This window comes from Rattus norvegicus, chromosome 2 (assembly GCF_021556685.1).
Source record: "Rattus norvegicus strain SHRSP/BbbUtx chromosome 2, alternate assembly SHRSP_T2T, whole genome shotgun sequence".
Lineage (NCBI taxonomy): Eukaryota > Metazoa > Chordata > Mammalia > Rodentia > Muridae > Rattus > Rattus norvegicus.
In genome coordinates, this window is record NC_141535.1 from 138050626 (window position 1) to 138122714 (window position 72089).

A 72089-nucleotide genomic window follows, 5' to 3' on the forward strand; every position below is an offset into this window, starting at 1 on the left:
CACCCAGACTCTGGACAAAAGATCATTCACCTAAATGCCACAAGGATATGTTGTTAAAGACAGCAGTACCTTTATAGAACAAAGTATAATTGACAAAGAAATCCCTCTTCTCAGCATATTTGATCTAGATAAAACTCTATGTGGTAGGTTATTATTCTTTCTAAAAAAAAATCCCTACCCTTTCGTTGTACTGATTTGATTATATTTCTTTGTTGCCTTCCATGTTTCTCATAGATGATGTTAATTTTAATCTCCCACTCCTAAAACCTTCAGTGGTTTTGTAGAATTAAATGTACCCTCTGGCTGAATGGTCCTCATGTTTAGTTTCCGTTTGACCTTCCGACAGCTTCTCTCACTGGACTCACTGGAGCTCTTTTGTTCACGTTGGTTCTCTGCTTTTCCATAGCCCACCCTTTCCTTCCCCTTCTTTCGGCTTCTCTCGTGCTCTACATCTCCATCCCAAACCTCAGTCAGTTCCTAAAGATCCCCTCTGTTCCAATCTAACTAATAGAATCCTTTCTTCAAATTTTTCCAAGGTTCTCATGTATCTGATGCCTTTGTTTTTCCAAACTCTACCCTACAATCTTCTGGAAAGTCTCATTACATTGAAAGCTGTGGCTTTCAAAAACATGGATCAAGCATCATTTCCAGTGTGAATTATTTTCCATAGGCAAATAATAATTCTCATAAATTTTTTCTCTTTACCTTTTGCGCGCATGCACGTGTGTGTGTGTGTGTGTGTGTGTGTGTGTGTGTGTGTGTAGGTTATAAGACACCTTTGTAAAGTCCTTTCTTTTTCCACCCTTATGTAGATTCTAGAGGCCAAATGCAGGTGACCAGGTCCCAGCAGCAAGCACCTTTATCTGCCAAGCCATCTTGCCAGCTCTGTCTTTAACTTGCACTGTGTTGGAGTGACAGTTGTGGTGTTTGTGGTCAGCAGCTTGAATTTCAGCTGTTCACTCACAGTGTGACTGTAGGTGAGGTAACCTTGCTCTGTGTTGCTTCTTTCTCACGACTAAAATGGAAATAATAGAGAGGTCTGTCTTAAAGAGTCCCTGTGGGATTGCATGAGTTAAGACGCATAAGATACTTATCATACGCTGGCATGATTTCCCCATCATTTCATCCTTTTTATCTTCATCGGTAAAATGATACACAGAAAAAGCAGAGCCGGGACAGCCACTTGTCAAATAAGTAAACCAGGAAAGGGATGCTTGATGCTTCTTTATGATAGAGTCTAAATTTAAATGGAGGTTATCCTTCTCCACAGCTTTCCCATGTAAATCAACGTGAGGTTTCTGATAGGTAATAAACATTTTCAGAGGTTTGCAAATATTAATCCAGGGACTGACAGACTGAGAACAATAGAAACAAATTTGGAATGAATTATTTTCATATCAAATCAAAAACCACACATGAGTTTGGGAGACACAGTTCCTTCATTTTAGTGCTGCCTATCGGGGAGATTACTTAATGAGCACAGTTGTTTTTAGCCGTCTCTTATGCTCCAATACCACCAAGCAAACCTACACCATAGCTCTGTGTGTGAGTGGTGGAGAGAGCTAGGCTGTGCAGAATAATAATGCAGATGTCACGAAGCCCAGGGAGGACTTTGAACCCCAAACCTAGCTGTCAACCAGAAAATTGCAGAGAAGTGCGCTAGCTTCTCTGTAGTCTGGGACTCTGAACCCCAGAGGAGTGCTCCCCCTAAACAGAATTTACTGAATCAATTGAGGCAGGCATGGGCCTATTTTACAGTCCAGCAGATACGCACTGTCATGTCAGGGACCACCCTGCAGAGAAAGCAATGACCTGTTTGTCACTCAACTTCCCTCATCGTACCGGAGAGGTTTCTCCACCCCCACCCCGGTGCTTTTTAAAGTAACATCGGTGAAACAGCTAATGAGGCAGAGGAAAGCAAGCTGGTCCCTTCAGGGCTGCTAATGACTCCATGCCTGGGAGCCTAATCAAAGATTTGTACATTTAATTGCTGTCAAGTCAGCTCCAACCACCTGCCATTTCTGCAGCACCTGAGCTCCCAGTTCGGTAGCCCCCGATCTAAATGAATCCATCACTGTTTCCGAAAGGCTGGAACACCAGGCTGCTGGGCAACCTTGAACCAGGTTTATCCAGGAGGGCAGAGACCGAGGGACCTGCCTGGGGTAAGAGGGGGTGGGTAGAGTGGGGTGTGTCACTTACTTCCTGAGGTTGGCCTTGGGGAAGACACCTGCTCTCTTCAGGATCTGATATCTGCTTTTCTAGGGGAAAGTGAAAGGAGTATGAGGGTGACTGAGGCCAGGGTGACAGGCAGGGAGAGGTGGCATTGGACCGAATTCTTCATAGTCAATGGGTGCCTTTATTCGGAAGGATGAATTATTCTGATGTGGACCAGTGAGTGACGAGGTTCCTTCTGGAGAACATGGTATTTACTTTATTGTCTTTCCCCAGTTCAGGCTGGAATGAGTGACCTTCTAGGCTCTTTGGAGATTTGGGAGAATGACCTTAACTGGGGCGTGGACTGGATTGTTTCAGTTGTCAAACAATACTTTAAACTCACTGAATTCTAACCTTGCCCTCGTTATCAGTTACAGGTACATCAGAGTTGCAGTTCCACCTGACTTTTCTGGCCTAGTTCTAGGATGGCTGTTCCAAATATGAGCGCACAGTCCAGTTAAACACACTCGTAGGCTCCGGCCCCCAGCAGGGTCCTGGTGCAGTTGACTTAAGGTTCAGTCAAATGACATGCGACTCAAACAAACTCTGCAGATCCCACTGTGGAGCAGGGTGGGGGATGGTCTTAAAGCCTCTGCTTTGTGAGCCTGGCTCAGCCCTAGTGGGAGGATGAGGGGACATATAGTGAGAACTTGACCGGCTGTGTCGGCCTGAGTTGGCCAAGGAAAAGCCTCTGGCCCTGGGAACTGAAGCAGGAGAAAAGATCTTTCCCTTCTTCCCCTCCCTACATTGGCTAAAAATCATGTGTAACTGAAGGGGGTGACTTGAACGGAGCCAGTGGCTGGGCAGGAAGAGTGCTCTGCCACAGAACCTCTTTGGGACTCGTTTGGGAATTTGTTCTCCAGGGCAACCATGCAAGCGTATTCCAGGACCTTGGTCCTTTAAACATAGTAGGACCCTAGTCCAGTAGGCGTGCTGTCCACCTGCCTTTCCTTCCGCATTGTAAGAAGGAGATTGTTAATTCAAATTTACAAATAAAAATACAGGTGAATATTCTCATATGCTTTCCATTCCCTTGACAAAGAAAAGAAAAAGAAAACCAAAATCAAAACAAACTGACAGCAAAGCAGAGGAGGGAAGCTGTCTGCAACCACCCTCCCCAGGAGCCTCCCATGGCAAGTGTTTGGTTGGGACAACTGTAGAACTGGACCTCTTTGTCTTTTTCTTCCTCTTCCTCGTCCATGAACAATATTTCTTAGACATAGCCTGATTTGCAAAGTAGGTGAGAGATGATAAATACTTCTACCCTTTTCCTTTTCCTTAACCTACTGGTTCTGGGTAGCCTTTGACCCTGATCTGCAGCGGCATGATAGTTTAGGACCAACTGTGATGGAGTTACAGTGACTGGCTTTGTCCTAAGACTTTCTGTTACTTGCTGTTTTTTTTCTGTATTTATTTGTCTTCCTCTACTCTCTGTAGCTATCACCATGTCCCAACAAATGCACATTCGCTTTGGTTCCCCTGTTGTTGCCTTGACTATCTAATCAGAGGCCCTGGAAAGCGTGTATGATAACCTTACTGGAAAGCTAAACTAATTTCTAAAAAAGCAAACACTGTTTGATCTGCCAGAGAGATGGAAAGATACTACTGCTTGTTATTCACTTAGCTCCCTGAATCTTTCCCCAGAGGGCTTAAAATCACAGAAATAAGGTACATTCATTTGTTAATCACCTTTGGAATTTAGGTCTATATTTTTCTCTGACCTGGGGAAACAGAACAAAAGAATAACTGTTGGTCTGATAAGCTACCAAGTATTGAGCATGTATGTGGGTGTTGTACGTTTTCATAGGAATTGTCATTGGCAGTCTTCCACACACTCTTCAATCCCCCAGAAGTCAAATGCCCCAAAGAGACCCTGGCCACAGATCCCGTTCTAATGAGAGCAGTTTTGGAGAGCTCATCCACAGTCCTGGGCCATCTTTTCTGCAGAATCTATTGTGCTTTCGATCAGATTTGGATCAAGTCAAGAGATTCTTACTGCTTTGCCCTTAGAACATACAGTCAAGGTGCAGACACACCCACAGGTTAACTCCTTAAATTGCTGCTTCTTGGGATGAGAAGCAGGTCATGAGGGCAATTGGGCTGCTGTGTTTCTTACAGAGTCCATGTGCTTTCCTCCTGTTGCTCCCATAGAACCCAGGGCCATGAAAGATTAAAACACCAGGAAGCACATCTCTCTACTGCTCTTACTTGTTTCTATGTTCATATGAGTTGGACAATTGCCTCTGATGTGGAAGGAATTCTGGCCCAGAGAAGCCTTTGTTTTCACCCTGGAAGTCTTTCCAGGAAAGGTCATGCTGGCAGGTTCCCCCTGGAACTTAGGAAGAAGTCTCTGCTCAACCAGGCCAAGACCTGAGAATCACCATTTCTGCACTCATCTCACTGAAATGCAAAGGACAATAGTGGCGCCAATGGAAAATGTCCTCAGAAAAGCTCGAGTTCCTCACAAGTGTAGCCTGAAAGAATGACAGAAAAAGTCAAATACTTTAAGAAATTTAGTCACAGCCATTTGTGTGTTATTTGTCTGCAATCCTTGCACTCAGGATGCTGAGAAAGGAAGGTTGTTAGCCCAAGGAGAAAGAGGAGGAGGAGGAGGAGGAGGAGGAGGAAGAGGAGGAGGAGGAAGAGGAGGAGGGGAAAGGGAGGAGGAAGGGGAGGAAGAGGAGGAAAGGAGGAAGGGGATGAAGAGGAGGAAGAGGAGGAGGAGGAGGAGGAAGAGGAGGAAGAAGAAACACAATAAAACATTCAATCCAGCTCCCTGAAACCCAACCCAACTAAACAGAACTAACAAGTAAAAAAAATGTAGTCTAATTTAAAATGTTCTTGAAAAAGCCAGCCACTTATTAGAGGTATCTGAGACCTTTCAAAATAGTCCAATGGCCAGTGACAGCAGTCTGTCCTTGGAGGTGCGTCTGCTCAGTGGAGCTGTATAAAAACTGGTGGAGAATAGCTCAGAGAGCACTGAGACACACAATTGAGAGTGTGGCTGGCGTCCTTTAAGGCTCTTGGACTCCAGAAATTCCACTGCCTCTCTCTCTTGCACTTACCGGTGGGCAATAGGCAAAGTTGAGGTTTTTGGAGAAAGCAAGCATGGAGGTTAATAATAGGGACAATGTGGGCAGATGTAGGTCACTTTTGTCCTTTATTATGTCCCTCTGACACATACTGGTCTACCTAAGAAGTGGGGACTGAGTGTGGGCTGCAATGTGAATACATACAGCACATGGCCATCCCCATTCCCGTTTCCTCCACCTTCACTAGGCCCCCATTCCGTGTTCCTGGGCCTCAGTTTTCCCCATAGGCACAAAAAGAACATTGGAAAGTGTTCAAACAGAGGTGTGTTGAGAAGATGCCATGCGTTTTGTGCAAGTATCACAGAACCACACTAGACTCTTAGGCAGTGTGCCAGAGAGAGAGAGAGAGAGATGAGAGAGGGTCTGACTGACTTATCAGTAGTCACTGCAAGCATTTCCTCTACTGTGAATGCCCTGACATTCTGACCCTGCTGCTCTGAAAATTTCCATGACTGTTCCTATGCCAACCCAAAACATGACATGACCTGTGCTTCTTGTGCAATAGAGAAGTGGGGTCTGTCACACCAAGAGGATGTGTGTGACATTTGATTGATTGTTCATTCTTTCCTATGGGAAAAACCTAGCAGTGTTCATAGCCACCAACAGAACTCTGTGAGACCCTGAAATGCTTTGTGGATGTCCAACTTCCAATGTCTTCACGGTCTCACGTGTGTGTAGTGTTAGATAACAGGGACAATGTGGGCAGATGTAAGCCACGTCTGCCCTTTATTCTGTCTCGCTGACACTTAGTGGTCTACCTATGAAGAGGAACTGGGTGTGGGCTGCAATGTGAGTATACCCAGCACGTGGCCATCACCATTTCCGTGTTTCCTCCACTTTCACTAACCCTGCATTCCAGGTTTTGAATGCATCAGCACATTTGGGGAATATTGGGCAACTCACCCAAAAATTCCAAATATCTAAGTAGTTTCACTGTTTGGTCCAAACATACCAATGCCTCCCTGGAGCGTCTCATTGTGAATCAGATATTTGGTTTTATGCCACCTGGCCTGACAACAAACAAAAACTCTATATTTTCTGTTTCTTTTTTTTTTTTTCCAAAAATTTACCATTTTCCCCAGTGTTCACTTTTATAGTGAGATACACACACACACACACATACACACACACACACACACACACACACACACACACACACACACACACACACACAGTACTAGTTATTTTGTTCTAGTGATGGACTCAACAGAAGGGAGATGAATGTGGTTCATCTCAACACCAGATGAACATGGGTATCTCAGAAGCCTTACATCCCAGTTCAGTCCTTGGTGCTCTCTGGCCAAGTCACATTCCTAACTACAAGGATATAATCCTATTTAGAAAGTTCTTTAAAAGGCCAACCACATGGAATGCTGAGAAACTAGATATTGCAGTATCCATTCACTCACAGAACATTCAGATATCTGCCCTTTGCCCTAGAGGATCTCCACCCATGACATTGATTAGCTTCCACCCTACCTCTTTACCATCTCAATGTACACTATTCATGACGTCTAGAGATCCAGTTTGAACTGCTGTCTGTGTCCCTAGAACATCTATCAGCTTGCCTAGCTGGGTCAGATAACCCACCCCTGACTTCTTATTCAGTTAACAATATAATCATTCCCACTTGAAAACAACTACCTGAATATGTATAGGGGTGTCTTAGTCAGGGTTTCCTTTGCTGTGAAGAGACACCAGGACCATGGCAACTCATATTTTTGGTTGTGAGACTAGCCTATAACAGCTGAGCCATCTCTCTAGCCCCAAGACAAATCTTGTAAAGGACAACATTTAACCGGGGCTGGCTTACAGGTTCTGAGTTTCAGTCTATTATCACCATGGTGGGAAGCATGGCGGTGTCCAGGCAGGCATGGTGCTGGGAAGCTGAGAGTTCTACATCTTCATCCAAAGGAAGCCAGGAGCAGATTGTCCTCCAGCCAGCTAGGAGGAGAGTCTCAAAGTCCACTTGCACAGTGACATACTTCCTCTAACAAGGCCACACCTCCTAATAGTGCCACTTCCTGGGTCAAGCATATTCAAACCACCACAAGGGATTAAGAGCAACTATATGATCTCAGTCATTCATACTTTTCCCTTCATTTACAATAAAAAGGTTTAAAAATTCTCCAGTCATACTTTTGAAGGAATGATATATACTAAAATGTATTCTTCTTGGTATACAGATACTTAAAATTTAGGGGATATATTATTGTGTGAGCATCTGCCATGATCAAATAACAGAACAGTCCCATTTCATCCCCAAATCCCCTATGCCTTTTTAAGTCACGATCTGTGGCAACTTTATTCTAAGCACTGGTAACTCCTTGCTGGATTTCTGCCTTTTCTGCATCCCACTCCTGTGTAGTCATGCAGTGTGGAGGCTCTTGTGTCTGCCTCTTTTCATTTAGCTTAGCACACATGAAGTGAATCTACGTACCGACCATTGGTTCCTCTCGTGTCGCTCAGTATGTCCACTGCACCAGGGTGTAACAGTCGACAGGCTTCCGTCCACCAACTGAAGGAGATGAACGTCCTTCCCATTTAGGTGAACACAAACAAAGCTAGGAATGTTAGTGTAAAGAATTTTGTGTGCGAGTTGGTTTTAAGGCATTTGGTCTAAGAAGCATGTGGATGTTTTAGCTCCTGGTGAGTGCTCGGAGTCTGACAAACTTAGGGAACCCTTGGGAAGAAGAGAGAGAATCTTTCCTCAGTCAGTCGCCACTCAGGCCCAGACCTGTCAGTTAAACATGTGCTAGTTGCAGCAAGAGGCTGTTATTTCCACTGAGGACATTCGAGGAGTAGAAACTAAAATTAACTCTCTTTCTCTGAGGCCCTGGGGAAGAACATAAGTGGATAATGGCAACTGTCAACTTAGTGGGCCTAAGGTAATCCAGGTGGTACAGTAATACTTTTATGGATTGAGCCAATTCCCAATGCAGGCCACTTCTGTGTGCTGGCAGAATTCCTCTTCAAATCACGGACAAATGTTCTGTTCTATTGCTGTGATGTAACACCATTTTTTGGCTTAAAGCTCCGCTTTGTAGTTTATCACTTAAGGAAGTCAGGACAGGAACTCAAGCAGGACAAGAACCTGAAGGCAGGAGCTGATACAGAGTCCATGGAAGGATGCTGTTTACTGGCTTGCTCCTCATGGCTTGTTTGCCTGTTTTCTTATAGATCCTAGGACCACCAGATCAGGGGTGGCCCCACCCACAACAGGCTGGGCCCTTCCCCACCAGTCATTAATTAAGAAAATGCCCTACAACAGGCTGATCTTCCGGGGGTATTTTCTCAAATGAGATTCCTTTCAGATGACTTTAGCTTGTGTCAAGTTGACATAAAACTAGACAGCACATGTACTTTAAAGCTAGAGATTAGTAGAGAGCCTCTGAGTAGTGTTTAATAATCTCTTCATCTTCATTAAGTTCCAATAAACTTTTCTCACTAACTTTGGCGATAGGGAGGTATCCATGTTTCTTGGTTAACATAGTTATATCAAGATTCTCTTTCCTCCTCCTCTTCCTTCTCTTCCTCCTCTTCCTTCTTTCTTCCTTTTCTTCCTCTTTCTCCTCCTTTGACATGCTGAGGCTTGAACTCAGGGTCTTATGTGGATCAGGCAAATACTTTGTCACTAACCTATAGCCCCAGTCTTTTTTACTTTTTATTTTGAGACAGGACTTTGGTAAACGACATAGGCTAGCCTAAAACTGCAGGATCTTGGTAAATGACATGGAATAGCCTTAAACTGTAGCCTGGGCTGGCCTTAAACTTTTCATTGCTTTGCTTCAGGCTTTTGGATCACAGGTTCTTAATACCAGGATAATTCTTAATCCTTATTACAAATTTCAGGATTACCACCAACTCATCCTGCCTTCTCTCTGCACTCATAAAAAAAGGAGAGTTCTCTTAGTGACATTCAGCTTAGCCCCATATTACTGTTTGACTATGAAGTATCCCTTCAGGGTTCATATATTAACTGGGATCCCCTCTGGTGACTGTGAGAGGTGATTGGATCAGGAGGCTGCTAACTACATCAATGTATTGCATGGGTCTGGTTGAGGAAAACAGGTTACAGAATGGAGGGCCCTTTGAAGAGTTTAACTTATCTTTGTATCTTCCTCTTTCTCTCTTTCTTGATTGTCTGAGGTACAAGGCTTTCGTCTACTGCCTGTTCTCTTGCAGTGTGCTCTGCCTTCTCACAGTAATGGTGTCAAGTGACATCCGATAAAACTTCTGCAGCTGTAGGCCCCAACTCTCCTTTTCTCCGGAGTGTCAGTTTTCTTTGACAGTTTGTCTTAGGAGTGGAAAATGAACAAACGTATGCTCAGTGGTTCAGAACCTGTGGCTTGCGACCCCCTTTCACAAGGGTCACGTGCCAGATACCCTGCACGTCAGCCATTTACGTTACAATTCATCACGATAGCAAAATTATAGTTGTGAGGTAGCAATGAAATCATTTTATGGTTGAGGGGATCACCGTAGCCTGAGGGACTGTATAAAGGGTCTCGGCAATAGGAAGGTTGAGAATCACTGGTCTGGAGTCTCGTCCAGCCTCTCCGCCTTATCACCACCCAGCATTCCGCCTTATCACCCCAAGATGTAGGGTTCAGTAACATCTCACCACTAAATATTCTCACTCCTCCATGGTGTGTTTATTATGGGTGTGCTCGTGTTGAGCCATAAAAAAGAATCCATTAGCTCTATTTTAATTAAAAATGTATGTAAAAAGGATTATAGAACCTCAATAACACATGCCTTCAGTGTGGATGTGCTCGAATGATGAGTGACTGTAATTACCTTTGAACAGAGTTCAAGAGAGAGGAATGTGTAGGCAAAAGCTGTTGCTGTAAGTTTATAATGGGCTAAGAGTTTACTATTTCAACTCTCTGTGTATTTTTTGTGATATGCTCATTTTTGAAGCATCATTGCAATGTCAAAATGTGTTTTTACAGAACTAATAACTTAAAAGAGCAGCATCGAATAAAGCCCATGAATAGTGTGAGAACTTGTGACTATCGATCACTAACTTAACAAGTGGATGACTTTGGTTTATTAGTAGCCATGTTGGGAGGTACTAGATCGTGAAATAGTCAAGTTCTCTTGAGCCACAGATGGATATTGTGATCTTAATGAGATGAACACTGTAACAGTAGTAACCGCAGTACTGACAGCTAATGTTTCATGAGCACAGCGGTTAAGATATGCCAGAGTTGGTCTTCTTTGTTTAGGAGGCAATCCCTAACTGGATATCTCTGCTCTAACATCTCCTTGCTGTGCACCAGTTTCCAGCCATAATGCATAAGTGGTGGGTCTTTGTCTGAAAATATAAATTTCTAATAGTTATAAATAAATAACAATTATAAACACATTATTGATAAGTTCTATTGCTTGTCGAAATTATAAACAAAACCACAGACTGATAACAACTATAAATAAATAATTGTTATTAGCCATCAGAAATGTATAGGATACTGAGGCCTACCTGAGAAGCTGTGGGCATTTAACTTATAACAAGACAACATGTAACAAAATAGGAGCCAAACACACAACAAAGTGTTTGCTGCAGTCATGGTTGTGTGTGTGCATGTGTTTGTGTGTAGTCAGATTTAACAGATGTTTAAAAAGTGAAGAATTCTTATTTATAACGGCATACTAAGACTGAGAGTGCTCATCTGTAATCACATATTGGGCTATGAATGAAGCACTTAAGATGACACCTATCCCATCCCTATGTGAATGTCAATTTCTTCACACGACAAAGAAACGACTGAGCCAGCAAGATGAATAAAAAGGTATGTTGAGAGAATGGGAATGCATCTCGAGTGCCTTGGGATAAAAAAGACCCAGAAGACCAAAAGTAAGAGCATCCTTAAGTACTCCTTATAATTCCAGTCTAGACAATTAGACACCCGGCACATTCTCGAAAAATGGGAGTTCACGATGGACTAACAGAGTCCAGATCACACGCAGCTTTATTTGTCTTTGTCACACAGACAATACTGTGAAGATTTTGAAATGCGTCACTTGCAAGTGTGAAGAGAGACATTATGAACTAGCAATCTGAAAATTTGAGGCACCAAAACGATGGACAAACAAAACAGAGCAGAACAAAACAAACAAACAAACAAACAAAAAAAGCCAGCAACAAGTAAAATGAATGTAGATAAAGCAAAATAACAATTAAAATCAATAGAAATAAAAAATGTTCTTGTCTTCTGGAAATATAAACTTCAGTAGGCAGGCTAGAGAGATGGCCTAGTAGTAAAGTGCTTGCTACACACACGTGAGGACCTGAGCTTGAACCCCTGGAACCTACTTACACTCTGGGTGCAGCCGTGTGTCTGTGTTCCCACTGCTGTAGAGTGGAGAAGAGAGGATCCCATGTCTTACTGGGCATCAGGTCTGGCCGAATCGGTGAGCTCCAGGATCAGGGAGAGACCCTATCTCAAAAAACAAACAAACAAACAAAAATCAAGGTGGAGAAGAACTGAGGAAGACACATGATGCTGACTTCTGACATCCACATGCGCGTCCATGTATGTTCAAGTATGTCACATGCACAGAGGGAAGGTCTGTGGCTGGTGATTGTCTAACTGTAACAAACAGAAAAGGCAGAAAAGTCAGAGTGAGGCAGCCTCCCTCCTCCTCCCCCCCCTCCTCCTCTTCCTCCTCTTCCTCCTCTTCTTCCTCTTCCTCCTCCTCTCTCTCTCTCTCTCTCTCTCTCTCTCTCTCTCTTTCTCTCTCTCTTTCTCTCTCTCTCTCCCCTTCCCCCCAATCTGTCTCTCTTCTCTCTGGTTGTCCATCCACAATCCTGTAAACTGACCCTCTCTACTTGTTCCTCTGCATGAAAATTGATGACCTGTTGGCCCCAGCTTCATTGTCTTATCATTTATAACTTCACCACCATCGGACTCTACTCTCCATGGGAATTATGGGTCAAGAAAGAAGATGCTCTGGTAACCTTGGCTAGAGTTAGAGTTGAGATGACTCAATCAACCATTGGAATCACTTGACATTCCAAAGAAGGCCCGTGTGAACAGCAGGGAGAGACAGTGAAGTTCTACTGGAGAAGATACATGTATAGAATGGGAAACCAAGACATTTAAGCAACTCATAAAAACAAACAAAACAACAAGCAAACCTGGGTGGGTGCAGGTTTGGCGATGTATCCCTAAGAAAGTGAAGTCGTAGCTACAGGAACACTGTGGTTGGCATGTCAGAGATATTTCATCCAGGGAGATCTACCAGGAGATCACATTATCTGCCCCAAATATCTCATGGTAACTGAAGAGTGATTAGCTGGGAATAGCAGGTGTTTACGAATTGTAATGGTTACCTAGTGGGAGGATGTTACTATTTCCTTCGTTTGTCCCTCTCGCCCCTTCCCCTTCTTTCATGATCTCCTCTCTCTGCCACACCTCTCTCTGTCCTTCTTTCTTGCAATAAGCAGGCCAAGGCCAGCCCAGCAGTGCCGCAGCCACTGAGCTTGGCCTGCTGCTAAGTGGAAAATATAAAGGATCTAGTTTGACAGGGAAGACGAGTTTCATTTCTATCAGATATGGAAATTACGGGGAACATATTCTGGCTTGGTATAAGAAAGATTTAATCAACACTTAGCTGTGTGGAGAAGTGAGTTTCCCATCATGCAGGGTATTCAAGCATACACACAACTATCTGTTAGTTCATAAAAGAGAGACTCTTGTATTTGCCTAGAAGCTAGAGTAGATGACCTTTAAAATCTCAACCAACTTTATGGTTCTGTAGTACTGTAATAGAAAAAAAAGGGGGGCTACTTATTCAACCATTGTTGACATCTCTCTGTAGATTTTAAATACCACTGTGACATATACCAATAAATTAAAAACAAGCAGAGAAAGGGAGTAACTGCACAATTTTCTGTGTATATTGATAGCTATATATTTACCGTGTATACATTTCGACGTGAGGCTGTTTATATCTAGAACTTTAGTTGTTATTTCGGAAATCAACACATAGCCTTTGACGTAGTTGAAAATGTTGGGGACTCTGACCCAGTCAGACCTTGTGCTTGTGTATAAATAAGGGATGCTGTGTGTGTAAATATAAAGGAAGGGCCCTGGTTTGTAGTCGAATGATTACTATTTTCCATTTAGCGTGACATCTATTCTATTACTGCAAAGTAGTCATTTCTAAGTCTTTTGCGAGGCAGCGTCTCCGAAGGAAGTCAACTATCAATCTAAGTATACCATAGTATGTAAACAGATTGATGAGTTGCTGGATCGCTAGCACAGGGACCATATGGAACTGCAAATAACGCTCGGAGGAGCTGGGGATAATTTTAGCGTTTATGAAAGCTGAGGACTCGGAGAAGCAGCACCGTCTTTTGATTAAACCTCCCAACACTTCTGATTTGGCTCTCAAGGCTTTATGGGGCAATTAGTATTCTGTACCTTAAAAATAGAACTTGATGGATGGCTTCTCTCCTAACTCAGGATTAATGAACAATCTGGGTGTCCTTTTGGGGAGAATAGAAGACATGGGAAACGTTTGTGACCCAAGGAACTTCCTTAGCTATTGTATAGATATGAGTAAGCCTATTAAAGCTCCCTCTCTCTCTCTCTCTCTCTCTCTCTCTCTCTCTCTCTCTCTCTCTCTCTCTCTCTCTGTGTGTGTGTGTGTGTGTGTGTGTGTGTGTGTGTGTGTGTATTGGGATTAGGTGACCAGGTCCTGGGGACTCTGACAAATGTCAAGACTTTTAGAGTAAATCTCTGCATCCGAGAAAAGCCAGTGAAGCACCATCCAGCTGATACTGGCTGCTTCAGGTATACCGTGAGAACCACTGAGGCTCTCATTAAATATGGATCCCTGAAGTCTGACCTGAATTTTCAAAGAAGAAATAATTTCCTGCAAGTTCTTAGAGGGATCTCCCGGAAGTCTCTGTGCAGAATTCTTAGGAAACACTCTCGGGGCATCAGTCATCCACCAAGTAGACCTGACTGTGGCCGAGTCCACATAGCATCATCACCTAGGAATGAAGCTCCTAGACTCTCAGCTTGTCCTCCAAAGGGTTAGAAGGCCACCCCTCATGGATAGCTCTGCAGTAAGCGTCTTGGGCCCTTCTGGGGATTTGATGATCACGTGTCTTCCACTGGGGTGAATGGGTGGCTAGCACTTCTCCAGAGACACTGGGAGCATCCCTTGAAGGAAGTCCAGGAAAAACAAGAGATGCACACATACCCCACTGAGGGCTCAGGCACACAAGGGCTGGCTGTCCCGCCTTTATAGCATCAGCTCCCAAATGACTCCTCTTCTCTTTAGAAAAGGTCAGGGAATGATGAGAACCCAAAACATTGAAATGTCCCACTTTATAATGTTCTGCTCACTATGTTTTTAAATAACATCTTTTAAAAGATTTATTTGTTTGACATGAGTACACTGTAGCTGCTTTCATACACACCAGAAGAGGGCATTAGATCCCATTACAGACGGTTGCTGGGAATTGAAGTCAGGACCTCTGGAAGAGCAGTCAGTATTCTTAACCACTGAGCCATCTCTCCAGCCCCAGTGGAATCCTTTTATAGCATTAAAAATAAAAGTATTTGGGGTAGGTGAGATGACTCAGCAGGGAAAGGTACTTGCTCCCAAGCCCGAAGACCTGGGCTAAAAATTTTCCTCTAATCTCTGTATATCCACGTGCACGCACGCGCGCGCGCGCGCGCGCGTACACACACACACACACACACACACACACACACACACACACACACACACACACACACAATGTAATGATTTAAAAACATGAAAGTAGGGCTGGAGAGATGGCTCTGGCTCAGTGCGTAAGAGCACTGACTGCTCTTCCAGAGGTCCTGACTTCAATTCCCAGCAACCGTCTGTAATGGGATCTAATGCCCTCTTCTGGTGTGTGTGAAAGCAGCTACAGTGTACTCACATACATAAAATAAACAAATAGTTCTTTAAAAAAAGAAGAAGAAAATATTTAGTTAATGGCTACTTTGGGTTTTCCTCCTGGAAAAGACAAGATATAGCCTCAGAAAAGAGTACAAGTCCTAGAGAGGGGCCTTCAAACTTTGTGAGCAAACTACTCTGTTAGCACTAAGGGTGTGTGTGTGTGTGTGTGTGTGTGTGTGTGTGTGTGTGTTGCACTTCACACCACAACAGATTGTTCTGATTACAAAGGACCACTGAATTTTTGCTTTGGGAACCTAACAGAATGCCTACTATCTTTAGATATAAACTTTTATTTCGACAGGTTATTTACTCCAAACGTATTACTTGGTCATTTATTTAACCCATTGATCTATACAGATCGCAAGAAGGTAGTGTTCGTGCTCGGCGTCTTGCTGTGGCAATACAAAGAAAAACAAATGTTTTCTAGAGTGAGTATGAAACAGGTAGAAAAATAGAGACAGATTACCTTTAGTATAAATGGGGGAGGGGTGCTTGATGGAGGCGGCATCTGATGAAGTTTGGGTGAAAGAAGTAATTCTAACTGCACAAGGCAGAAACAATGCTGAATTAAATGATCACTGTTTTATAAGTGAATGGTAATAAAAAAGGGAGAGGGAAGAGGAGGAATGGCCGAGGAGCATAGTGAAATGGCATGAGGCACCATTTTACACTGTTAAGGCTCCAAAATCCTTATTTCCAAAGTGAGGAATTCCACTGTCACTCGCCTGCCAGCCCCGTGGTACAATTCCTCCACAGTGCATGCCACAACCCCAAGGGACCCTGGTTGTGTCAGCAGCTCCGCTGGGTGTATAACCGTTGGCACAAATAAACTGTATTTACCTGTGCCTGAATTCCAATGACAAGTCCCTTTAGATAAAGCCCCTTTGGAGGCCGCCTGCCCCCAGTGACCAGCAAGGCTTTTGGAACCAGCTTTCCTGCTCTGTGCACCTCCTCCTGGGGGCTGCCTCAGTGGAAAGACTTGACCTCCAGCACAGGGCAAGGAGGATGATCTTTAAAGTCCGTTCACCTTTGCTTCTCTTTGAAACCGTTACCAGGAATCTCTCTGAGCATGGGCCTGCAAACACAGACACCAAGGAATCCTGGGCCCGGAGTTCAAACAAAAGTATAAGGACCAGTGAGCTGAATGGTAATGTGATCTGATGTGTGCTGCGTAGATCTCTCCTATTGAGGGTAGCCCTTCCTTGTCCTCACCCTTTGGAGAAGGGGAAACAGCCCAAAGTTTTGAAACATTTGAAGTGAACGAAGTTGTATTTGAGTCTCCACTCTGCTGTTTATAAACCGGGAGGACTTAGGTGTGCTACTCACGAAGCTGAATGCTTCTGCAGGCATGAGAAAAGAGAAGCACTTCCTACTTGGGGCCCATGAAGGTTAAATAAAGTAACAACTTCTTTATGTGCTTCACAAGTAGTCTGTTCTCCATTTTACACATGATGAAGCAGAAGAACAAGACTTTCAGTCACGTGGAAAGTAATAGAACTGGTAAGTGTCCATCTGAGACTTCAGGTCAGAGTAGGTCAGGAAATACCCACTAAATCAGATTAGTGGCACACTGCTGTGGGCTTGTCTCTCCCAGAAATCTGTGATGAAACAATCATGGTGCACTGTCAGACTCTCTGTCAGGTTCACGGTATGTCTGTAGTTTGTTCTTGGACATGGAAAAGAGTATAGGCCACTGGTTTCTGCCCTGGTATCTTTACAATTCAAAACTGATAGCACAGGGTATACCAGGGTGGTAGGGAGTGCATTCAGGAGAACAGTCTATAAACACCCAATCAATACAAAGCAAAGGGACAGGTGTTGTTTGCAAGACCCTGAAGACTGCACTCTTTAGGCATAGGGTCAGGAAGCCCTGGACCAATAGGCACTTCATGTTCCGGTAAGTGTCCACTGTCATAACAGCAGGGCTGGGGTTAGCTTACCAAGCCAAGGATCACACCCAAAGTGGTTATTTTGGCAATGGGAGCAGATTCTAGACACTTGCTACAGTATCAGCGGATGTCGATTTGTTCAAAACTGTCGTTGGATATATCTTTTGGGTTGAATTTTTCCCTTTACAGGGAATTAGATCAGATTCTGCTAAAATAAAGAAATGGTTGCCCTGCCTTTATTGGGCACATCCAAAAGCAGACCTACCTATCCATCCTAAGCTCTTTTCCCTTTGTGCTTGATCCCTGGAGCCACGAGGAACAGGAGTTCTGTGGTCTTTATGGAGTCGAGCTAGAGGTGAGAGCATCGGTTGTATCTAACAAGACAACTGGCACAACAGGCCTGCAGCAAACAGTGAACTACGGTTAGTAGTGAATAATTCAAGTGTTCACCAGGGGACAGTCAGTGAGCTTCGTGCATTTCTTCAGAAGGATCCAGCATGCCTGTGATGTATGTTCACACATACATGTGCCGCCCACATGCCATGGGAGCTCTGCCTGGCCACAGAAGGACTTTGGGTCCAGCTTTGTCCTCTGTTTTAGGAGCTGGGAGGTAGCTGTAATAACTGGGTTAAGGCATACAGTAATTGCAAAGGCTGCCTGGGTTAATACCTGGGTGGCCTTTGGAACAGTGCCAGCATTCATAAATGCCCCATAAACACTGGCTAGTGTGTGCATTTATCTCCAGATAACCTCTCAAGTCATTTGAGGAATCAAGATCGGAACTCACACTGCCTGACTTGAGATCCTGTGTTTCTGCGCATGATTTGAATGTGTAATCAAATATGTGAAGGAATAGCTGGGGGTCACATGACTGGATAGTGGCAGTTTCCAGGTCTGCATCACTCAAACTTACAATCTCACTGTCCAGGCTGAACTTCCCATGTGCCTTAGCTGCTCAGTACTCTAAAAAAATTCCCCAATTAATGAAATTACAGTGATGGAGTTTTTTTTTTTTTCATTTTGTTTCACAGTTGTGGAGATTTCAGACTGTGACCAATTGGCTCTGATGGTTTGGAGCTGGGGTAAGGAGGATGTGGTAGAATAAACTATTTTCCTCATGGCGGGACTTTAAGCATAAGAAGTACAATCGCTAGTGGTCAGAAGTGGTCCCCACCTGTGAAAGATTCTACTACCTCCCAACAGCACCACAGGTCGTCACTTTTCTAAGTCATAGACACCCTCTGTGTCCAGTTCTGCACCTCTATAGAAGGAGGCAGAAGTGCTCCCTGTACATGGTTCCCAACGCTTCCCTCCTCTTCAGACCATACCTTCTTCCCTGCTTCGAAGCTTCTGAAATGCCCTTTAACAGTTTGATCAGAGCCAGTCGTGTTGGGCAAACCTTCAATCCCAGCACTCAGGAGATAAAGAGTCAAGCTGAGGGTCTCCGACTCTGAGACCAGCCTGGTTTAAGTTTCAGGACAGTCAAAGGAGTCTACTCAGAGAGACCCTGCCTCAAAAAAACCTAAACTCAACACAATCCGAAGGAAAACCAGCCAATATCAACATCAAAACCAGATTGCTAGATCTCCCATGCTCATGGATTGGCAGGATTAATATAGTAAAAATGGCCATTTTACCAAAAGCGATCTACAGATTCAATGCAATCCCCATCAAAATACCAATCCAATTCTTCAAAGAGTTAGACAGAACAATTTGCAAATTCATCTGGAATAACAAAAAACCCAGGATAGCTAAAACTATCCTCAACAATAAAAGGACTTCAGGGGGAATCACTATCCCTGAACTCAAGCAGTATTACAGAGCAATAGTGATAAAAACTGCATGGTATTGGTACAGAGACAGACAGATAGACCATGGAACAGAATTGAGGACCCAGAAATGAACCCACACACCTATGGGCACTTGATTTTTGACAAAGGAGCCAAAACTATCAAATGGAGAAAAGATAGCATTTTCAGCAAATGGTGCTGGTTCAACTGGAGGTCAACATATAGAAGAATGCAGATCGATCCATGCTTATCACCCTGTACAAAGCTTAAGTCCAAGTGGATCAAGGACCTCTACATCAAACCAGATACAGTCAAACTAATAGAAGAAAAACTAGGGAAGCATCTGGAACACATGGGCACTGGAAAAAATTTCCTGAACAAAACACCAATGGCTTATGCTCTAAGATCAAGAATCGACAAATGGGATCTCATAAAACTGCAAAGCTTCTGTAAGGCAAAGGACACCGTGGTTAGGACAAAACGGCAACCAACAAATTGGGAAAAGATCTTTACCAATCCTACAACAGATAGAGGCCTTATATCCAAAATATACAAAGAACTCAAGAAGTTAGACCACAGGGAGACAAATAACCCTATTAAAAATGGGGTTCAGAGCTAAACAAAGAACTCACAGCTGAGGAATGCCAAATGGCTGAGAAACACCTAAAGAAATGTTCAGCATCTTTAGTCATAAGGGAAATGCAAATCAAAACAACCCTGAGATTTCACCTCACACCAGTGAGAATGGCTAAGATCAAAAACTCAGCAGATGCTGTCGAGGATGCGAAGAAAGAGGAACACTCCTCCATTGTTGGTGGGATTGCAGACTGGTACAACCATTCTGGAAATCAGTCTGGAGGTTCCTCAGAAAATTGGACATTGAACTGCCTGAGGATCCAGCTATACCTCTCTTGGGCATATACTCAAAAGATGCCCCAACATATAAAAAAGACACATGCTCCACTATGTTCATCGCAGTCTTATTTATAATAGCCAGAAGCTGGAAAGAACCCAGATGCCCTTCAACAGAGGAATGGATACAGAAAATGTGGTACATCTACACAATGGAATATTACTCAGCTATCAAAAACAATGACTTTATGAAATTCATAGGCAAATGGTTGGAACTGGAAAATATCATCCTGAGTGAGCTAACCCAATCACAGAAAAACACACATGGTATGCACTCATTGATAAGTGGCTATTAGCCCAAATGCTTGAATTACCCTAGATGCCTAGAACAAATGAAACTCAAGACAGATGATCAAAATGTGAATGCTTCACTCCTTCTTTAAAAGGGGAACAAGAATACCCTTGGCAGGGAATAGAGAGGCAAAGATTAAAACAGACAGAAGGAACACCCATTCAGAGCCTGCCCCACATGTGGCCCATACATATACAGCCACCCAATTAGACAAGATGGATGAAGCAAAGAGGTGCAGACCGACAGGAGCCAGATGTAGATCGCTCCTGAGAGACACAGCCAGAATACAGCAAATACAGAGGCGAATACCAGCAGCAAACCACTGAACTGAGAATAGGACCCCCGTTGAAGGAATCAGAGAAAGAACTGGAAGAGCTTGAAGGGGCTCGAGACCCCATATGTACAACAATGCCAAGCAACCAGAGCTTCCAGGGACTAAGCCACTACCTAAAGACTATACATGGACTGACCCTGGACTCTGACCTCATAGGTAGCAATGCATATCCTAGTAAGAGCACCAGTGGAAGGGGAAGCCCTGGGTCCTGCTAAGACTGAACCCCCAGTGAACTAGACTGTTGGGGGGAGGGCGGCAATGGGGGGAGGATGGGGAGGGGAACACCCATAAAGGAGGGGAGGGGGAGGGACTAGGGTGATGTTTGCCCGGAAACCGGGAAAGGGAATAACACTCGAAATGTAAATAAGAAATACTCAAGTTAATAAAAAAAAAAACAAAACAAAACAAAACAAAAAAAACAAAAAACAAAAAACAGATTGCTGGTAAAGCTTGCCTTCTGTAACTCACTGGTGTGTGTGTGTGTGTGTGTGTGTGTGTGTGTGTGTGTGTGTGTGTGTGTGTGTGTGTGTGACAGTGGGTGACAAACAGCGGAAAGAACAGTGAGTAGCATTTGGAAGGTAGTGTTGGTCTACAAAGCAGTCTCATCCTTCGACTCCTTTCGTCATTGAATAACCCTGTGGTTTTAGGTTACTGTGTTCAGGGTGCAGAGGAACAGAACTCCCGCTTGTATCAGGGTCTGCCGACCATGGGTTCTGTGTATTTTGTGTGACAAAAGCTTTAACGATGTAGTTGGAGCCCTCTTGATCCTTGACCTCAGGATTATTCCATGATCTTTCTAGTGTAGATTTGATATGCTTGGGGAAGTTTTGGTTTAAACCGTCCCCAGAACAGAGAGATCGACTGTTTGGTTTCAGACCCTAGACCCCAGGACAAGGGGCTGAGGTGCATATATTACATATCAAAGCAGACCTGGCCCCCAGGTTTTCCCAGCATCCTTCAGTTCCTACCTGGCATTCCCTGCTCCCAATTAGACACCTTGGCCTCCTCTTCTTCTTTCTCTTCCTACTCTTCCTCCTCCTTTTCTTCCTCTTCCTCCTCTTCTTCTTTCTCTTCCTACTCTTCCTCCTCCTTTTCTTCCTCTTCCTCCTTTTCCTTCTTTCTCTTCCTACTCTTCCTCCTCCTTTTCTTCCTCTTCCTCCTCTTCTTCTTTCTCTTCCTACTCTTCCTCCTCCTTTTCTTCCTCTTCCTCCTCTTCTTCTTTCTCTTCCTACTCTTCCTCCTCCTTTTCTTCCTCTTCCTCCTCTTCTTCTTTCTCTTCCTACTCTTCCTCCTCCTTTTCTTCCTCTTCCTCCTTTTCCTTCTTTCTCTTCCTACTCTTCCTCCTCCTTTTCTTCCTCTTCCTCCTCTTCTTCTTTCTCTTCCTACTCTTCCTCCTCCTTTTCTTCCTCTTCCTCCTCTTCTTCTTTCTCTTCCTACTCTTCCTCCTCCTTTTCTTCCTCTTCCTCCTTTTCCTTCTTTCTCTTCCTACTCTTCCTCCTCCTTTTCTTCCTCTTCCTCCTTTTCCTTCTTTCTCTTCCTCCTCCTCTTCTTGTCCTCCTTGTGCTCATAGTCCTTCCTTTTCCTTCTCTCTCTGCCGAAGCCCTTTCTCTCTTTTTCTCCCCCACGTCCCCTTCCCCACCTCAATCCTTGGGGTCTGTGAACTTTCCTGAGAGCGCTTCCCAATAAACCTGCCTTTAATATGTCTAATTTGGCTTGAATTGGCTCATTTAACCATTGGAGAAATAACCTATCAAGGACAAGATGACTTAAATCATGTCCAAACATGGATCTTGTGATTCCTTTCCCATAAAAAGAAAGGATTCACTCAGAATATTGCTGTGTGAAGTATGAGTTCTATAGCGAGCCATTCATTCAGAATCTCCTAATCATGGATTCTGATAATTATTTTGTCCACTTCAATATCATTGTCTTATTCAGATGATATTTCATTTCACAATGGGCTGGCAAGCACCCTCCCTCATAAATCTGTGCTCTCTCCATCCTGCCTACTCATCGCGCTCCATGGAGGGACTGTTTTTCGTTTTGAACCCAATTGCTTCCTCTTTGATTCTGTAGCAAATTGACTGTCTGAGTGAGTAGAATAATTACTTCCATGGCAATGGGTGGAGTTAGAGACAGGCCATTGTGTGAGCATTACAGAGAGACTGGGACTGAGTTTTAAAAAACAAACTGCAAATAAATAAATAAACCCCCAAACCAGTAGCCTTAATAATGGTAGGATAGAGAGAGAAAATTACTGGCATTATAAATGACTGTTTTTGAAAAAAAAGTTTACGTTCTAAAAGGCTGTGACAGTTGGAGAAATCTCTCTCCGGTTTTTAATTGTAGATAATTTTGTGAAAGGAAAAAACCTCCCTGTGGAAAATGGCATGATGAAATGTGTTCAGTGTGACTTTGACAAAGCCCCACGTCTCTCTTGAATGACTGCTTCAGAACAGCAGACACAAACGATATTTGCTGTTACTTCAAAGTCTGTGCCATTTGCCTCTGAAGAAAAGGAAGAGATTGAGAATCAAAGATTGAATCTAGCTCCTCCCTCAGGAAGTGCTTTGTGCTGCCACCACGTGGAGAGCCAGATACAGAGTAAGGCTACCATGGCCTCGCTTATCTGGGATGTAGCCTCGCCTATCTAGAAGATGCACGCCCACTAGGAAGAAAGGCAAGAAAACTTCAGGGTTGCCAAGCTCAGACGTCACATCTCAACAGGGATGTAGGTCAGTGGTCGAGCATGTGTCTAACATGCACAGGACTGTGTTCACACCTCAGCACCAGTCAGGAAAATCACACCAGAATGCCACAGCTGAATCTCATTCACACCAACCTTCGTTAGAATTGGAGCAAGCACTCACTGCTTTCACATTCCGCAACACGTTGCAATTAAGTCATTAGAATGTAAGAAAGGGATTTAGTAGACAAGGCATTCCTTGTGTATCTCATCCCAACAGCAGGCAGTGGTATACTGGGGTGATTGATGCCCTTAAAATATTATTGAGCAGCTTCAGAGGGCCTCAGCCAGCCAATAGAGAGTAGCATTTGCACGGGTGTTTAAGGCACGGGGTCCCTCGACTTCTTTTTCGCTGGCTTTCCCAAAGACAGGCCAATGTAGGAACAAGCCACACTGGCTTGGCAAGAAGAGACAGCACTGGAATCAGTATTGAGAAATTCAGTGTACTCTGGGACCACCAAATGTAGACGACTGACAAACCTATTCTGGCAGACAGGTCTCAAGCCTTTGGAGAACCAAGGAAACACCCGACTTCCCTGTACGTAGGCTTTGCTGTGCTGGCAGCAGCGCACACTCTGGGAAGGATTCATAACAGGAAGGAGCTTGAGATCCAAGCGTTACTTTGCCTTCTCCTAGCTGGGAAAGTCTGATCAAGTTACATCATTTATTCCATTCGTTATTTTCTTGTTCGAAACAAATGATCATGAAAATTATATTCCTTACTTCGAGGAGCTTATTTGAGGCCAAATGAGGCAGTCCTAGGAACAGAGCAGCTTAGGAGGCAGTAAATACCAGGCGCAAATGTTTTGAACGTCTTAACGCTTAAGTTCATTAAGGACTGAATCCTGGTTGTTGTTTCTCCTGCTCGGTTGCTCCTTCTTCCAGCTGACTCACATTTATTTAGCAGACAGTGTGAGCCTAGCAGTGAGCAGCCAGCATGGACCTAAATGTGTCAAGCACAGCCTTTCCCATGCAGGAACCCAGACATGCTAACGAAAGATCACAGCCGCACAGGAAGTGCACAGGTGAGCATTCCCATGGCAACGCATGTCTCATGTCTGGAGAAGCCGGAATGTGATGGACAGCAGACATGGAAGGTGAAAAGAGAAAGGGTCCTCAAGTGCTGGACATAGCAGAGGAAGGAAGACATAAGTTCGGGGTGGGGGCTAGGGAGGCCGAAGAGACACAGAGGGCAATGGAGGGGCCAGTGAACTGTTAAGTGTGTTCTATGGTCTTAAATTTCTTTAGCGCGAAATATCCCCTCCCCAAACAAAATCTGACAGATAATCCCAGCATATGAAACAAATAAAATATAATTGTATCAGGGGACATTTACTATGTAATTTCAAGTTGGTGGCGCTTACACAGTCATTGGGAACAATAAACAGGTATTAATTAACACACAATTTGTGGTTGTATATGATACACTCAGCCTCATCTATATACATATATGTATATATTTCTAATTAGATGATATTGAAAAGTCTCTGATTCATTCTAAACTGAGAAAAACGTGCCCTTTTTTTTTTTTAGGAACTCAGTTCGTAATCTCTAAATGTGCTTAATTGGTATGGAAGCACAAATAGAAGTGGTAAGCTTGTTTTGTTTCAATTTTAAATTGCTATCCCTCAGCGCCATGTTTTTCTTCTCATGTATCTGAAAGCGAAATGACAAAGCACAGTGCTCTTAGTATCACTGCTAAAATGATCCATAGCGTATTAGTCCTGAGTTGTAAGCTGGTCTGTCACTCTCTGTCAGTTAAGCTTGGCAGGGACCTGTGCTGAGGGGGTAAGCCTGAGCCCGGCGTGGTGCACATGAGGAAGGTGTCATAACCAGTTGGAACTGGGAGATTTACAAGCAGAACTTCACTTTTCATGACTCTATAGGCTGAGAAGGTTTCGACCAAGGGGTTTGCAGGTGTGTCTGGTGAGGGCTCAGTCTCTGTTTCCCAGATGGTACTCTCTCTCCTTCCTGTGTCCTCTGGATGGGAAAAAAAAATCATGTCCTCTTGTGGTAAAAGAAGGGAAAGACAAACAAGGAGACACTGGTTCTCCCAAACCCTTTCAAAAGGTTCCTGACCCCAGTTATGAATGTGAGCCCCTTAACCATCTCGCCCTTAATAATGTCACAATGGAGTTGAAAGCTAAAATAATTCACTCAGACTGAAGTAGAATGTGGCGCATGTTCTGGGGGCAAAAAGGTATTTTATACTGAGCAGACAGAATGAAGTAATTTGCTAAATTACAAGTAAATAGCAGATTTTTTTTAAAAAGTCATTGTTACTGGTTTTACTGCTACAAGTTTGAGTGAGACAACAAAAAAAGCAATAGACCCCAAGCCATCCCTGAGCCTTGCCAGCCAACACCACATTTTACTGATTTCCCTGTGTCTAGTTCTCAGTTGGCTTCGTTGAGGCTCAATATCAGTGTTTGTGGAGTGAAGTGAAGCTTAGGAGACACTGTTGACCCAAGGATCTGGAATTGGGCATTTGTCGATCGTGTGTGTGTGTGTGTGTGTGTGTGTGTGTGTGTGTGTGTGTGTGTGTGTGTGGCAACCGAGGCTTCCACGGCTGTGAATACACCTCTGTAGGGGGTGTGTACAGAGTGAGAAGGTCTGAGGAACATCACTACAGAAAAGGAACACACAGCTCCTCTCCTCAGCTCAAGTTTTCAGCCAGGTCCAGAGGCCTCATGATGCTGTCCCAACTTGTACGGGAGAATTCCTGCCCGGGTCACTTGCCTTCAGATCTACTTGAGGTAGCACTGGATCACTGCATCCCACTTTCTTTTCATTTAGTTTGACAGCATGCACAAGGTGGGGAATAAGCAAGGTCACGTGAGGGAGCGCCTCTTTGAAGAGTATGACTGCGTGCATCCAGAGGCTCCCTGGTGATGTCCAACCACAGGTAGACGTTTAGATGAGCGCACCTTTGGTCTGTTTCTCTGCTCCTTCATCATCCTCACTTAGGTTTGAATCAGACCTTGGCTGGTTCCTCAGGGTTCAGCTAGGACTTGGTCTCTGCTGTGGCAACCCTGTTAGTGAGTCATGCCACCTCCTGGTACAGCCTCTCCCTGGAAGAGACAGTTGACTCTAAAGGATTATTGAGTTGGGAACCAATTTGGCACTCACAGAGGGCACTGGGACCTCTTCTTAGGGTGATGACTCCTATGTCCCAGTGGAAACTTTTCCCATCTGGGAGTCATTAATTTGTTTTAACTCATAATTTAAACATTATTGGGTGTTGAGGACTTCCGTTCTCTCACAACCCTGAGATGCACTTGCTCATATTCAAGCTGAAGCTCCTGAAGAGAAGTCAGGGGTGTTCACCGCACAACCAACCCTCTTTTCTGTTAGCATCTGGACAAGCACATCTAGTCCAAGATTTTTGATAGGACAATAACGTTACCCTACTAACCTCTGGTTGCTTGGCTGCCGTGTCTGATCTTAAAAATCTCAAGCTATTATTTTACTTCTGGCAGACTGGGGGTGAAGTTAAGGTGAAGTGTTGTTCCTCACAACTGGACATTTCAACAGCTCTCCAGCCACCAACCAACAGGGAGGGGTCCTCCAGAGTGGAGGGACAGAGAGAGGTCTTGCTGGCAATAGAAGGAATCTTCAGCAGGATTGAATTTCCAGATGCTCTTAGCACTAAAATATCATTCTGTTTCCATGCTGACCTTGTGGGATTATAAAACAGAGGCGCTTAGAGAGGAAGGTCAAGAGTCTACAAGGAGACTTGGTTTGATGTACGAAATATGAGTAGAGGTCTCAGAGGAACAACAGTGATGTCAAAGGAGAAAAAGGTTTGGATGTATAACCCCCATGTTCCTTACCATTTCCCCCTTACACAGTAGATGCCAGTGCCTATATTTAATGTTATCCAGGAAAAAAGAAGAAATGATTTATTTGGATGGTTAAAGGCACACATTTTTGTTTCTTAAATTTACCTTTAGATAACCAAGACACCCGCATAATTTACTCTTGACAAAGACTGACCTGGGGTGCCTATTCACCAAAGCATGTGACTTTTTGACTGTGAACACTCTGTAGTACCACCAGAGCAAACCGCTTTTTTCCTGCTTGCCAGTGTTACCCGACATCCCCTCCCACACAAATGTCAGTGAAGGTCTGCGTTTCCCTCCGTTCCCATCAAACCGTTTGCGTGGCCATAGGTTTGGATTGTGATATGATCAAGTTTTGCTTCCTGCTCTTTTGACTCTCTCAGATGCTTTCCTTCCTTCCTAATGCTGCCTGTCCAGAAATTTCCATGTGATGTTTCCTGAGTGGGCACTGAAATTGTCGCAGGACAGCCAGAGGACATCTGTCTAACTGCTCTGCTCATTCTTGCCTGGGGCTCACAGATGCCCAAACTAGATCAGGCCATTTGTAAGTCAGAATCAAATGTTGCTCCATTTAACCCAATTACTCTTCACCACAAGAGAAAATCCAGTTATTACAGGGTCTGGACCTCTATGAGGAAAGCAGGCTCACGGCCAGAGCCCTGTCAACACATGTCCAAGCTGTGAGGAGCGGTGTCAGTGCAAATGACAGTGATGGGAAGGGCAAGGCAGGGCTGAGCTGCTCGACATACAGCAGTAGAAGCTCGCAGAGAATGCAGGAACAGCAGCTGGAAGGTTCAGAGTTGAAGTATGGCACAGCGAGGTTCCCCTGTGACTTCATAAAAAAAAGATATGAATTACTTACCAAATATTGGGGAGAAAAAAAAACTAAGCAGAGATGGCAACTGCAGCCAAGAGAGGAAAAGCAGCCATTTTCAAGAAAACTTTTAAGAGGAGGTTTACAAGTCTCCATGACAAATAAGAAGATAATGTTAAACCTTCTCTTTATATTTATGTCCTTTTAACTTCAAGTGACCTCATTTCAGAGATGTTCAGCATTTCTAGTGGCCAACCTCTGCTTAGCTCTATTTTTGTGAATCAGCTCCTGAACCCCATGAGACATGGACTCCAGTGGGTCACGATAAAGATTGTAAAGATGAAGGTGGCCTGCTGAATCCCCATCAGTGGAAGACGAGCCAAGCTGGCTACCTGCAAAAGCCATGCCTCCCACAGACTTATTTCCTCAGATTATTTGTCCTGTTATAGGCAGGCCCTTTTGTCACCAAATAGTCATCCTCCCAAACTCTCAGAAGTCCATTGAGTGCACAAGAACCTGTGTCCACAGGAAATCATGCCCACATATCTTAAATAGCATAGTAGTTAAGCCATAAGATGGTGGGTTCTTGTCACAACTCTAGCATATCCTAATGGTGTGGTGAGTGAGTCTCTGAAATGGGAAAACTATTTCCTCCTAGGGGTGAGTGTCAATGTTGTCAGTGCACTTACAGCACTCTGGATGGTATGTGAGAAAAGTATGAGAACTGTATTACTTTCTTCTGAAAGCTAAGCTGTCCACTGGGGTGATGAGAGACGCGCTCCAGGATCCTGCTCCAACATCGAACTCTAAGGTGTCTTAAGTTATTTATATAAAATGGCACAGTAGTTGCATATAACCTACACATACTCGCTACACTTTAAATAATGTTCGTATTACTTATAGTGCACAATAAAAATGTAAACAGTGAGGGAATATTAGCTGTCATGGATGTGTATATTGTATGGTGAAAAAAGAAAAGGAAAAAGTTTATATTTGTTCAATGCAGATGTGTTTTTCATAGATACTGTCAAAGCACAGGTAAATCTTCATTCAACAGCTATGACTGCCCTGCAATGAAAGTGTTGCATGCTGATGGATACCTTCTTGTTACAGCCATTTGTGTGCATCCGAGACGCCTTTAGAAGTGGGTTGGTGTGTGTTTATGATACGTGTAATAGCCAGACTAAAGATGAGCATTGTGGTCAAAAACAGCTGTCCGGCCTCCTTGGGTTAGGAGGTTCTAGGGAATCCCAGCAACTCATAAGTTCCTTCAGTGGTCAAGAAAACTGTTACTAATGAATCTTTGCCTCTTTATTCAGGAGCACAGACAATGGGGTGGGGAAGGGGAGGTTGGAGGACTCAGATAATGGGAAGGTGTCCAAGTTTGCTTTCTTTTGCAGCGGCTAAGTACCATGATCAAAAGCAAGTTGAGGAAGAAGGGGTTTATTTCATTTCATCTTAGACTTCCAGGTCACAATCTATGGTTGAAGGAAATCAGAGCAGAAGCTCAAGCAGGAACTGGAGCCCAAACCATGAAGGAGCAGTGGGTAGTAGCTTGCTCCAAGGCTCATGCTCAGCTACCCTTCTTGTACAGTGGAGGTTAACCTGCCTAGGGATGATGCTGCCCATGGTGGGGCCGAGTCTTCTTACATCAACTAGCAATCAAGAAGATGCCCCGTAGACAAGCTGACAGAACAATCTGATCAAGATGACTCCCCAGCTGAGACCCCCCCTTAAATAACTCTGGCTGGTGCTGAGTTGACAGGTGAAGCCAACAAGGAGAGATGGTACCTCAGGCCACCTTGTATAACTAACTAGCTCTTATTTGCTCAGGCCTGCCTCTCCTTCCCTGGGAGGCAGATTGGGCAACTGTTATGCTTGGCATAAGTTGAATGTCCATTGACATATGCCTTTCACATTTCTATCAGTCTTTTAGATGGAGTGCTTTACAGTTTTGTAGAGTTTAGAAAACTCTAAAAGCCCACACAAGTGTTTCCAAGGCTTTATCACATCTGCCCCCCACCATCACGATGGATTTCTTTTAGGGCCAAAGTCACTGTTTTCAGGTACCATAATGTAGTCAAACTAAGCATGCATAGAATGTTTGCCGTGTAATATGGCCTTGACACCCAACGTTTCGATGACTTTTGGCAGGAGAGACTCCAGAACTAAGCATGCAATTGTCTATGCTTCTCTCTTCATCCAAGCCATCATGGCTTAATGTTACCCATGATTCCCTGTGGTTGACACCTCTTCGCATTCATTTACACTATCCTGGCCTCGTGTACTTTACTTGAGATTCTCTGTAGAGAGTACAAGCCTTCCTAACAGAAGCCAGATCTCTTTGCTTAGTCTTGTTCTAACTTTATGGAGTTATGACTCTAGAACAGTGTTTTTTTTCAATAATACCAGGGGTGGTTTGCTGTCCTGAGTAGAAATCGGATCTTTAGACAAGGATACGGCTCCAACAACTGGGATGAAACCACACAAAGAGCAGTACCTAACTTCTTTGCTTTACGCTATGCAGTAAGTCACTTGGCTTTTCCACAGCTAGTCAATCTCCTGGCTGTGTCATTGATGATTGGGTTCTTCAGTGGCCATCCCTATAGTTTAAGTTATGATTACTGGTGCTGGACAAGCAAGACACATGCCTCCAGCTCCAGGAAGAACAGATTTAACTGGTGGAGACAAGGCAGACAAGTTAGCCGTTTCTTGGATGCTCCGTGGGAAACCTGGAAAGAAAAATGGCCATTCTTGGTAGGTAACTGTGTCATCCTAACACAGATATGACACTCACACCAGCTGAACACCTGAATAATTATATTTTAAGCAACACAGAACATAAAACAGATTCACCTAGCATCCAGGTACTCAATTGTATTAAGGCTTGCCCAAACTGGCCTTTCTCGTTGGAGGGTGTGGGAGAACACAGGGCTTCATGGGTCCCCCGGGGCCTGCCAGGCCCTGAGCTCAGCTGTGGGAGGCATGCCAGTTCTCAGGTCTGCTAATGAGTGGTGTGGTGCCTGTGAGAGAGTGTGACTAACCATGAGTCTTTTCAATAACGCTGACAGTTCATTCTCCTTTCTCTCCTTCATCCACTTTCTTTGCTGGAGCTGGCTGAAATAAGAGCAAATTAGTCTCATTCTGGAAAAGGCAGGGCATGCACAAAGGACCCCCTGAAAGATTTCTAGTGCTCTGTGCTTGCATGTTTTGCAGTCAGTGTAATTATCTGACTTGGGTGAGTGCAAGATGTCGTTTTTGTTGTTGTTTCTCATATTCCATATGAGCATCTGAAGACACCCTTGTGTCTACAACCATTGGGCCGTTGAACGTGTTTGCATTTGACACCAGGAAAAGCAGTGGCATTATTACCTTGTGAGCGGCTCCAGCTCTGGAACTGAGGACCTGCCCATTTCCTATTCAAAGGCTTTGCTTCATCAGATATTGTTTCTGGCTCTTCAGAGAAATGTGGCAGACCTTAAATGCCCCAGGCTTCCTAGTTAGGGTGAAAGGCCAAGAGGGAATAAGGGTTTCTTCAGGTTAACCTTTTCTGCCTGCTACTCACTTTGTGGTCTTCTGTGCTCACTGCCACACCACAGCAAACTGCATGCTCTGTCCCAGCGATGGATGGTGCACATCTCAGGGAAGTTAGTGCTACCATCTATTGGGTAGTGGGCCGTTGGGTGGTGGGCTCTTGGGGAGTGAGTCGTTGGGTGGTGGGCTGTTGGGTAGCAGGATGCTGGATGTTGTTGGGTAGTGGGTTGGGGAGCTTTCTGTCAGCTTTCCCTGCTATTGGATCAGAACTTTTAGGAGGGAGCAGTAATTCCCTAATAATGTGTGCCCTCATCATGAACCAAATCTCTTGGAGTGACTCAAGTATAATTTCCTAATAATCCAGCCAAACACTTACATATTGAGAGATGTGAGCAAGTGAATGCAAAGGAAAAATGCACTGAGATTTAGAAAACATGGAGGCAGTTTATAACATTCTTGGTTCTTTAAAATAAATACCGTGTAACTCAGCCTGCTTCTCTCCCTTTAATATGAGAAAGCCTGTTTCTTCTTTGAGTCTAGGACTTTGGAGACTACTATTAATATCTAAGGCAGTCTAAAGTGGCAATTAAATTAGAAGTATCAAAGCTGTATTTTCTAAATTAAAAATTGGGACATGTGTTCCAACAGGCACCAGAATATTTTCAGGAATGATAAGTGTTTAAAATTAGATTTTTCTTTGAGTATTTTGACTGTAGGACTCCCTTTCATTTTCGGAGCTCTTATGTTGCCTGCTTGCCCAAGGTTAGATTGTGTGTTACACTTGACTGTGTTTCAAAAACCAGGAATTTTTTGTATAAAGATCTACATTTACAACTTCTCTTTGAAATATGTGAGGTCTCTCCCAGTTCCGTGCCAGGGTCCAGGGCAGGAATGATTCTGAGATGACCACCAGAATAGTATCATGAAGTCTGGTCAGGGAGCTAGCTTGAGATGTCTACCAGCATGGAGTTGGGGAAGGTTAGACAGAACATACTCAAGATTAGCCCTGCCAGGCACCATCACCCAGAGAGCCCGGGAACCACTAAGGAGCAAGTAAATGGCTAAGAAGTGAAAGAGAAAAGAAAACAGAAGAAAGGAAGAACTGGAGACTCCAGGGTAGTGAGGAACAGCCAGATATGAAGAGCTGGTGATGCCACCTGGGACCCTGGTGAGGGCCTGGCCTGTGCTGCCACTAGGAGCCATGTCTGTGGCCTTGCAGTAGCAGGAGTCTGTTATCACCAGAGGCCAGGTGGATGTCTGTGGTCTGTGCTGCTACCAGGGGACATGTTGACTTTGCAGAACTGGCCTCACCCCTCACCTGGGCATTGTGGGAGAGTAGGCCCTGGAGGCATGAGAGTAGAAGAACTGAACCTGCCCCTAGCCAGCTGCAGTACTCAGGAGAACATGCCTGCTCATTGCGGAAGTTGTGGGTGAGTGTGGGAGAGCTGGCTTACCACACATCTCCTGAGTAGTGTGGGGGAGGGAAAGATACCTTCCTTCCCCCTCCCGCTCCCCCTTCACCACCTGTGGCAGGTGAGAGAGCGTGCCTTGCACCTCACCCGGGCAGCACAGTAGACCTAACCCTGGTGATGAGGGTATAGGTAAACCAGGCCCCTAGGGTGAGCCCGGGGTCTGACCAGCTCAGATACTTCTCAGGCCAGATCCAGGGCTTTGAATTGGCTCACCTCAACATCTACCCTACCAATGAGCTGTTGGAATGTGTGAAGGGCCTGGGCCTACAGATACAGAACACATCTCCAAAGATTTCCAAGACACGGACCTACAACAGGATACTCAAGAGGAGTCTCAGAGAAGTTCTAGTACTGACAGAGTACTAGAAGCCTTGTAACAAACCATCAGACAAGTCATTGTAATGAACATTTGCAAGCAAAGAAGTGTGGACAAAAGGGTATACTGTGGGACACACTGCGACACACTACAGCTTGCATAATGGGATAACGTTTTTTTCTGTTGAAGGGGAGGAGGTTCCAAGGATGGAGGGCCGGTCCAAGGTGGAAATGAGTGTGATTGAGGTGAATGATGTGAAATTTACAAAGAACCAATAAACAGTTACAAAAACAAACCAAACCAAACCAAAAGATTGTGGTCTAGAAACACCGGGTGGAGAAGCCGGTGCTAGGGCTGGATGGCCACAGCTTTCTCAGGATCCTGCATCGTGTCCCTCCGTTATTTTCTGTCTTCCATGTTTTACCCCCTTCATCTGTATGGATAGATACAGCTCAGCCTCTATAAGCATCTGACTTTACTCTTCTTCCAGTCACAGAATCCACAAAGCCCCTTGTGGCTCATCAATAGAACAGGGATAGACACTTGACTCTTGCCATGTCAGGCGTCATCTCAGTGTCAAGTTGATCACAGTGTGGTAATCTATATCTGAGGTGTTGGAGCCCCAATGGCTTTGCTTCTTTGACTACAGAAGATCAAAGGAGTAATCAGGAAAATGTGACTTGGAACAGTCTCCACCAAGTGAGACACAGTAGCCTGACCACTGGCCTTCACCATTGCTCTGTGCTTGTCTCTTTGAAAACTGGTTCATAACTTTAAGGACTGAGACTTGAACAAGGAAATGTATTTGACTTTCAAGTAATGCTGTGATTGATTGTAGCCTATTGCTAAGTTACCAAACCCCACACTGTCTTGGAATATTTAGCAGTGGTTGAGTAGGTTTTTGCCCAAGTACCTACTCTAGGTCAAACTGTAAAATGATCCATTTCTAGTAAAGCAGAAGACTCATGCGTTTTAATAAGAAGCATCCCTGGTACTGTGATAGGAATTGGAGAGACAAAGAGAAGACATAAAAACACTTATGCAAATAAACTGTTGTGAAGGGTTATGGGCACCATGGCATGCCTGTGGGTCTCTGAAAGAACCAGTCCCTTCATGAGGATAGGTTAGGACAAGTCAGATCTTGAATGTATGAAGTTGTGAGGTCTGGACAGATGGTGCAGTCAGTGATGTGCTTGCAGCACAACGTGAAGATCTCAGTGTGATCCCCAGAACCCACATAACAAGCCAGACATGGGTGTATCCTTGTAATCCCAGCATTGGAGAGGCAAAGACAAGCGGGTTCCTGGGCTTGCTGGCCAGGAAGTCTAGTCTACCTAATGAGCCCCAAGGAGAGCACCTGTCTCAAAGAGCAAGTTGAGTAGCTCCTAAGGAACCACAAGAGGTTGCCCTTTGGCATCCATGCATAAGTGAACCTGCATACACACATAAGTGTGCACGTGTGTGTGTGTGTGTGTGTGTGTGTGTGTGTGTGTATAATATATGTGTATATATATAATGAATCTGGGGAAGGAAACAATGATATTGAAGCATCCTTGAAGGTGAGGAGGGCATTGTAAGTATGGGTGTGTCTTACTCAGGGTTCTATTCCTGCACAAACATGACCAAGAAGCAAGATGGGGAGGAAAGGGTTTATTCAGCTCACACTTCCACACTGCTGTTCATCACCAAAGGAAGTCAGGACTGGAACTCAAGCAGGTCAGGAAGCAGGAGCTGATGCGGAGGACATGGAGGAATGTTACTTACTGGCTTGCTTCCCCTGGCTTGCTCAACTTGCTCTCTTATAGAACCCAAGGCAGCCAGCCCAGGGGATAACACTACCCACGATGGGCTGGGTTCTCCCCCATCTTGATTACTAGTTGAGAAAATGCCTTACAGCTGGGTCTCATGGAGGCATTTCCAAAACTGAGGCTCCTTTCTCTGCGATAACTCCAGCTTGTGTCAAGTTGACAGATAAAACTAGCCAGTACAAGTGGGAACTGGGGTCAGTATTCAACCCAAGGACAGAATGAACAGAAAAACCAGGCCCTGCAGGTCTCACTGCATCTTCAATAGTTTACGCATGGGCTAAAATGAATGGGCCCTTTGGCTGGTAACCTGGTCCACCCAGACCACATTAGTATCTTCTCCTTGTATCAGAGAAAAAGAGCCGTCCACGGACATGCCACTGTGAAAAGACCATCTCTTTTCAGCAGGAGGTGAGAGAGGTGAGTTGCAGAGTGGGACACCTATAGATATTGCTGGTTTGACCTGGACAAGAACCAGAGACAGATAAGTAAATGCCACACAGCTGTTATATCAGTTGATGCTCTGTCAAAGAACTCCAGACTGTTCTGTCTCTTAGAGACCTTTCACAATGAACACAGTCATTAAATGCAGTGGATAATGCAATCTTCTTTTTACTAATAGCATTAATTACTAGTAGTATTACTGAATATAAAGCGATGGTTATTATTATAGCACTCTGTCAAGGAGTATATACCTCATGTTGTCCTCAGAAAACCTTACAGAGAAGATACCATCATAGCCCCCATGGATCAGAAGAAGAAACTGAAGCTAGAGAGGGAAATTATCTTTCCAAAGTTGTACGGCAGGTAAGAGTTGGAAGCAGAACCCACTCAGGGCAATGTAAGCGGAGTATCACTATCATCCTAAAACAGCAGCCAACAGAAGCAAGGACCCTTCACCCCTCATGTCAAATCCTTTCATTGTAGGAGCTCAGCTTGACATGACTGCAGTTATCGTGAGTCAACCACAGGTGTCCAGGATAACCCTTGCTAGTTTTCTCACGTAGTTTCTCGGTAAACCATAGAAGCCACTGGAGTGGTATGTGCACCTTTTCAACAGAGGGGAAACTCCAGGGATGTGACTAATGTGACTAATTCTATTATCAGCTGAAGGCAGTAGGCTTCTTTTTCTGAGCCTCAGGGACTCTCCTGGCCTTGGTGTTGCAGGGACCAAAACTCTACCAGGAAGTGCCCAGTACATTGTACTGTGTGTGGTTCTAGATGTGGCTGCCTCTTTCTTTGATGTCATAGCCCCTTGGGGCTGGTCTTCAACTGAGATGGATTAAAAACCAGCCTGGTTTTGGTCCCTCATATGCAGTTTTCAGGGACTGGTCTAGATGACCTGGCATGAAAGTGACCAGAAACACATCTGGATCCATATGTGTGATCATTTCATCGGAATTCTTTGGGATAGACTTCCTTCATTCTGGATCTTGACCTCAAGGGTGCAATGGAAAAGCACCAGCATGGATGGTTTCTCAAGCCAGTTTTCTGTTAACAGCATGGGACTAGAAAGTTACAGTGACCTAAACTGCAGAGACACACAAAGGAGTCTGCTGCCATTTGTCTGACTTTCCTTGGAAGAATAGAAATGGTTGTCATTCTGTGTCAGAAGCTCAGAAAACATCAAGGTGGCCAGGGGATGGGGCACATCTAGACCTCTTGAAACTCATTGTCATCGAACACAGTGAAAGTTGGTTTTCCTACATGTTCTCGGGTCCCTCTATGCAGCAAGCCCCTGGTACTTTCCTGTCCCCAAAGATTCCAGAGCCATTTGTGCAAAGTCACCTCCCTGCAACCTTGCAGAACACTGGCAAGCCAGCCTGGGAGTATGGCCCCGGTAGCTCTGAGATGAAGAAAGCAAACTTCACAGAAGTGAAGACACTATGGGAAGAGCCCCATGGGGCTCAGCTCAGCCTTTTGCAGTACTCACCTTGTTACAAACACCACCATCCCTCTCTGATGGATTAACAGTCCATACAAAGGAGACATTGTCAGAAAAAAAGCAGAAAGACATAAAGAGCAAAGAAGTGAAGCCATTTTTTAAAAGAACCTTCTTATTAATCCCTATCCATGAGAGGAGATGTTGGCCCTAGCAGAGGGAAGGGAAAGACTGCATAGTGCCCCACAGCTCGCCATGTTAATTAGGTTCACTGTCGAGACAGTGGAAACCCTAATTTTTAGTGACGTAGCACAAACTTTGTTTTTTATCCCCACAACGATCAGTCTCAGACCTATCTAGCGCTCCACGGGGCATCAGAGAACCATGCTCAACCTCTGTCGTGCTTTCCCCAGCTCCTGCCTTCTTCATTCCTTCATTCCTGAGCTTGGAGAATCATAGCAAAGTTCCTATGTGGCCAGGCTCTGTGGCACACAGCATAGCTACCCACATCTCTCTACAAAAGAGTAATCAGAGTAGACCCACTTACAACTCCTCAGTCCAACTCCCCAGCGCAGGGGCATTGGGGGTGAAGCTATGACTCTGTCGCCATTCCTATCTTGGCTACATTTGTGCTGATTACAAAACCATGAAACTCCTTCAGAAACGTTCTTTCTCCAAATCACTCACTCTTTCTTAAACCACTATTCAATTTATGGTAGAGCCCAGGCTTAGTCAGCTATCACAGGATGGAGAAGCCAAGTTGTGATATCATCAGGAGGGAGATAAAGATGTGTGGTATCCATGCCAACCTTCCTTATCTGCCATAACTTTGAAACATTTCCTATTAAATCCTATGTCTCTGGGAATATTATTGAACTAACTACTATTGGACTTAGCACTATTGTGGGAAATTGAATTTCATCAGCATCTTTTACAATGGGTGGGGCATTCTACTCCATTTATGTATGTGTATTACAGAAACACTACAAAGATAGTTTCATCCACACCCGTGTTCTTAAGAAGCTTGATGTTTAGAAGGAATTTGTTAGAAAATCTTTTAATGATTTCTGTTCTATGTCAAGAAGTCACCTCAGTAGCTTTCCAGCTAAGCTGGAGATGGGGGTACCAGGTGCTGGAAAGAGGGAACAACTGTGTCTGGCTCAGAGTTTATTCCTAAGGGACTCTCTTTCTCTCTCAGAGACAGCAGGGAGCAGAGCATCCATGGCTCTCTGTGTCTGTAAAGGGGGAACCCAACCTTCCTCCGTCTCATCTTCACGGTGTCAAAGATGAATATGTGCTAAGATTCCTGTGAGTAGACGAGAAAAGTAAATGGCATCCAGAGTCCAGTTACAAACACCAGTCCAGAAATTCAGTCAAGCCATGCATTAATAGATATGTATTGTGTATGTGCCTTGAGGTTATGTATGTGTTGTGTGTTTTCTTACTCCTGCCAACTTAGTTTTATTCACACTCTGACTCATTTCATGTTGAATATTATTTCTTTCATGACTTCTATGACCTTACAGATGCTCCCAAAGACTCTACATGTGTGCCTATGAGTGTATACACACACAAACACACACACATACACACACATATACACACACAAACACACACACATACACACACACATACACACACAAACACACACACATACACACACAAACACACACACACATACACACACAAACACACACACATGCACACACACATATACACACAAACACACATACACACACAAACACACACACATGCACACACACATATACACACACAAACACACACACACACAAACACACACACATGCACACACACATATAAACACACAAACACACATATACACACAAACACACGCACATACACACACAAACACACACACATACACACAAACACACACACAAAAACACACACACACACACACACACACACACACACCATTGCTGCTTTAAAAAGTAGTCCTTGACTTTAAGTTGTTCTTGATATATTCCACCGAAGAGTACAGAGTAGAAGTGCAAAAAAGCTATAATTAGGTAGCCGAGGAGGGTGCCAGTGTTTTGGGCAGCGAGGTGGGGTGAGGAAGTATTCTGGAAGTTCCATGACATATTTTAGCTTACATCGTGCTTGCCAGAATCTCTTCACAGGTTCATAATCAGCTATGAGGGAGTCTGGGAAGCAAAAGCTTTGACTGGCTGTGTGCTTGGGGAAACTGATCTTTTTGTAAGAAAAAAGAGTTATGAAGACTTCAGGCATGAAACTCAAAGTCTTGCAAAGCAGAGTGATACATCTGGGGCTGTTCATGGGAATGGAGTTCTAAGGCAAAATAAAAAGTATAAAATGGAAAAATAATGATAAATTCTGTCTCCTCAAATTGGAGCTGAGTTATGGATGTTTTGACTCCTAGGTTGCCTGCTGAGTATTAGAGCAGTGCTTCATCAGCAAGCAGAACACGCAGCTAAGGCCAGCCCAAGGCCAGTCCTTTGTTTACTGAACATGAGAGATTCCCCGTGGCATGTCACACAGATGGAAACAGGGCATCTGGTGACGCCCAACTCATAAACAAGGACAGTCATCTTGATTCTTGGAAGGCCACTGGGAACCTCACACCAAGGGCAGAGACCACCAACTCTGATACTTCTGCCTCCCAGAAGGTTCCTCTGTGTGTCTGCATGATGAGGTGAATTAAACTTTACCACAGGTCTAAGATATAGGGCAACCAGATGCTCACTGTATACGGAATATTGCAAAAATACAATCAGTTCTTTGTTTCTGTGTTCTCTGCTTCCGCGGATGCAACCAACTCCAAGTGGGAACTATTCCTGGGTATATTGCATTTGTGTTGAATCTATGTAGGCTGTCCCCCCCATCCTCCAACCCTAAGCATTGTGGTACTTATAAAGCGTTTATAAGGTACGAGGATGTGACTAGAGATGGCTTAACGTATCCAGGAGGATGTGAAGGTGGACAGACTGAATGCCAACACAGCGCTACTTTCTACTAAAGGACTTTGTGTGTCTTCAGAGTTTGGTATGGATGGGTACAGGACCTCTCCTCCTGCAGATTCCAAAAGACACCTATGCCTTGGTTTATGCTGCAAATACCTTAACACACATGTAAGAAAGGTGTGGCACTTTACCCACTCCTCCTTGTCTCTCCTTGCTCTTAACTATTTTTGACCAAAAAGCGTTCATTGCTTGAGTAGAATTAGGTCAGACCGAAGCTGAATATCAAGCTGACGGGGGAGCTAAGCTAGTGCCAGCATCGACTAAATGAGGAGTTAAAGGGAGAGTCTCGCTCTGAATCCAAATATGGGAATCTAGAAGGGAAAGGGCTAATATTAGATTGCACAAGAATTAGTACAGAAAGGTACACTCATTGCCAGGAACTGGGACTTTTGGTCTTCCGTATTTTATCGTATCAGAGCCATAATCTTGTGGGGTTTAAAAGCTCAAAACATTAACTATCAAGATAAAAAGAATTATTCTTTCAATATGGAAGGTCTTGAAAATCCTCGCACATCATTTCTCTTCAAGGAGACGACATGTCACACGTTACTGTGGTGGGGGCCACTTCTTAAGAGTCTTATAAACAGTCCGCCGCTCTGTCACCAAGGGAGCAGCTTCCAGCAGTCTCACTTTCATATAGAAATAACAATCTCATTAATGATGCTAAGTTTATATTGTAAATACATTATCACCCCTCTCACACCAACTGCTATGTTAAAAAATAATTACTAATTAGTTTCAGCAAATGCATTATAAAAAGGTGGCTAATTTTAACTATTTTCCTCCTCTCCATTTTAGAACAACAACAACAACAACAACAAAAAATTGGAGTGATTCAGAGAAAGCAATCTGTTACCTGGAAGAATTTAAGGGTTTAAAAAAAAATGATCTTTGATCAAAGTTTTATGGAGTCGGATGCAAATGGTGACTCAGGTAATGGGCAGACTGAACTGAAGCCCACAGCCTGAGCCTTTCTCCCCAAATGCAGTGATAAAGAGCAAACCTATGTTACTTTCCTAAGTTCTGCTCCTACAGTCCTTCTAAGTGACCTTTGAAAATGCTGCCTGACCCTCCGTCACACTCTGAAGTGTCCCTCCTTCTCCCCTCCAATACTGTTCTCAGCGAAGTGCCTGGCCTCTTTCTGCCTGCCCGTGTGCTGCCTGCCATGTTCCTCTCCATGATGGCCATGGACTAAGTCTCTGGACTGTAAGGCAGCCCCAACTAAATGCTTTTTTCATAACAGTTGCCTTGGTTATGACGACTCTTCACAGCAATAGAACAACAGTGTCTCAGACACCTATTATCATTATTATTATTATTATCATTATTATTATTATTATTATTGGTGTGGGTTACAGTGCCATCATGAAATAAGGGTTGGAGGATTTGTTTGAGAGAAAAAGACAAGAACAAGATTCATCATCTAGGTACTTCATTTCTTCTTTCTTTTTTTTTTTTTTTCTGGAGCTGGGGACCGAACCCAGGGCCTTGCGGTTGCTAGGCAAGTGCTCTACCACTGAGCTAAATCCCCAACCCTAGTTCATTTCTTTACTGAGTTCAGATCGAGGCTATGGAAATAGTGAGGGTCTACCTTACACAGCGCGAAGCCTCAAGGAGAAGAGCATGAATTCTTGGAGCCAGGGAGTTTTGGATTCTGGTGTGTGGTCGTTAAAACTGTATGGCCATAGACAACTACCTGTATAGTATCTTCAGCCAAAACACCAGAGCGATGGTTTCTTTAGAGGTCGTTCTAAAGACCTGAGATAATACACAGGCGGGACCGGCACAGTCAGCACACGGAGGGAGGGGGTGATAACCGGTACAATAATTAATCACCACTGAATTCACCAAATTCTGTCTGATCCCCTTGCCACAAACCAGTATTACTAAATATGTCCGATGGAGATTGTTCTTTTTCCGCTGTGATTTCTCTTCTATACCATGAAGCCGTTACACGTGGTTAGGTGTTTGTTCTTTTCAACACTCTGATTTTCAGTGTTGTGAGCATGACGCAGTGCAGATCACACATGTTTGCACTAACTGTAGGATTTGGAAACATAATAACCATGTGTATCATACGGTGACATTTGCCATCTTCCTTGTAAGGCAGATGTTCAAAATAAGAGCCATAGTATTCCTGTGATTGCTACCAAGGGCTCCAGCATAAAGCAGTGACGAACTCAGGACTGTTACTTTAAGACAGTACCATCTACAAACATACCTGGAGCAGCACAAATAATAAATATGAAAACACTTCCAAACTGTGGCTTGTGACTACAATTTGTCAACAACTTTCACAAATTTAAGCCCTCTGTGATTACTTTTTTATCAGTCCCCCTTGCTTCTGCATGTGCATCACTGAGACTCCAGTCTCTGGTGCGCACTTGAGTAGCCATGTTTACGGTTAGGCACTGCAACCCTGTCCCAGGCACACCTTCCCCTTTCTTCCTCTGTGACTTCCCACAAGCACCATGGACTAAACTGATCTGTGTGCTTCGTGCTACACATCGCCTGTCAACTTCTTTTAACTTTGTTATACATTTGAAAAACTCATAATCAAGTATTGAAAACTAATATAGGCATTCGAACTAAAGCCTGTAATCCTCAGGGTGCACATTATTATATGTATAGATTTATTTCTACGTGTGTGGTATCAAGAAATGGACCTTGAGATGGTGACGGTAACGGTGGTGACAGCAGTGATGATGGCATTGAGAGAACATCTCAGGCTCTGGATATGCTTTCACCTCATGACTACCTTTTTTCCTCCTCGCTATTTTCTTCTCCCCACAGGAGGGGGAGCTGTGGGGCACGGAGCCTTGGGAAGGAACTGCACATGCTCAGTTCTTTTTTCTTGGCCCTGCTTTCAGCTTAAGCTTCCTGCAAGGCCCATGCATGCTGCCTGAGATAAACAGCCTGCTTGCTCTCTGAGAAAACGGTGATGGGCTGGTGAGATCTGCGGAAGAACACATTGTGTGTGTCCTGGGGTAAATACCAGCAAGGCTGAAGAGCTGGGGCTCTTTTTTTTATTTATTTATCACCTTTAGCAACAATAAAGGTATTATTTGTAGCATCTACTGCCTTGCTTATATGTCTAAAATTCATTACCAACTTGGAATTAATGTATCCTTTTGTAATATTCTATAGAATCGCAACAGATGAGTAGCTTTACCCCCTCATCTGCAAGATTGGGGGAGGGTAGTATTAACTGAGTTAAGATGCATAAAGTGTTTAGAACGTGCCAACACTATATTTTTAAAACAAATCTTAGCTGCAGTTCAGAACTGGGCTAAAGGCTTTATATTGTAGTAGGTGGTATACTAGTTGGGAGACATCTGAAATTAGACACCATGATTGATGTCTCTTGTTCCAACTGAAATTTGGGAAAGTCCCCACACTTTATCAGGATAGCTTCATGACACAATGCAGAGCTCTCTGATGTAAATATTAATTATTGGCAATAAACAGAGAACTGAAAGGGAGTTAAATCCCATGCTAAACTTGTCACTTTTTCTAGAGAAGCAATTGAGTGTGCATCTTCCTATCACCTACTGAGAGCAAAGCCTGAGAAAATAGCAATTTGTTTTGATGTATAAAAAGGTCCTATTTAACAAACATCAAAGCCAAACCTATACTATGTATATGCTATCAACTGAGCACTCATTGATCTTGCAGAAGACCTGGTTCAGGTCCCAGGACCCACATGGAAGCTTACTACCATCTATAACTCCAGCCCTAGAAGATCCCATGCTTCCTTCTGGACTCCTCAGACATTGCATGCAGCTGGTACACACACACACGCACACACACACACACACACACACACACACACACAGAGAGAGAGAGAGAGAGAGAGAGAGAGGGAGGGAGGGAGGGAGAGAGAGAGAGAGAGAGAGAGAGGGAGGGAGAGAGAGAGAGAGAAAGAGAGAGAGAGAGAGAGAGGGAGGGAGAGAGAGAGAGAGAGAAAAAGAGAGAGAGAGAGAGAGAGAGAGAGAGAGAGAGGGAGGGAGGGAGAGAGAGAGAGGGAGGGAGGGAGGGAGGGAGGGAGGGAGGGAGAGAGAGAGAGAGAGAGGGAGGGAGGGAGGGAGGGAGAGAGAGAGAGAGAGAGAGAGAGAGAGAGAGAGACTCGGGTACACATAAAGTAAAAGTAAATAAATCTGGCAGGGGGGACTCTGCAAGTCACAATGCACCTTTCCTCTTTATAAACTGGTTATTTAAATATTGTCTTACAATGACGAAAAGCTGAGCACACAATATTCATGAAACTAGAAGTGGGTCTTAGAGTATTCACCAAAATCTGTGTCCAATACAGGTCTCTTGGTGCTTTATCTTCCTCATTGTAAAGTATCACTGGTCATTGATACTCAGGTGAGCTGGAGGACTTCATGACTATTAGTGGTGCCCAGTTAACTGCCTTTCTCTTCTCCTCTCAGTGATCCCCTGTAGAGAGCATGTAAACAAGAAATAGCATCAGGACCCAGTGGGATGCTACAGCATTGAACCGTCAGCTATAGGTAAGAGTTGGATGTCATAGGTAAGAGTTGGATGCTACAGGGATGAGCATGATATCTGGTCTCCATCACTCCTTCCTGGCCTTAAGCCTGACGCAACTCGAGACATCCCCACTAATCATTCCCATCTTTCTTTTAAGCATCTTTTAACCTAGCAATTGGATTTCACCACACAAGCTTTCCCCCAGTGATTCCAGAAAAGGACGCGGAGGGATCACTTTCAGAAAGAAAGATACCTGAAGCAGAACTTGGACGGGCGCTTTGTGGAGAAAACACGACTCTTCAGAAAGAAACATACAACTCTTGGAGCAGATTTGGATCTTGCTGACATCACAGATGTTTGGAAAGCCATGGATTTTACATCCTGAGTCTGGGCCAGGAACTAGAGAAATGGATACACCAGTGAAAAAATAAACGTGATGATGGACCCCCAAGGCTGCCCGCCTTTAGAGGAGGTGATGAGAGAAACTTCCAAACACTCTACAAATCAAGCCAAGCTGTCCAAATACCTGGGGCTAGGATGTTAGCCAGTATTCAGAACATGTGAACCAAACTGAAAACACTTTTTAGCTTCTCTCTCTCTCTCTCTCTCTCTCTCTCTCTCTCTCTCTCTCTCTCTCTCTCTCTCTGGAAACATACAACACTTATGTGAAATGTAGTTTTTCATGCTGGATTTGATTGGTTTTAATGATGGGTGTCTTAGAGCGAGTCCAAGTTTATTCTCAAGGACCTCAGTCTCCCAGCCCACAATTAGGACTAAATACAGCGCCTTGGCAAGATTCTTTTTCTAAGGCTTAGCTTCGCTTTGACTCTCCCGGGTTTGGCAGCGGTAAGCCCACAAGTATCTGAGCTGGAATTTCCTCACGACTTACCCACCGCCCCCAGGACTAAGCAAGCACTTTGCAAAAGGACCATTCGCTCTTTTGAATCGAGCTCCCCTGTATTTCAGGGTACCCAGGTGGCTTCTAAGTGTTTGATGCAACATCCTTAAAACCGTTCCCCGCTTCCGAGGATTAACTAAGGCACTTGGAAGGTCGGCGCTGCTCACCGTTTTAACGTTTGATTTATCTTTTCCATAAGATTTCAGTCTGACCACCCACGATCCCCGTTTTATAAGACTGTCCCCTCCCATCCAAAAAAAAAAGAAGAAAACTTGTTCTAACATCTTTGAAATGAACAAAATAAAAGGGTTTAAATGGCTGATTTGAAATTATCACTAAGCAATGAAAAATGTATTTATTGTATGAGAGCTAAAAGTTCTGCTTTCTATATCCTTGCATTTTATTTATATCTATAAAAAGTTTTGCTGGGTTTGATGGCATGGGTCTTTAATGTTGGCACTTGAGCAACTGAGGCTGGAACAACTTGAGTTTGAGGTCATCCTGGGATACATAGCTAGACCCTGTCCAAAGGAAGGGGAAAAAAAAATAAAAGAGGAAAAAGAAACAACGCAACAGTTCCAAAACAGAATCACCTCCAATCCCAAAGCCACCTCCAGGCTCCAAGTCCCAAAGCCTTCTGTTAATTAACTTTTTAAACGTTAGCATACAAAGTAACTGGCTCCACCATGGCATTACTGTGCATACTTTGATTGCCCATTGATCCTCCTTCCCCTCCAATCCCTCTGCTCATCCCCCTCTTCCCCCACTCCCCAACAGCCTCCCATTTTTCTTGTCCCGTGTTTTCTAGCAGCCTCTTGATTTTCATCCCCACCTTAAGATTTCCTTTACTCTCCCATGTTTTGCATGACCTATCCCCTACCACGCATCTGTGAACACACAGAAGACCTGAAACTGAAACTGCCCAGAAGGTGGCTGGGCCTGGCGGCACACGCCTATAATCCCAGCACTCCAGAGGCAGAGGCAGAGGCAGGCGGATCACTGTGAGTTTGTGGCTAGCCTGATCTACAAAATGAGTTGGCAACCAAAGAGACATGATGAGACTCTGTCTCAAACAAAATGTCTATCCAAAACCAAACAGAAACAAACAAAACAGAAAGGAAAAGAGTCAACCTATAGGGATGCGCTTCAAGGCATTGGCCTGGGCAGAAATTTTCTGTAAAAAGATTCCCGTGACATAGGAAATAACCCCAAGAATGAAAAAAAATTGAATTATATGAAAGCAAAAAGCTGCTGTATAGCAAAGAAACCCATCAGCTGAGTGAGGGAAGCCTACGGGATGGAAGGAAACCTTGGCAAAGGATTCCAAATGGACCACAGAGCATCCTACATTTTATTCCTGAATTGGGCACAGCCAAAATCATGGCTTTGAAGTGCTCAGCAATGCACAGCAGTCCTTTGGCAGGTGATGCGTGAGAATGTGCCTAAGACTCTCTCTAAATCTATATTTGCTTTAAGTGGTCTTGAATCCAAGAATGTTTGTGCCTTTAAGTAGGGGAACAAAAATGAATATTCTAAAATACAGCACTCCTTTGGTATATAAACATGGCCACACGTTCTAGGAAACTTAGGGGTCTGAATAAGCAAAACAAATAATCTAGCATTTAGAAACAAAGATGGCCACCCCATTTTATCCCACATTCTTTGTCTTATCAATTATGATGGCTGCATGGTATAAGAATTGAGTTATTACGGTCTTGTAGTGAGTCGCTTAAATTCTTATATACAGTTTGGATATTAGTTCCTAATAAGGCTTTCGAGTACTTGGTCTTCTTTTGTAGGATTTCTCTTCACTCTGTAAAGAGTTTCGCTTGGACGCCACCGTAGAGCATGATCTCAGTTGAGTGCTTCAGTACTGTGTAAGGAGACCTGACCTGGAAGTAATTCACACAACAGCAAAGAATCAAAACCCTGGGCTACAGGGCATCCAAAGAGCAAGGAGAACGTTCCCTGCTTCCTGGGGACTGGACCCAAGTGATATGTGGGTGAGGTATCCATGCATAGTACAAAATACAGTGATTCCTGGAGGGGACCCGTGTCTCAAAGAGTTCCCAAGGGAAGGTCATTGCTGAGCCACTTGTAAGGTATTTCTAAAGGAGAAGCCTGCGGTTGGCTCTCAAGGTGTCCACACTTGTGTTCAGGATAACTAAATATGGACACTGTCGATGCTGTGGAATGCTCTTCTGTTTGAAAATCATGTAGATTGGAACTCAGATAACGTACTTCTTTAGAAGCACAGTTGAAAAGCACCAAGACATGCTGCTTCTGAGGAGGATCCTAGAAAATTGTAGGATAGTGTCTATACCTTTTAAAAAGTCAGCATTTGAGGCCGGAGAGATGGCTCAGTGGTCAAGAGCACTGACTGCTCTTCCAGAGGTCCTGAGTTCAAATCCCAGCCACCACATGGTGGCTCGCAACCATCTGTAATGGGATCTGATGTGTCTGAAGAAAGCTACAGTGTAATCGTATACATAAAATAAATAAATCTTTAAAAAATGAATAAAAGGTCACCTTTCTTAAAAAGTTTAGCGGCATCTTGTACAAAATATAGGAGTATCGCAAGAGGAACTAGATTTGGACATGCTCACACTTTGTCGGTGATGGATGCAGAGGAAGACAAATGCTTTTATTCTGACTTTATTTTCTGCATATTTTTAAAATTACTATTATCCACAAACCGCTTTTTTTTTTTCAGGCTTGAAGTTCATTTACTGATGTGTTGGACACAATAAAACTACAACTACTGTTATCAAAAAGTTTCCCTTCCCCTACCCCTTTTCTTGTCCCATTGAAAAAAAATCTTTCAAAAAAAAAAAAAAAGACATAGGTAGATACTGGCAAAATCCCATGTTGAATGGGGAAATGGCACTGGCTTTGGCAACATGGAAAGATCTTGAGAGCATACTGAACGGTGTACCAGCCCGACACGCCACACTTGGGATGGCCAGATCCCAGTGTGGAGTGGAGAGTTCGTAGGCTAAGTGCAGACCGCTTTAGATAATGGAGAAAATGTATACGTGTAGTGTATAACCTTTAAAACTAAATAGCTTTGGTGCCTCAGCCCCGGACTCTGTTTCAGCATCTGTTAAGGAAGCTGCCCTTGTAGACTGTGTATAGCCCCGAGTTATTAATGTAGCTATTTAGCATCTATGAGCAGGGAAGCAGCCACCTATACAGTAAATACCAGACACCACATGGCAGTTCCTTTAGAGATTTAAATGTGAATGAAGGTAATCGGAAACAATGTGGCCTTAAAACAGTCTTCTACATTTTTCTCACAAATCACTTTCTAAAAAAAACTGCTCTCCTATTTGAAACCATCTAATTTTCTGCATCTAAATATTTTGAAGTATTGTATAGAATAATAACACCAACTAGCAATTTACCAAAGGAACGGCCTGCAGGAAGCGTCACAGCTTGAATTTGATTGCATTAAGAACCTCGCTTTCCCATTGTCTGGCTCAGGTGAATCTCCACAAAGCACTTGGCTTATTGTTCCTTGTCTCCTTGTTATGAAGCTGTTTATTGATATGAGACCAATAAGACCTTTAAATGGAATGTGATCCGATAGAATTAGTTAAAGACAAATTGAGCACATGTGGTTAGCTTCGCTTTCAAAATGAGCCTATCAGGTGCTGATCTCTGTAATTAAAGAATCCTAATTCACAATGCTCTGAATCACCGAATTTGGCAGGCAAATGCCAGTAATCTTCGTTTCACAACACAGGGCCTCAGACGGTAATAAGCCAGAACGAAACACATGCAGGTTTAATCAGGAAGCAAAGCGTGTCGAGTACTTACTCTGAAATATTGGAGTCTGGCGCCTCAGGTGTGAACCTCAGAAAACTCCCTCAGGGGATGTTAGAGTCTCTGATATGAACCTTTTTGCAGCTTCTGCTGACACCTTTTAGAGAGAGAGAGAGAGAGAAAGAGATCAGGCATCAGCATTCCAAACAAAGCACCCTCTATATGACTTCGGGGAGCCAAGGACACAAGCATAACTCTGTGTGCACCAGAGCAGACAAACATATGAATGCAAGCATGTGTGCACATGCATACACACACACACACACACACACACACACACACACACACACACACACCACACACACACAAACATGGACGCACATTTGTTATAATCAAGTGTGGACATATAAACACATAAAATCAAGTTACCTGAAGAGTCTTCCAAGTTTATCTTCTAGTTATTTTGGTTCACTTATCCCATGGAGGGGGCAGAGGACTTTTGTTTTTCTAGGATTGTTTAAAATTTGGACTTGAGTTTCTATGGTTCCAGCTTCTGTTGTAGCCATTAGATAGATAACAATGGTAAAGGGTAGAAGGTCTTCAGGACGCTTTCTTACGGCAGTTCCAGGATTTGGCACTTAAGTTCCATGATATTCAGACCATCCGGGGAGCTAGTGAGGAAAAAACAGGGGAAAGTACATCTTGCATGAACCACTTTTACAGGCGAGTTGTGTCTACCAGTGGATCGAGCCTGTCAATACTAGTTCCTCGATCACTGGGTGACTGCTCAGCCAATCTCTGCTATCAGCTGCAGACACAAGGGGAAATGCTTGTCCAGGATCTTGCTCACCAAGATCTAGATGTGGGATTTCAAAGTTTTCCAGCCAACAACCTTTGAACCTGTCCTTCCCTTGCTGTCTCCTCCTTGAGTTCATTTCCTGAGAATAAATGTCATTGCTGAGGCACACAGCCTAGGCCTGCCAGGCCTGCCTGTTGAGGTAACTGTAGGTGGAACCTACAGGCCAAAGTCCCAGTAGACCATAGCTATGTGCTCAGTGCTCTGGATGGGGCAGAAGAGGCCAAAACCAAGGAATGGGGATAAGCCATGGATGGATAGAAACGGATTTGCTTACATTTTCCAAGTTCCATATCTGTCTGAGCAGGGACCAGCCAGCTCTCTGCAGATAAGCTTAACTCAAACAAACCTGGGACCTCAGGATCTCTATAGAGCATCTTGCATAGATTTCTTTTTTCATTTTCCTTTCTACAGATGAAACCATTCCAATGGGGCTTGGCATTCAGGGCCAGGTACGTACAATTATAACCATTAAATAAAATATAATGCTTTTAAATCTACTGGAGAAATACAGGGAAGATTTTCTCTTTTGATGTGTGTGTGTGTGTGTGTGTGTGTGTGTGTGTGTGTGTATCTATGTGTGTGTGTTTGTGTGTTAGGGTTTTACTGTTGTGAACAGACACCATGACCAAAGCAACTTTTATAAAGACAACATTTAATTGGGGCTGGTCTACAGGTTCAGAGGTTCAGTCCATTATCATCAAGGCAGGACCATGGCAGCATCCAGGCAGGCATGGTGCAGGAGGAGCTGAGAGTTCTATGTCTTCATCTGAAGGCTGTTAGCAGAATACTGGCTTTTAGACAGCTAGGAAGAGGTTCTTAAGGCCCACACCCACAATGACAGACTTCCACCTACAAGGCAGCACCTACTAATAGTGCCATTGTTTGGGCCAAGCATATTCAAACAACTACAGTGTGTATATGTAAAATACTTAAAAATAACAATATAAGAACGCAATCAAATGAGTACTGGATGCTATCTTTCAGTTCAACAATAACTACAAGCAGCAATTCATAGTGAAGACATTAATTTAAAACGATTTCTCCAAAGACAATATTCTGCTCTAGGTGTGAACTAAAACTTTATTTGTCCGACAAAAATATCATGCTTTGTACTTTGTACTTTAATAGCCAGTTTCAAATGTTAAATAAAAGACAAACACTGTGTAATCACAGAAAATAACATCACCGAGCTAACTGAGATTTTGTTTCTTATTCTTTACATTGGTGACTTGCTATGGACGTTCTTGTGTCCCCACCCCTATAATGATTGGACCACATTTGGCTGTAATTGGAGATGGGCCTTTGTAAGCAATATTGTGAAGGTTGAATTGGATCATGAAGTAGGTTTGAGTCCTTGTAATAGGACCAGAGCTTGAGCCCATGGTCTCCATGCCCACAGAGAAGGATCACATGGCTACAGAAAGGAGGATGTTAGCCACACTCTGAAGAGAGTGACCCTGTTAGGAACCAAACTGCTGACACCTTAATCTTGATCTTACAGAGCCCAGAGAACAGCAAGAGAACACACATCAGCTGTTTAAGCTGCTCAGTGTGTGTTCTTTTGTTATGACAGAAAACCCTCATTTAAGCACAGAGATGCGCAGTCCTGCAGGACTAGGAGACACTGCTAAGGAGGGCCAGTTTGGCCATTCCAACCTGGCAGCCGTGAGCTCTGAAAGAGGATGGTCAACTAGATGGCTTGACTTGTACTGACTGGGAGTGCGCCATCTTCTCCATAGCTGCTACATAAATTACCATGCTCATTAAATAATCTGTAATCAACACATGCTAATTTGAAGCTTTTGTAGGTATTTTACATGTAAAATCAACTTGTATTTATAAATTCAGCAATTACTTTATTAAAGCACAGATAAAAAAAAATATACTAGTTTCAGAGGGAGTGTTTTGCTCTACCAGCCACATAGCTATGGGAAAGAGGAGACAGATTTCCAGCCCCCTTTCTTTTTGCTTTCGAATTCTCAGCAAACCTTAATAGAGCATGCACCTGTGCCAAGGAATCTACTCCCTGAAACCGATGTGTACCCCGTACTTTAGAAAAGATGCTGGCTTGTCTGACCAGAGAGTAACCACAGTCATGATAGGATAATTCAGGTACCGAGCTACCCAAAGAAGGAGACCTCTTGTCTGTCACTGGGGCTTCGAAGTTAAAGCAGGACAGCTCCTTAGAGCTATGACTTGAGAAGCAGTCCTTTCTGGAGAGATGGCTTAGCAGTCAATAGCACAGATTGCTCTTCCAGATGTCCTGAGTTCAATTCCCAGCACCCACACGGTGGCTCACAACCATCTGTAATAGAATCTAAGTCACTTTTCTGGTATATATGAAAATGGAGCATGCACGTGCGTGTGTGTGTGTGTGTGTGTGTGTGTGTGTGTGTACGTGCGCGCGCGCACACACACACACACACACACACACACACACACACACACACACTCACGATAAATGAAAAGAAAATAAGAATCATAGGCACTGGATGTCCCAGGACAGGGTGGTGCCTTCTCCAAGAAGGCTTTCCCTTCTTAAGGAAGGATGGGGCGGGTGGGGTGTCATGGGGCGGGTGGGGTGTCATGGGGCGGGGCGTGTAAGGGTGGGACTGGGAGGAAAGCGGGGCTGCAGATGGGATGTAAAGTGAATAAATAAATTAATGAAGAAGAAAGAAGTAGCCCTCATACTGCTTCTTTGGGAGCGGGTGAAAGCTTAGAGAAAGTTCAAGCTTCTGTCTCGCTGTGACACTTATCTCCTCAGATAGCTTGACTCAATTCTAAAGGATACCTTAGGGCGTTTCCTTTCCTGGGGATCCCTTGACTCCAGTTATTCGAATAGGAATCACTGCTCATTATAAGGCCAGGATTCTATTATGGGATCTATGTGAATGTATGTATTATCTTCCTGAGTCTTGGCATCTCCAGTGCTATTTACAGCTCAAAAGGTAGACTTCTACAATGCCAGTCACGAGTGACCCTCAGAGATGGAGAGGAAACAGCTTAAGTTAGTTCAGAAGCCCATAGGGAAGTGTGGTTGCTAAAAGGGAGGAAAATAAGAATTTCCAATTCTTATAGGGATCCCAGGAAGAGCTCTGGTAGGCACATCTTCTAGGAGCTACCCTGGCACGACACCCTCTACTGTGAGTGAGCACCATGCTTGCCAGCTATCCCCTTGGTGTGAATCAAACCACCACCCCACTGGCCTTGAAGTGAAAACCACATACATATGTTTCCTTGGCCAATTGACTCCATCAAAATAAAGCGCAGGTTATGGAGCAGATGTGTGGCACGGAGAGGAAAACCACAAGAACGTCAAGATGGAGAAAGTAGACAAAATGCACTAAAATGGGACTCCTCATGCAGGGGGAAAGCTGCACATTCAGTTTCCCTGAATCCACTCCTTAAGGTTTTCAAAAATAGCATGGTAACATATTCTGAAACATGGGGATTTTTCTCATAGGAATGGTCTCATTAGATCTTGGAAGTTTTCCCCAGGAAGACCACCTGAGCTACTCTGGATACAAATTAAATTCTCCCCATAAGATCTCTATGTGTTGGTGCGAAAGATCGCGGGCGGTGGCACGGCAGGCGGGGACCGCTGGGAAGGCGAGGACGAGGATGAGGACGTGAAGGATAACTGGGATGATGATGATGTTGATGAAAATAAAGAAGAAGCAGAAGTCAAACCAGAAGTAAAAATTTCAGAAAAGAAAAAATAGCAGAAAAGATAAAAGAGAAAGAACGGCAACAGAAAAAAAGACAAGAAGTAATTAAAAAGAGGCCCTGGCTATCCTGGAACTCATCTATAGACCAGACTGTTCACAGATCCACCTACCTCCTGGTGCTGGGATTAAAGGTGTACACCACTCCCACCCAGCTTCTGTGTTTTAGCTGTACAACTGAAATAAGAACAGCTAATAAAGTGTTTAAATGAATGGTAAAATCCAGTAACCAGGCTGCCCCCGTGGAGAGCTCATAAGCAACACCCCAAGAGCAAACTTGAGCCTCGGGACCACAGGTAAGAACAACTTTTCTGCTGCAAGCGACTTGACTGGTGGCCTCGGGACACACAGAGGCAAAATTCCTCTAGGACCGGACACTTCCGGTTTTTATCGGGAGTCCCAATCTCGCGCTCCTTGCCTCCAGCTCACTGCTCCCAAAGCCCGTGTGAGAGAGCACTCACCGCTGAGACAGGTGGGCACTCCTGAGACTGCAGAGCAGAGGAGACCACCAACACTGCCCACCCCTGCCCACATCCCTGGCCCAAGAGGAAACTGTATACGGCCTCTGGGTTCCCTTGGATAAGGGCACAGGAGCAGCAAATTCGCTGCGTCTGAGACACCTCCAGAACCTGAAGGGACAGACCGGATAAACAGTTCTCTACACCCAAATCCCGTGGGAGGGAGAGCTAAACCTTCAGAGAGGCAGACATGCCTGGGAAACCAGAAGAGACTACACTCTGCCCACATCTCTGATGCCAGAGGAAAACACCAAACGCCATCTGGAACCCTGGTGCACAGAAGCTCCCGGAAAGGGCGACGCAGATCTTCCTGGTTGCTGCCCCCATGGAGAGCTCATAAGCAACACCCCACGAGCAAACTTGAACCTCGGGACCACAGGTAAGGCAAACCTTCCTGCTCCAAGCGACCTGCCTGGTGAACTCAAGACACAGGCCCACAGGAACAGCTGAAGACCTGTAGAGAGGAAAAACTACACGCCCGAAAGCAGAACACTCTGTCCCCATAACTGGCTGAAAGAAAACAGGAAAACAGGTATACAGCAATCCTGACATACAGGCTTATAGGACAGTCTAGCCACTGTCAGAAATAGCAGAACAAAGTAACACTAGAGATAATCTGATGGTGAGAGGCAAGCGCAGGAACCCAAGCAACAGAAACCAAGACTACATGGCATCATCGGAGCCCAATTCTCCCACCAAAGCAAACACGGAATATCCAAACACACCAGAAAAGCAAGATCTAGTTTCAAAATCATATTTGATCATGATGCTGGAGGACTTCAAGAAAGACATGACTAACTCCCTTAGAGAAACACAGGAAAACATAAATAAACGAGTAGAAGACTACAGAGAGGAATCACAAAAATCCCTGAAAGAATTCCAGGAAAACACAATCAAACAGTTGAAGGAATTAAAAATGGAAATAGAAGCAATCAAGAAAGAACATATGGAAACAACCCTGGATATAGAAAACCAAAGGAAGAGACAAGGAGCCGCAGATACGAGCATCACCAACAGAATACAAGAGATAGAAGAGAGAATCTCAGGAGCAGAAGATTCCATAGAAATCATCGACTCAACAGTCAAAGATAATGTAAAGCGGAAAAAGCTACTGGTCTAAAAGATACAGGAAATCCAGGACTCAATGAGAAGATCAAACCTAAGGATAATAGGTATAGAAGAGAGTGAAGACTCCCAGCTCAAAGGACCAGTAAATATCTTCAACAAAATCATAGAAGAAAACTTCCCTAACCTAAAAAAAAGAGATACCCATAGGCATACAAGAAGCCTACAGAACTCCAAATAGATTGGACCAGAAAAGAAACACCTCCCAACACATAATAGTCAAAACACCAAACGCACAAAATAAAGAAAGAATATTAAAAGCAGTAAAGGAAAAAGGTCAAGTAACATATAAAGGCAGACCTATCAGAATCACACCAGACTTTTCGCCAGAGACTATGAAAGCCAGAAGATCCTGGACTGATGTCATACAGACCCTAAGAGAACACAAATGCCAGCCCAGGTTACTGTATCCTGCAAAACTCTCAATTAACATAGATGGAGAAACCAAGATATTCCATGACAAAACCAAATTTACACAATATCTTTCTACAAATCCAGCTCTACAAAGGATAATAAATGGTAAAGCCCAACATAAGGGGGCAAGCTACTCCCTAGAAAAATCAAGAAACTAATCGTCTTGGCAACAAAACAAAGAGAAGAAAAGGACACAAACATAACCTCACATCCAAATATGAATATAACAGGAAGCAATAATCACTATTCCTTAATATCTCTCAACATCAATGGTCTCAACTCCCCAATAAAAAGACATAGATTAACAAACTGGATATGCAATGAGGACCCTGAATTCTGCTGCCTACAGGAAACACACCTCAGAGACAAAGACAGACACTACCTCAGAGTGAAAGGCTGGAAAACAACTTTCCAAGCAAATGGTCAGAAGAAGCAAGCTGGAGTAGCCATTCTAATATCAAATAAAATCAATTTCCAACTAAAAGTCATCAAAAAAGATAAGGAAGGACACTTCATATTCATCAAAGGAAAAATCCACCAAGAAGAACTCTCAATCCTAAATATCTATGCCCCAAATACAAGGGCACCTACATATGTAAAAGAAACCTTACTAAAGCTCAAAACACACATTGCACCTCACACAATAATAGTAGGAGATTTCAACACCCCACTCTCATCAATGGACAGATCATGGAAACAGAAATTAAACAGAGACGTAGACAGACTAAGAGAAGTCATGACCCAAATGGACTTAACAGATATTTATAGAACATTCTATCCTAAAGCAAAAGGATATACATTCTTCTCAGCTCCTCATGGTACTTTCTCCAACATTGACCATATAATTGGTCAAAAAATGGGCCTCAACAGGTACAGAAAGATAGAAATAATCCCATGCGTGCTATCAGACCACCACAGCCTAAAACTGGTCTTCAATAACAATAAGGGAAGAACACCCACATATACATGGAAGTTGAACAATGCTCTACTCAACGATAACCTGGTCAAGGAAGAAATAAAGAAAGAAATTAAAGACTTCTTAGAATTTAATGAAAATGAAGGTAAAACATACCCAAACTTATGGGACACAATGAAAGCTGTGGTAAGAGGAAAACTCATAGCTCTGAGTGCCTGCAGAAAGAAACAGGAGAGAGCATATGTCACCAGCTTGACAGCACACCTAAAAGCTCTAGAACAAAAAGAAGAAAATATACCCAGGAGGAGTAGAAGACAGGAAATAATCAAACTCAGAGCTGAAATCAACCAAGTAGAAACAAAAAGGACCATAGAAAGAATCAACAGAACCAAAAGTTGGTGCTTTGAGAAAATCAACAAGATAGATAAACCCTTAGCCAGACTAACAAGAGGACACAGAGAGTGTGTCCAAATTAACAAAATCAGAAATGAAAAGGGAGACATAACTACAGATTCAGAGGAAATTCAAAAAATCATCAGATCTTACTATAAAAGCCTATATTCAACAAAACTTGAAAATCTGCAGGAAATGGACAATTTCCTAGACAGATACCAGGTATCGAAGTTAAATCAGGAACAGATAAACCAGTTAAACAACCCCATAACTCCTAAGGAAATAGAAGCAGTCATTAAAGGTCTCCCAACTAAAAAGAGCCCAGGTCCAGACGGGTTTAGTGCAGAATTCTATCAGACCTTCATAGAAGACCTCATACCAATATTATCGAAACTGTTCCACAAAATTGAAACAGATGGAGCACTACCGAATTCCTTCTATGAAGCCACAATTACTCTTATACCTAAACCACACAAAGACCCAACAAAGAAAGAGAACTTCAGACCAATTTCCCTCATGAATATCGACGCAAAAATACTCAATAAAATTGTGGCAAACTGAATCCAAGAGCACATCAAAACAATCATCCACCATGATCAAGTAGGCTTCATCCCAGGCATGCAGGGATGGTTTAATATACGGAAAACCATCAACATGATCCATTATATAAACAAACTGAAAGAACAAAACCACATGATCATTTCATTAGATGCTGAGAAAGCATTTGACAAAATTCAACACTCCTTCATGATAAAAGTCCTGGAAAGAATAGGAATTCAAGGCCCATACCTAAACATAGCAAAAGCCATATACAGCAAACCAGTTGCTAACATTAAACTAAATGGAGAGAAATTGAAGCAATCCCACTAAAATCAGGGACTAAACAAGGCTGCCCACTCTCTCCCTACTTATTCAATATAGTTCTTGAAGTTCTAGCCAGAGCAATTAGACAACAAAAGGAAATTAAGGGGATACAGATTGGTAAAGAAGAAGTCAAAATATCACTATTTGCAGATGATATGATAGTATATTTAAGTGATCTCAAAAGTTCCACCAGAGAACTACTAAAGCTGATAAACAACTTCAGCAAAGTGGCTGGGTATAAAATTAACTCAAATAAATCAGTAGCCTTCCTCTACACAAAAGAGAAACAAGCCGAGAAAGAAATTAGGGAAATGACACCCTTCATAATAGACCCAAATAATATAAAGTACCTCGGTGTGACTTTAAGCAAGCAAGTAAAAGATCTGTACAATAAGAACTTCAAGACACTGAAGAAAGAAATTGAAGAACACCTCAGAAGATGGAAAGATCTCCCATGCTCATGGATTGGCAGGATTAATATAGTAAAAATGGCCATTTTACCAAAAGCGATCTACAGATTCAATGCAATCCCCATCAAAATACCAATCCAATTCTTCAAAGAGTTAGACAGAACAATTTCCAAATTCATCTGGAATAACAAAAAACCCAGGATAGCTAAAACTATCCTCAACAATAAAAGGACTTCAGGGGGAATCACTATCCCTGAACTCAAACAGTATTACAGAGCAATAGTGGTAAAAACTGCATGGTATTGGTACAGAGACAGACAGATAGACCAATGGAATAGAATTGAAGACCCAGAAATGAACCCACACACCTATGGGCACTTGATTTTTGACAAAGGAGCCAAAACCATCCAATGGAAAAAAGATAGCATTTTCAGCAAATGGTGCTGGTTCAACTGGAGGTCAACATGTAGAAGAATGCAGATTGATCCATGCTTATCACCCTGTACAAAGCTTAAGTCCAAGTGGATCAAGGACCTCCACATCAAACCTGATACACTCAAACTAATAGAAGAAAAACTAGGGAAGCATCTGGAACACATGGGCACTGGAAAAAATTTCCTGAACAAAACACCAATGGCTTATGCTCTAAGATCAAGAATCGACAAATGGGATCTCATAAAACTGCAAAGCTTCTGTAAGGCAAAGGACACTGTGGTTAGGACAAAACGGCAACCAACAGATTGGGAAAAGATCTTTACCAATCCTACAACAGATAGAGGCCTTATATCCAAAATATACAAAGAACTCAAGAAGTTAGATCGCAGGGAGACAAATAACCCTATTAAAAATGGGGTTCAGAGCTAAACAAAGAATTCACAGCTGAGGAATGCCGAATGGCTGAGAAACACCTAAAGAAATGTTCAACATCTTTAGTCATAAGGGAAATGCAAATCAAAACAACCCTGAGATTTCACCTCACACCAGTGAGAATGGCTAAGATCAAAACCTCAGGTGACAGCAGATGCTGGCCAGGATGCGGAGAAAGAGGAACACTCCTCCATTGTTGGTGGGATTGCAAACTGGTACAACCATTCTGGAAAGCAGTCTGGAGGTTCCTCAGAAAATTGGACATTGAACTGCCTGAGGATCCAGCTATACCTCTCTTGGGCATATACCCAAAAGATGCCCCAACATATAAAAAAGACACGTGCTCCACTATGTTCATCGCAGCCTTATTTATAATAGCCAGAAGCTGGAAAGAACCCAGATGCCCTTCAACAGAGGAATGGATACAGAAAATGTGGTACATCTACACAATGGAATATTACTCAGCTATCAAAAACAATGCCTTCATGAAATTCATAGACAAATGGTTGGAACTGGAAAATATCATCCTGAGTGAGGTAACCCAATCACAGAAAAACACACATGGTATGCATTCATTAATAAGTAGCTATTAGCCCAAATCTTGAATTACCTTAGATGCCTAGAACACATGAAACTCAAGACAGATGATCAAAATGTGAATGCTTCACTCCTTCTTTAAAAGGGGAACAAGAATACCCTTGGCAGGGAATAGAGAGGCCAAGATTAAAACAGAGACAGAAGGAACACCCATTCAGAGCCTGCCCCACATGTGGCCCATACAGATACAGCCACCCAATTAGACAAGATGGATGAAGCAAAGAAGTGCAGGCTGACAGGAGCCGGATGTAGATCTCTCCTGAGAGACACAGCCAGAATACAGCAAATACAGAGGCTAATGCCAGCAGCAAACCACTGAACTGAGAATAGGACCCCCGTTGAAGGAATCAGAGAAAGAACTGGAAGAGCTTGAAGGGGCTCGAGACCCCTTATGAACAACAATGCCAAGCAACCAGAGCTTCCAGGGACTAAGCCACTACCTAAAGACTATACATGGCCTGACCCTGGACTCTGACCCCATAGGTAGCAATGAATATCCTAGTAAGAGCACCAGTGGAAGGGGAAGCCCTGGGTCCTGCTAAGACTGAACCCCCAGTGAACGTGATTGTTGGGGGGAGGGCGGCAATGGGGGGAGGATGGGGAGGGGAACACCCATAAGGAAGGGGAGGCGGAGGGATTAGGGGGATGTTTGCCCGGAAACCAGGAAAGGGAATAACATTCGAAATGTAAATAAGAAATACTCAAGTTAATAAAAAAAAAGATCTCTATATGTAAAAACTTGAGAGAATGTCAGGTAGCCAATAACATGCTCTCATACCTCCATGATGCATGGCTTTGACTCCATCCCTTTTATTGAAAATAGATTTTTTTCTCATATAATATATTATGATTACAGTTTCTTTTCTTTCTACTCCTCCCGGTTCCTTCCCTTTTCCCATCCCATCTGGATCCACTACTTTTTTGTCTCTCATTAGAAGTTTGCAGGCTTCTAAGAGATTAATATAATATAATATGCTAAAACACAAACTAACATATGAGAATTGGACCAAACAAACAACAGAAGGAAAAGACTCCAAGAGAAGACACAAGAATCAGAGACCCATTTGTTTGCACACTTAAGAATCCCATAAAAACTCTTAAGTGGGAAGCATAATATATATATACATATATACATGCATATATATATACATATATACATGCATATATATATATGCAAAGAACCTGGTGCAGACCCAAGCGGGTCCTGGGCATAGATATTAGTCCTCCACTGAGTGTGCATTCTGTAGGCTGCAGCTTTGAACGGTGCTGTCCTTTGCCCTGCAGAAGCTTCTCGGTTTCCTGAGGTCCCACTTCTTGTTGATCTTAGTGCCTAGGTTACTGAGGCTCTGTTCAGAAAGTCTTTTCCTGTGTTCAAAGCTCCCCCACCCCTCTCTTTTTCTATCAGGTTCAGTGTATCAGTGTACCTACTTTTAGGTGGAGGACTTTGATTCCTTTGGAACTGAGTTTTGTGCAGGACGGTAGGTATGGGTCTATTTGTTCTACAGGCAACCATCCAGTTTGACCAGCACCATTTTTTGAAGAAGTTGCTCTTTTTCAGGCTTCTTTATGAAAAAATAAACAACAACAACAACAAAAAACTCCAGGTGTCAGTGGGTGTGGCTTTATGTCTTGGTCTTCGATTCAATTCCACTAATCAATATGTCTGGTTTTGTGCCAATGCCATGGTCTTTTTATTACTGTAGATCTGTAGTACGACTTGACATTGGAGATGGTTCTTCTATTACTCAGGCTTGTTTTAGCTAGTCTATTTCTTTTGTTTCCAGATGGAGCTGAAAATCATCCTTTCATGATCTGTGAAGAATTGTGTTGGAATTTTGATGGGAACTGCACTGAATCTGTAGATTGCTTTTGGGAGGATGACCATCTTTACTATATTAAACCTACTGATCCATGAACATGGGCGATCTTTCCATCTTCTGATATCTTCTTCAATGTCTTGAGGGGTTTTTGTTTGTTTGTTTGTTTGTTTTTTTGTTTTTTTTTTTCATCATACAAGTCCATCACTTGCTTGGTTAGAGTTACCCCAAGATATTTTATAGTATTTGATGCTATTGTGAAAGGTGTTGTTTCCCTGAGTTTTTCTCAGTCCATTTGTCATTTGTATTTAGGAGGGCTACTGATTTGGGGGTGGGGGTCAGCTACTTTGCTGAATGTGTTCATCAGGTGTGGGAGTTTCCTGGTGGAATTGTTAGGGTCACTTATGTATATTAATGAATCATCGGCAAATAGAGATACTTTGACTTCTTCCTTTCCAACTTGTATCATCTCGATCACCTTCAATTGTCTTAGTGCTCTAGCTAAGACCTGGAATACTATACAGAATAGGAGTGGGGAGAGTGGACAACCTTCTTTTGTTCCTCATGCGAGTGGAATTGCTTTGTGTTTCTCTCTATTTAAGCAGATGTTGGCTGTGAGCTTCCAGTGAACAGTTTATTTTGTTTATGTGTCTCTTTTACCCCTGATCTCTCCAAGACATTCCTGGGGAGAAGGAGATGGTGGATCCCTTGAACTTGCTGGCCCAACACGGGGAGTTCTAGGTTCAGTGAGAGGCCTGTCTCAAAACCATGATGGGGTTTTGTCAAATGTCTTCTCTGCATCTAGTGAGATGATCGTGTGGTTTTTGTCTGTCAGCCTGTGGGTCACTGTGATAGCTAATATCCACATTTAAAGTTGGGGAAACTGAAGGTCAGAGAAGCTAGCAATATGCTCAAGGACATGGAGCTTGTACAAATGTCACAAGGTCAATTCTTTTGAAACTGTGTACTTGACTTGGCTTCACACACCACACACACACACACACACACACACACACACACACACACACACACGACAGAGGTAGGAGGCCTTTGATGACGCGATGAGCCAGGTACACCTACAGGTCTAGGATTACCTATGAGTAAAGTCTGTACTTGGTTTTCCACCATCAGCAGCCTCCAGTTGAGCAAACCCTGATGGCTGGATAGGGTTTCACTTTCAACCTCAGGCTGACAGAAAGAGTCATGATTCACTCAAATTTCCTGTGAACGGCAATACCCTGGCTTCTCACACTCCAGGGAAGGCCGAACTGTGATGTTCGTGTCTCGGTTTCTGATTCTTCTGGCCCGTTTGACATCACAGTCTGGATGGGCCATTGGTAATGCAAATGGCATTTTATACATGGACATGGAGTCAACATGGCCAAAGCCAGAGTCATACCAACCGTACACAAAAATCGTGAGTCAAGGCCTCAGTGCTCAGTTTAGCCTCTGAGTGGTACAAAAAGTGTTCTGGTAAAAATAAAAATAAAAATAAAAATAAATGTAGTAAAAGATGAGTCTTTGTTGTTCAGAATTTCTACTCAATTACATATTAGGGTAAATTTTCCAAGTTGACTAGACCTTAATATATAAGAACTCCCAAGAATAAGGGAGCTGGCATTTTGTTATGGCCTTGCAAGCACAAACAGCTGAGATCAAATCCCAGAATTTACATAAAAGACGGCTGGTCTGCCACCCCATCCCTGGGGAGGAGATGGTGGCTCAGTGGAGCTTGCTGGCCAGACACTCTAACCACATTGAGGAGTCCCAGATTCAGTGAGAGGCTGGTCTCCAAAATAAGATGGCAACAACTGAAGATGGTGTCTAATCTCAACCTCTGGCCTTCACAGGAACACACACACACACACATGCACACACACACACACACACATACACACATACAGACACACACACAGACATACATACATACACAGACACACATACAGACACACATACAGACACACACACAGACATACATACACATACAGACACACACACACATACACACACATACAGTCATACACGCACACACACATATACATACACACATACACACACATACAGGCACACACGCACATATACATACAGACACACACACACACACACACACACACACACACACACACACACACACACTACTCCCCCCTACACCTTTACAAATCCTTTCATATCTTCAACAGTGACAGCTTTTCCCAAACATGTGACTCAGAGGCTATGATTTCAAGCACGGAGTTTTGTTTGCTTCTAAAGAACAGAGACTCATTCCAACTAGCACACGCTTTAAAAAAATGGAATCTGTTGAAAGAATTTGAGATTATCTCTTGGAATTTGAGGGCCGGAAAAGGTGTCAGGGTGTGGACAGACTCAGAATGAGGAATTAGCCTATGGGTTGGCACCAGCAGACACACCTCCCTGCCAGGCCCTCCGCAGTCTTTGGTTTTGTCATCTGTGTAGTTTGTTTCATTCTCCAGGACGTTGACAGAGGCAGGCTGCCTAAACTTCACTCTGTGCCACTTAAGTGTCAAGCTCCCAAGTGGTTTCTTCTGACAGAGAAAAGTACTAATAAATTCAGCTCAGTTTGAGATTGGTTCCCCGTGTCTACCTCAGTTAAGCTAACTAACATCACACTGAATGACCAGTTTCCTGGGGGCCAGTGGTGAGGGCTGAGAGAACTAGAGGCAGTTTCCTGCAAGGTATTTGTGCACATCTGAAGCAGCCTGCAGCAACTCTCCAGACACGAAAGCTTTTACACTGAAGCCTAGCTACCGTAGACCTTTTACTTTCTGCGTTTTAAATTTAGCCAAAAAGAGCAAAAGTGCTTCACAGATGGAAAAACGAAAGCAAAGAGTTGTCAATAAGTTGACTAAGGCTACTCGAAACCAGAGTTGCTGGCTCCCAACTCAGGCTTGAGACATCAAATATTCCTTGCGCTCCAAGCGTTGACTGGCTCTGGGTGCTCTGTGGTCTTCAGAAAGGCGGAATGAAAATTGCCAGATGAACTCTGATGAAACTAGGCTGAAAATCTCGTTGATTTGTGGCTCCCTCCATACCATCTCACAAGACACCATTTCTCCTCCAAAGTGCAGACAGCTCTGTCAGGGAGGGGCCTGGTCCCTTGAGGACTTTTTGGTCCAGATCAAATAGTGGTGGCTCAGCTCAGTCTGGGTGAGCCTGGCACTTTTTCACCAATAAAAAGGACTTTTAAAAAATTAATGTTGAAACATTCTTCCATCATCCTGGAAGTATGCACTTTGCTCATCTGAAAATATAGCCATCTTGCCAGTCTCTGGTTGAAAGTTGCATGTACTGCCTAGAATAACATTGAATCAGTATTCCTTTCAACATGAAGCTTTGGTAATGCCGTCCAATTTAGGTTTCCTCTTCTGTTTTCTCCTTCCGGTCTTCTACACGTAGGTACATGCATATCCAGCTTCCATACCTATGCCTACCACATGCACAGACACAAGCACGCTTATGTACCGCATGTCACAAAGTGCAATGGTTTTTAAAAGGGAGGTGTTTCATGCTGAGCAATGCCCTGGAGCTTAACTTCTCTACGCCAAAGGCTAACAAATCGAGGATTCCTTTCGTGAGCCTTGTTACTCCCCTGCAGAGAGACTCTTGGCTATTGAGTGCCTAAAGGTCCCACTGGTTGAATCCAGTCTTCGAGTTTGCAGTGCCCCATTCTGGGGAGGCAAGGTTAGTTATAATGGAATTAGCACAGTGGTCTTCAGAGAATACCGCTATAACCTGTGGATGGGCTATGGAGAATTCTGAGGCCAGAAGCCCGGCTTTCTATTATTTTCCAATTCAAGACGCTTTGCGACATGGTTAATCTTTGTGAGCATCGTCATCGTCTCCCAGATACACATCGGAATAAGACCAGGACTTTGAAAAGCAAGGTTACTTTCTTAGTCTCTAACTTTTACTTGTCACAGATGGGCTTTTCCCCAGTCAACCTCATTCCCATACAACATATGCCACTAGGGCAAAGGTCTACCTGGAGCAGAGGTAATAAATAACAAACCAACAGAAGCCACAGTTTAGATTTCTGAATGGTTTCCTGGGACTGGTGAGTACGGGGCAGACGGCACTGTACTCGCCTTCACACAGTTCTCCTTGTAAGACATGAAGCTAGCTTTACACACACGAAAAGAAGACCCGAGTCTCCAGAATTAGAGCAAGGGGTTTTATTACTCCCATAAACAACAAAAGTAATAATTTCAGTTTTTCTTGCTGGCTTCCTAAGCTCCAGTTCCCCCATGGCTATACAAAGAGGCCCAGAAGGTACCCATATATACGAGCGTAGTTTCTAGGCAAGATGTGTATTCCCTACCTCATAGTCAATAAAATGAGTTTTGGACATAAGCAACATTTTTTTTAGGTGTTCTATTTCAAGGATATAGAATGAGAGGCAAATTAAACATTGCTCTGCAGGGACTGGTTTGCATTCTCTGCTTCAGCTCTGACCCCCTTCCTGACCTGAGTCCACAGAGAAGCTGCCATAGCAGAGCTCAGTAAAACACCCAAGAGGGGCAGTGACAGCCTTGGACTAGCAAGCAGCTGCTAGACCTACGATTGGTACAACTTCTCTCTCCTGGTGGAATGTTCTGGAATGCTTTTTCCTTCTCTAGCCAAACCAGGTGCACCTTCCCAAATTGAGATAGTGGGTCCCCGAAGGTATGGGAAAAGCTGAACCAGGAAACATGGGCTTTCAAAAATGATTTTCAATTTTGTCTGACAAAGGTGACCTTATTCTCTAGAAACATGAAAAATATGAGAGAGAAAAAATCTTGACTTGACGATCTGCTGGATTTCATGGACCTGGACACAGTCAAGACAAGTTTGGAGTCACAGCCCACCCTGGCATTAGGCTTTTGAGCAATGGTTGATGCTGATAAGATTACAGAATAAAGATTCCATTTGCTCTTAAAACAGCAACAATCCATCCTGTAGCTCTAAAGCCATTCTTTGGATTATTCCATTAGGAATCTTGCAGAATTTTCACCCCCAATCTTAATATGAATTACTAGAAGGTGGGTGTAAAGACTACAGATATCTTCTCCTTCATGAAGATTTCTGTCCAAACTCTCACCGAGTCAGCAGATTGCGTTCATGTTGGTATTTTCCCTCTACTCTTTTCTGTTAAGATATGTTATAGAGTTTGTAAACCACACGAATCAATCAATACTAACCTTTATATGAGGAGATGCGTGTACAAAGATTCTGATTTTAAGCAGATGTTTGCTAATGATGATTTAAAAATGAGAATTATGAACAAGCATCAATTTCACCTGAGACCTAATTTCCTGAACCATTTAAACCTAAGGGGTTAAAAAAAACCCATCTTGCTAGGTTAGCCACAGAGGACACTTATCTCTTTATGTTTGGAGCTAGGGGTGGGGGGACACGTGCATATGTGTGCCAGGCCAGTGCACACACATCCCCACTGTGCAGACCACTAATACTCTGGTCCAGTTTTCAAACACGCGATACTTTCAACCTCTGTTGTATGAAAATATTTTGAAGTAGGGGTTTAGAATTCCCTGGGTAAAAACATTGGCTGCTATTTGGAAAGCTTTCAGATGAATAGATGAGTAGGGGAAGCTTGAAGCTTTGAGCAGCTCCAATCTAGGCATCCCCTAGGGTAAACAGCAGGGTGCTTTGAGTTCCAAGGCCCTTGAGCTGCCGCCATTCCCAAGCTGTTCTCTATGGCTTTTCCAGTACTCATTCCTCTCCAGCCCTCATGGAGGGCTTTTCTTCCTTGAAGAAGTGTCTTAGTTACCGTTTTACTGCTATAAACAGACACCATGACCAAGGCAACTCTTATAAGGACAACATTTAATTGGGGCTAGCTTACAGGTTCAGAGGTTCAGTCCATTATCATCAAGGCAGGACCATGGCAGCATCCAGGCAGGCATGGTGCAGGAGGAAGCTGAGAGTTCTATATCTTCATCTGAAGGCAAAGAGAAGACTGGCTTCCAGGCAGCTAGGACAAGGATGTTAAAGCCCACGTCCACGGTGACATATTTACTCCAACAAAACCACACCTCCTAATAGTGCCTCTCCCTGGGCCAAGAATAAACAAACTGTCTTAGCTAGGGTTTTACTACTGTGAACAGACACTATAACCAAGGCAACTCTTATAAGGATATTTAGCTTTTTACAGGTTCAGTCCTTTATCATCAAGGCAGGAATGTGGCAGCATCCAGTCAGGCATGGTGCAGGAGGAGCTGAGAGTTGTACATCTTTATCGGAAGGCTGCTAGCAGAATACTGACTTCCAAGTAGCTAGGTTTAGGGTATTTAAGCCCACATCCATAGTGACACACCTACTCCAACAAGGTCATACTTCCTAATAGTGCCACTCCGGGGACCGCGCATATACAAACCAGGACACAAACCATCACAAGACACCAGCCTCCTTCCTTTGGCCCTGAGCTTCTGTGCTCGCCCTATGCTGTAAGGAATGCTTTCCTTCCTGACCTCCTAGGGCCTATCCCATCATGCTCATGGTCTTGATTCAGGTGTCACTACTTAGGCAATTTGTTCTCCGTGATGCTTAAAATTCTCTAACTTGGCTACTGTTCTTTTTATTTTGCACATCATCTATCTTTTCCTTGCCCAAAGAAAAGCTGCTTGAAGTCAGGAAGTTTTGCTTATGCCCTGCAAAGTTTAAAATGTATGGTCTTTCTTCTTTGAGGACTTAGTGTTTTACCGCTGTGAACAGACACCATGGCCAAGGCAACTCTTGTAAGGACAACATTTAATTGGGGCTGGCTTACGGTTCAGTCCATGTAACACTGTCATGAACGTAAGAGGAGACCACATATTTTAACTGAGTATGAGAATGAAGCATGAGGATTAGCTCTACAATGGCATCAAAATGCATGATGCTGTCCACAGGGCGGGCACGCCTTCTGAAGGGTGCGAGCTTTCTAGCTGTACAGTCACGGCAGTTAAGATCTACTTAATATGAGGAAACGTTCACAAAGAGGGCAAGCAAGTTGGAGATTCTGCCCTTGAGAGATAGCAAGCCAATTGGAGAGACTACACATACACTGTGTGGAAAATAATAGTCCAGATCCACAGGGCATTAGAGCAGCTCACGTGGATACTTCTTAAACGTAGTGAGTCAGGAGCTTCAGCACAGAAGAAACTGTCAAACAGAAGCAAATCCATGTGAGGTCGCACACTGCCCAGCATTTAAGGGTACTCTCATACATGTAATGTGCGCACACGGAAACTCTTTGTCGCATATATATAGTGGAAGTATGGTCTGCAAGGCCACACATAAAATAAAATTTCTGGGCAAATGTTTTATTTCCTGAATCAACTCAATACTCCAGAGTAGCAGGAGCAGCAGCAACTCAAACCTCGGAGCAAAAATTGAGACATTATAAGAACGCTCTGAACCAATCTCTGACCCGTCTGGTCCCGTCTGAGGAGAACCAACTACATCTTGTAGAGGTGGTAAGAGCCGGAAGGAAGTAGAGTTAATTGGAAGGTAACCTGTGCGGTGTTCTCTTGTTCCTTCTCCAGCACCAGCCCTTTCTTTTCTTGTTCCCGCCCCACCCCATTACACTATAAGACTCTCCCTCCCATTTCTTAGATGAGCCAATAATTCCTGCTCTCAGAGGAGAGCCGGCAAGGTGGTTATCAATCAAAGAAAGTGGGAAGGAATGAGTGTGTGTGTGTGTGTGTGTGTGTGTGTGTGTGTTTCTAGTCCTGTGCTGACTCATTGTGTGATCTCAGCCCCAAGAGCTTCAAGTTCTCTGGAAGAAAAGCATCACACAAAACAGAGGCTTATTATGGTAGCATCGGCTGCTGCTTTATTTGTCTAAAAATAATCTCCACTTTACTTCTGTTGTCGAAGCTGCTGCCTCCCCCATCCCTCTTCCTCCTCCTTCTCTGTTTCTATTTTTTTCTTCCTCCCACTCATTAAACCTTCCAATAAAACAATAAAGTAGCTCACGGAGGTGGGATAAATTTAAGTTCCAAAATAGAAAGTCATGCCTACATAAACCTGCCTCTGATTAAGAGTCCAGCAGGTTTAGATAGCAAAGTAATATGCAGATATTGGAAGGATATTCCGGTATGCTTTCCATTGCCCAAGAGGGCATTATGTGCATTGAAATGTCTATTTTACAAGACTCTCCCTGAGGCCAAACCACATCTGGCCTGGTACACAGTGTACTTGGCCCCCCAATGACACTGCTCCATAATGATCTTTTTTTTTTCACTTTGCAGTTCAGGGGTGAAAAACAGATCCACAGGAGAAAGAAAACTCAGAATGAGCTCACTGCTATGAATATGTTACAGCAGATATTATAGTGTATAAATATATTCATGAGTCTATATGCATGAGGATATACACATTCTTATTCATAAATTACAAATTGTTTGAAACAGTGTTTACATTGATATATGTGCAATGGAATATTTAAAAGATGAGTTAGGGTTAAAATAAATACCCCTTTAAATATGTTGCTAATCGCCAGAGCTCCAAGATTCACGACGGTAACACAAGCATCTGTTGAGGGTCACCTTTGAGGATAATGAATCCCTGTATCAAAGATGTTTCTTTACAATGTCAAAGTTTTCTGTCAAAATCTTCTCAGGTGAGATTAGACCGCTGAGGTCTTAGCTTCAGTAACAAGCTGTCAGAGTTCCCACCGGAAGGTCCACTTTGCGCCCCCTCTCCCCTGTGCTCCCTTGCTTTCTGCAATGCATTGTGGGTGTCATTGTGGCTTAGTGCATATTCTCTGCAGGATTAGTCCTAAGTGTTTTGTGATGACTGGTTAATTAAAACTGTAGCATATAATCCTTGTGTCCTTTCACAAAGCCACTTGTAAGAGTTGCGGATTGTACAAGCTGAAAACCACCGAGTCAAGAGGATCCTTGACTCTGGGCGGAAGGTATCTTCTCCTTTTATGTAACTTTTGACATGCAGACTCGTTGGTGGTAATACTGTGCAAGTCTGTTACAGGAGACCTGTACTTACCACCAAGAAGACTATCAAATGTAACATGATCTCGTTTTCGAAAACATTCATCGCTGATTGCTACCAGTGTTTATTTTCAGACGCCTGCCTTCAGGGAGCAGACCTGTCCACGTAAGATCGACTCATCTTGCCCACTGAGGAGACAATGGTCAAAGGTCAGATTTTACATTCATCACGTTTTGTTCTCGTTTCTGCCACCTGTCGACATCCATCTTTCGCTGGTGGCTTACCGTTTTCCAAAGAGATGAAATAGGATACTTCTTTGGTGCATTGTGTATGAAGTGAAATAGTGACGTGACGTCAGTGAAAAAATGAACAAACTGCAAATACGCGGATGAGATTAAAGTGTATTTTTATTCTGGTTAAAGATTCAAGTTCTATGAAGCCCTGGAAAAGGCAGACTAATCCACGAAGACAGAATCAGGGTAGAGGCTGTTCTTTCAGGTGTGAGGAGTTAGGACTGACTGGGAAGGACACCATGGGAACTTCTTAAGATAGAGAAGAACGTTCTGTTTCTTGACAAGGATATGGATTATGTGAGGGTATGCATTGCCAGAACTCATTGATATTATAGAGTTAAGATCTATAGATTTTTACTGTATAGAATAAAAGAGTTATGAATATTGCATTGAGGTATTAATTATACCACAAGAAAATATTAAAAACTTCATAAATTGTTTGTAATGATGACTTTATATTGGTCTTATGATACCTTATAAAGTCATTTAGTTGCAAATGGATGGTAGAATGTGACCGTTAGCACAGTAGAGCATTGATGATAATAAGTGTCGGTCCGTTGTGTACTATGTGCTATGTGACTGCAGTATTGCTAACCCACAAGGAAAACACACCTAGGCAGACAAAAATCTGAGTAACTTCTCCAGATACTATTATGCAATAGAATTGAAATTCAGATCTCTCTGACCATGAAGGCCAGCAGCCTTCAACCACTAGGGCAAATTTCTTCTTAAAGAACAGTGTGAGTATTCCTGTCTCTCCGAGGCTCAGTGTGTTAAATGTTTATCCCACGTGTACTCTATTCCAGGAAGCATGCTGTGTCCTGTCATTATCTGCATTGGATTATTATTCCTGTCTCCCTTACATATGAGAACTTTGAGGCTCAGAGAGGCTGAGCACCTACCCCTAGGTCACACAGTAAGTGTCAGTGTACGGTAGCAATCAAGAGCAGGGAAATACAAGGTTTATTATTTCTATAGCTGGTGATTTATGGGACTCGGTGGTAGAGAGGATTTTAAAATCACACATTCCTAGACTCTGTATTTAGGGTTGTTTTTTTTTTTTTTTAATCATATCCCAGAGTAATTTGTTAAAAAATAAAAAGAAAAAAAGAAAAAACCAATGGTAATACTAAAAAAATTACTATCAGTTCCAACACTTCACTGCTCTTCCAGTGAGACCCCTCTCTAGCCCCACCACCCACACTTCAAGTTCCATGTAATTGTCTTATTTTTAAAAACGGAACCGAGAGGAGACCTCTTGTGGTGATCAGCAGACAGACAGGAGTCGCCACCTGTAG

The 72089-nt window shown here is 43.5% G+C and overlaps 1 long non-coding RNA gene across 1 annotated transcript; it reads left to right on the forward strand.

Moving 5' to 3' along the window:
* The first annotated feature begins 1997 nt into the window (after positions 1-1997).
* Positions 1998-47802, forward strand: LOC134485912 (uncharacterized). The gene is made up of 4 exons (XR_015678041.1): positions 1998-2162; positions 40686-40820; positions 44321-44401; positions 44539-47802. It is a non-coding gene; the product is annotated as an uncharacterized LOC134485912 (long non-coding RNA).
* The last annotated feature ends 24287 nt before the right edge of the window (positions 47803-72089 follow it).